General features: G+C 34.2%; 3 protein-coding genes across 4 annotated transcripts in view; all 3 read right to left on the minus strand.

The window, feature by feature from the left end:
* The window catches only part of LOC120074540, a 3006-nt gene extending 789 nt beyond the window's left edge, over positions 1–2217 (minus strand). The window contains exon 1 of the mRNA XM_039027694.1: positions 875–2217. Coding sequence (XP_038883622.1) covers positions 875–1506 — 632 coding nt within the window. The 5' untranslated portion in view covers positions 1507–2217. The remainder of the gene's footprint in view (positions 1–874) is intronic.
* An 11672-nt stretch (positions 2218–13889) lies between these two features.
* LOC120073061 (probable LRR receptor-like serine/threonine-protein kinase At5g45780) lies at positions 13890–18797 on the minus strand. Of its 2 annotated transcripts, none has more exons than XM_039025665.1 (11): positions 18028–18797; positions 17807–17939; positions 17568–17639; positions 17214–17357; positions 17034–17105; positions 16904–16963; positions 16514–16587; positions 16284–16433; positions 15828–16166; positions 15103–15494; positions 13890–14767 (listed from the first exon to the last, which is right to left on the minus strand). In XM_039025665.1, the coding sequence occupies exons 1-11, from the start codon at positions 18122–18124 to the stop codon at positions 14447–14449; spliced, it is 1854 nt and encodes a 617-aa protein (XP_038881593.1). In that variant the 5' UTR covers positions 18125–18797; the 3' UTR covers positions 13890–14446. The 2 variants fall into 2 exon arrangements, with proteins under 2 accessions (XP_038881593.1, XP_038881594.1); XM_039025666.1 differs by lacking the exon at positions 18028–18797 and adding an exon at positions 17410–17441 and having other exon boundaries at positions 17214–17319; positions 17807–17866.
* A 191-nt stretch (positions 18798–18988) lies between these two features.
* LOC120073062 (shaggy-related protein kinase eta) lies at positions 18989–23821 on the minus strand. Its single transcript, XM_039025667.1, has 12 exons — positions 23588–23821; positions 22729–22821; positions 22537–22596; positions 22171–22443; positions 22014–22088; positions 21833–21889; positions 20818–20958; positions 20699–20749; positions 20525–20620; positions 20331–20414; positions 19988–20089; positions 18989–19594 (listed from the first exon to the last, which is right to left on the minus strand). Exons 1-12 carry the CDS (start codon positions 23600–23602, stop codon positions 19502–19504), a joined length of 1140 nt encoding a protein of 379 aa, XP_038881595.1. The 5' UTR covers positions 23603–23821; the 3' UTR covers positions 18989–19501.
* Positions 23822–72089: the final 48268 nt, after the last annotated feature.

The following is a 72089-nucleotide window of genomic DNA, read 5'->3' on the forward strand; positions in this document are numbered from 1 at the left end:
AATATCACTCTCAACTCAGGAGTTAGTATCAAAATCCACTTAAAATGGTCGAAGGGACACTTGGAAAAGGGAAGTTTTAAGTTTGAACCAAAAGAGGTGATAACTTTATATCATTATATGTGTAGTTACTACCCTAACAAACCAGTTAATGATTCATCAAGGCTACTACAAACGACTGAATTGGAAATCCCTCACTGGCAAAAGCATAAAAATAAACATTTCATAATCCTTTCATAATATTCAACAACTATATTTGAACCCCTTAGACACGTGATTGCTACTTTATGTCATTGCTTCATTTTATTGATTGTGTAACTGCTCGTGCCACCTAGAAAGACGCTTTAGGGGAAGAGATACTTAATTCGATGAACCATTATTACAATTTTCCAATACTATATCTGAAGGAAGAACCAAGTTGGTATAGCAGCGGTGGATTTAAATTGATAGCATGAAACAAAATCAATGGTAGACTAACTTTACAGGAGACTTTTATACATGAAAGAAACCAACAAAAGGATGGATACAGCCTGAAACTTTCTTCCTCCATATTCATAAGCGGGCTCTTTTTCCTTGTTTAGAGAGCAATTTAATCTCCCCAATCTCCAGAGATGGAAGGGCTTTCTATTTTTACAGGTCAGTAAACTCAATTGGGTAATCCTTTAAGGACGCAAAAGGGGCAAAAAATACTATACTCTAAAACAAATGAGGAAAGATGAAAGTCAAAAGTATTAGTTAAATGGCCGGATTAGCAGCTAAAGCAATAGAACAAAATTAGACAACCAAAACCACAAAACTTCATCAAATGTCAATGCCAAATCCTAAACAAAAGGTACATAATTTCATATTAAACTAGAAGAAAGAGAGGAGAAAGAACCTGTTTCCTTTCAGCTTGAACCATGCCTCAGCACAGTGACTATGCGCAATTCCCAGCTCATCTTTGCAATCACAACCAAGTTGAATCAATTCTGAAGTACTGGTCCCAGTTTTAGCCTCTGAAGCTTGGTTGGAAGCCAAATGGCAGATCCTACAGACCTTTTCTCCATTCCAGTCATCAATAAACCCTTTACCCCCTTTTGGCTTTACATTTATCAACATCGGATTGTCCTTCGCTTCTGACATCTTTGATTTTACATTCATCTTTTCCAAATCCTTCCTCAACCCCATTTCATTGTTCTTCACAAGCGATTCTTCGTTTTCACCTCCAGATGCAGCCCCATCTGAATCAATAACCAGAACGGTTTCTGAAGGGTTCAGATTCGAACCCTCCCTTGTCTCTCGATTAACATTTGGTGAAGCTTCTCCACTGAAGCCGAACGAAGTTCCAGTGGCTCCCCCGTGAGCTTCCTTGTCGCCGCCGGCAGAGGCGGCGCTTTCTGGGATTACCACAATGGTAGCCTCGATCCTATCGCCATTAACCAAATCGATAGTGAGTTTCGGCTCCCCTGTTTCTATTCGACTCAACACATCCCCACCACCATCTCGGCGATTCCTTTCTTCTCGATCCATTAACCAAAAGGGATTTTCCCCTAAACCCAGTTTCCGGCAGAAGTTGTTCTGAAATACTTCGTTCACAAAACTAATAACTCATCACAGCATCAGAATGCATCGCTCAACTAATTGATACACAATGAAAATTCAATCGAAAATCCAAGTGGGTAATCAACCACGAAAAGGGGGTAAGATAAACCCAAAAGAGAACAAGAATCGTCCCATCTTATAATCCAAAGTCTTCACTGTATATGAGAAACATCATTTGCATACAACTTTCTTTCACCAATGGAAGATATCAATGCCTTGCTGGTGAGGAGAAACTCTACAGAACGAGGTGAGTAGAGAGTTTACTTTTAAATACCAAAATTTTTTCTGGGGAAAGCGTTTACTTCATAAATTGAAAATGAAAACAAAAATATAGAGATCTGGCCATCTGGGTCGTCTCCAATTGGCCTCCTCCAGGTGAAATGCCTCTCTTTCCCCCCTCTTACTCTCTCTCTCTCTCTCCGGCAGTAGTATCTCGATGTGACATAAAAAAAATAAAGGATAAACACTAATCTGAGGGGAGAGTGTGAAATTAGGTATAAGTAAACGACTGCGAAAAAGTAAACCGTGGGAAATTGAATACAATACAATTCATCTTTATGAGAAGCAAATTGGGTATGTAATGAAAGCAACTAAAATGGAAGGGATAAGTATCCTTCACTGATTCCATTGGAAACTTACGCAAACCAACTTGGTCTTTATCGCAAAGAAAGTGAAACACGACAATTTGTGTTTTAAGAAATAATATACAAACTCAATTTCACTGTTAAAACTGATTTGTATATTGTTTTTCTTGTTAATATTTAAATTGGATTCTTGTAATGATGTCGAGGCATTTAGAATGGGTAAAAGTAGCTGTTTTTGTGTTGGTAGACGGTGACAAAATTCCGAAGCCAAACCAGACCCACATCATTTTTTCCATCAAATCCAACCTGTTTGCCTTTTCTTTTTCCAAATTCCAAACATTTTCATTTTCTTTAGGTTGAATTTGTCCTAAGAACCCTACGCTTTGTCGTTGTTCATGTTCTTCAACTTCTCCATGTCCTTCTTGATGAATCCATTTTAATTCTAGAATTTTTTAAAAAAATTTTAAACTTTTCTTCAAACTCAATTTTTGTAATTTTAATATTAATTATATATATTACCTAATTAATATTAGGAAATATTTTCAAATATAAAAAAGAAAATGAACCATAATATTTATAAATATAACAAAATATCATTCTCAGTGATAGATATCAATGAAACCTAAGGAGTTTAGAAGTAAAAGCTGAGGAGTAGGAGTTGTGAACTCTACTCCTTATTTATAACATTTATTAGGTGCGATTGTGATATTTTTTAAATTTAAAAATATTTTTAACAGTTTTGTTATTTAAAACAATTTCTTCAAAATTAATTTGTGGCTCCCAAAGTATATTATATACACAGAACTTTGTTTCGGCCGATATGCATTTTAATATGCACCGAACCAAAAAGTGGTTTGTATTGTACAATTTAAGTAAAGTAAAGATGGATTGTCCACTTAAAAAGTAAAAAGTAAACAAAAGAAATCCTTAACAAAGATTTTCAGACTTGGCAGAGGACAAAATTAAAGATCGGGAAAAAAAATTAATTAACAAAATATAGTTAAACATTTACACCACCTTTTTCTCTCCCGTCAATTCCCTCCTTTCAGGATGGTTAAATATTATTCCAATTCTCCCCTCTTATTTTAATTTAATATTTTATTTTCTGTTCGTCATGTAATATTTTCGAGTAATTAAAAATAGTAGTCATTATAAATAATTTTAGACTAAATTATAAGAAAATATCCCGAATTTTACACTTTATGTCAAAAGAGTAGTGTCATTTATTTGAATTGTGTTATGGGTTATTTTCCCTTTTATCCCTAAATTATATTATATTGTTCCTCCTCTAATAGGGGTCTTCTACGGGTTTGTACTATTGCCTTTATATTTGGTGTCTTACTCTAATGAAAATCACCTGAGGAATATTAGAACCTCAATAGATTTTGGTGCGTGAGACCGCGATCCACAAAAGCATGGGACTCACCCTTTACTTGGGAATGAAGAGGGGAAACATAGCATGTCACAAGAGCGAGGCGTCCTCCTTGCCTCTCTATTATTATTCATGGTATCATAGCCTTGAAGCTCTTCCTCGCTTCTTCGATAGATTTTGGTGAAGGCTCGTCCTCATCCTCAAAAGGTGCCAAGAAGGAAGTCATTATCCAACAAATACTTCGGTAGATAATACACCAATCCTTACCTTAACCTCTTGCAGTGAAGTTGAATGACAATAATTTTTTACGGTTCAAGCTAATGGTCTTAAAGGTTTCTTAAATGGTATTATTCGGACCAAGATTCGGAACCTAATGGCCCCAGCATTCCCCTGCGTCCTGGCTACGTCATTCTCACTTGATTTGAATGCTTCTTAGAAGTGAAAGTTGTCTCCAAAAACCAACACGAGTCCTTTCAACATGCTTTGTCCTCACTCACATGCATCCTAGGAAAATTTCCAGGTCACCCAACATAGAATTGCTCCAAGCTAAGCACGCTTAAAGCCACCAAAAAGAAAGGTGCACCTTGTTGGTATAGGTAATAACTTTCAATTCTTTTAAGCCTTTCTTAGCCATACTTTCATGTCCTCAGGATCCCTCTCATTCAGATGTGATATCGGTTCATTCATGTACCCTTCTGAACTCGGGTTGTTACAGTTGTTGATATATGGAACTAATTAAAACGATCTTATGATTCTAAAACAACAGCACATATTATGGGTTTAAAAGTACAGTTACAAAGAATTAGAAAAGATGGGCTATTTATGAGCTAGTATTTATCTCAAATCAAAGTGTAGTTGATAAGTTTAGTGCGATTGGTGAACCTATGTCTTATCTTGATCATTTAGCTCATATCTTAGATGGATTAGGCAGTGAATATAATGCGTTTGTGACTTCTATACAAAATCGATCTGATAACCCTTCGATTAAAGATGTACAAAGCTTGTTGTTAGCGTATGAAGCTCAACTAGAAAAACAAAACTCTGTTGATCAATTGAATATTGCCCAAGCTAATCTTAGTAAACTTTCTCTTTAACACAACAGCAAGCACAATTCTCCATGTCCCTTTTCCTCTCGATCTCCCCCTATTTTTCCATCCTCTGTTTTCAACTAACTGCTCCCAACTCCACCAACTAGTATCCTTAGTATACCTCATTTTAACCCCAAATGGCCTTCTAAATCATCACCATCTAAGCCACAATGCCATCTATGTCACAAATTTAGTCACACATCTGCTACCTGTTATCATCTCCCTTCTTTCTCTCAACAATGTCAACTTCTCAAACACTCATTTCCACATCCAAACCCTTGCTTATGTTGCTATAACTGATAACTTCTCTATTGGTTCTAACTTTCCACATCCAGATGAAGGATGGTTTATGGATTTAGGAGTTATACATTATCTGTCACCAGATACCTCAAATTTCTATAATCCTGTGCCTTATCGGGGTGGTGAACAAGTGACTATTGGAAATGTAAGCAAATCCCTATATCTTCTACTGGTCATCTATCTTCCTTGCTTTAATAAGCCAATTTTACTTCAACGTGTTCTTTATACCCTTGCTATTTCCAAACGTCTTATTAGTATTGCTACACTTTGCAATGACAATCAAGCTTTTGTTGAGTTTTATGCATCCTTTTGATGCATCATTTTTTCTTGTAAAGGATCTCCAATCCAAAAGGATTCTTTTCCGAGGCACTTTTGAAGATGGCTTGTATAAGCTACAATCAACTAGACAGTTATCTTCCTCTTTTGCTGTTTTTCTATCTACTGTCAATAACACTCTAATCTGGCATCTTCCGTTTGGGCATCCAGCAACCTCTATTTTAAAAGAAGTCCTTTTACAATGTCATTTGCCTTTAGTTAATATTAATACCTTTTGTAATGCTTGTCAACTTGCTAAGACTCACCATCTTCCCTTTTCTAATGTTATTACAAAGATTACTGAGACATTTAAAGTAGTTCATTCTAATGCGTGGGGACCTTTCCTTAAAATTTTAGTTAATGAAGCTCGTTATTTCATTATATTTTTTTATGACTATACACGTTTTTCCTTATTATACCTTTTTAAAACTAAGGATGAAGCTTTCCCCTGCTTTTTAAATTTCAAACAACTTGTAGAAACACAATTTGACAAGAAAATTAAAAGCCCTCAAACTGATGGGGTGGTGAGTTTCAAAGAATATCAACCTATTTGCGTGCTCATGGCATCACTCATAGAGTCTATTGGCTCATACTCCTAAAAAATGGTCGAGTTAAGCGTAAACATCGCCATGTTGTTGAAGTAGGTCTATCTTTGCGAGTTTACTCTTGTCTTCTTCTTAGTTTTTTGAGCTTCGCTTACCAAACTACCATCTATCTCATCAATAGACTACCAACCTCCATTCTTTCCAATTCCTCTCCTTATAAGATGCTTTATGGTCACTTACACATCTAGTCCATTCTTCTTTCTTTTGGTTGTGCTTGTTTCCCCTTTCTTCGACCGTACAACTCACATAAGCATTTATTTAGATCCACTAAATGTACTTTTGTCAGTTATAGTAATAACCATAACGGCTACTTATGTCTTGATCCACCTTCTGATCGTCTATATGTTTCAAGACATGTTTTTTTAAAGAAGTTGTCTTCCCTTGTTCTTGATCTCCTCTTTTGTTTTGCAAAATGAAGAGTTACCATCATGATCACTACTTTTGTCAGTCCACCCCCTTTCATATTCACCTTTCCCTTCATCTTGTTTCCAGCCTATTTCTTCTCCTTCAGCCTTACCTTCGCCCTCACAACTTCTTCTGTCACACCCCTTCTCGAGCTCACCACTCAAGCTCAAAAGAAGGCATGAGGACAGCAGATACCACCCTTTGGTGATATCTACAGCCCATTCTTACCTATTTTTCTTACTAAACTCACAACCAAGAAATACTACAACAACAATTTTTGGCTAAACTTATTTTATTACAAATCAATGTAATTTTTCTACAACTCCAAACTCTTAATTATTGAAATTCATAATAGTAGACTTAAGTCTAGAAGTATGGTTGTAGTATGGCAGACCTTAATCTCAAGTGGCACCCTGGAACTCCTCTCTTTCACTACCTAGGAGGAAACAAAATATTTGAAAAACATAAGCTGGGAAGCCTAGTGAATGGTATTTTTTTTATACAAAAATAGGTTTTGCTTTTGAAATTCATTTTGAGTTCAAACAAACAGTCATAAAACAATATCAGAAAATAAAAACGTAACTATCCCAGTCTGGTAACTAAGATACACTGACATGATCATATGTTTCTCGAAGATGAATCATGTCAACCAAATACACAACCGAGGAAATAGGTCTAGTACCCAATAAACCCGTCGAATGTTCACATGTCGACAATATCCTGCTAGACATACTCGAGTACGCGATAATCCCAGCCAGATCATACTGACAATCCCAGCCAAATGTCCATGAGGTATGTTAACATTTCTTGAGTACCATTCTAGTTTTTCAATCAAAGCATTATAAAACATGTTTTCAAGCAAAAAAGTTAAAACAGTCATTCAAGTAAAAAAAATGGAAAACCAATATCCAAGAAATCATATTTTTCGATCATGCCAAGGCTTTCAAAAATCACACACACACATAGACACACACACACACACACACACACACACACACACACACACATACCTTCTTGACCCTAAACTCAGCTTACCAACTCTAACAGACATGAAAGCGGACTTCTAATAACCTCATAACAGTTATGGACACATGATGACATTCCTCAACACCTGTTGGATGCATGGTTGCATCAACAGACCAATTGGGTGCATGGTCCACCCTCTTGGATGCATGGCCTGCCTTCTCAGCTCAACTTCAGACTCCATTGGCACATGGCATCATGACCAACGCATAGGCACACCCTCATTAATACATGGCCTCTCCCTGAAACCCTAATTCTCTCACACTCTCTCCTTTTGAGTCTTCTTTGAGAGAATTTGAGTTGTGAGCTGAAATGAAGTTCTCCCAGGGTATTTATAGACCCTCAAATGTGTCCTCATCATCCTTTCTATGCCACCAACACATGACACCTCCTCTCTTGAGTGTTTTCACCACGTTGAGCCACCACCTACTTGCATGCGAGTCTGAGGTATCTTCACCATGCATAGTCCAACGTATAGCTCCTCTTTGAGCTGTCATTCCAACCTTTTGCATGTCCTACTATGTGTCCACCTCATCCTTGGCTCGGTCAACCTCATCCTTGGCTCGGTCAAGATTTCACTTGGTTGAGCCACGTACCCCACATTGTTGTCAATCCAACCTTGCTCGCCAAATTCTCAAGTTAACGAATACTAACCTAAGTTGAGTGCATGGTTACTTCATCAACCATCCTCCATGCGTCCAACATCTCCTTTATGCGTCCATAACGGTGCTTCCAATGCATACTCACTTAGGTTTGGACGTATGGCTCCTCAACTTGGCTCTTAATCACCTCATAACTTCCTTTTAGGCCTTAAGCAAAAGTATGCGCCTATCTTCCCTCAAGCATGCATTTAACTAAGGTTTTTGGATTCCTTGGTATAACTCTTTCCCAAGGATTTGTATTATGCTTCCATCTTGTCATCCTAGAGTCCAAATGGAATTCAAAAGACCTAATGTGTGCCAACCCTAGTCCTATGCACCTATCTCAACTTCATACACCAATCCTTCTTCTTCTTCCTTCTCCCTTCGTTTCTGTTTTCTTCCTCAATGTATAGCCTACTTCCCAACTCAAAGACTTAGTCATGTGTCCTCTTTGTCTTATTTTTTCCTTCTAGACAGTGTCCACATGGTCATTGATGCACCCAATGCTTCACCTGTGCGTCCAACCCTTCCCTCTTTATGGATTCTCTACTCGTGGTACCTTATATTCTTCAACACTTAGCCAATTTTCTCCTTCAAAGTATCTTATGCATCCATCAAGTCTTCCCTATGCGTTCATGAGGGTTCCTTATGCATTCATCATGTTGTTCAACACATGGCTCCCTTAACTCACCTCATAACATAGCTTCTCACATCCCCTAAATATCCAAAGTTGTCCCAAAACTCCCCTTGGATGCCTTTACTATGCTTCCATATGTCCAAGACTCTTCATCCTCTCCTATGGTATGAACTCAACTCTTATTCTCATAGCATGGTTTGGACACTTAGTCAAATTTTGGCTCCAAACTACTATGCCTCCAACACTTAGAAAGTTTTCTTCCTCCAAAGCATAGTTTAAGGATTTAGCTAAACTTTTCCTTCCAAGGCTGGCACACCAAGCTATTTTCTACCTCTAAGGGAATCCTTTGAGGATGAGGGTGTTACACCTTCGATCCCTTCAGGTCTTTCCTCCTTTCCTCCTAGTCACTTTGTCTCTTCTTATTTTCCTTCTTCTCCCATTTCACCTACTCCATCTCTAGTTCACCGTTCTATCTCCCAGGATATTGAGGGCCCTCCCTCTCAACAAAAACCTACTCTACCTGCTCCTATATCTCCTTCTCTTAGTACGTTACCACCTCCACTTTCTCCATCCCAGTAGTCTCTTTCCAAGCTTACAGCTACACCTTTGCCCCCACCCACTGCCAATGTTCATCTGATGATCACTCATTCCAAAGATGGCATTTTTAAACCAAAAGTTTGGAATGTTCAATCCACCCTTCTTCCTTCCACACTCACAGAACCTACAAGTTTTCGTGTTGCTGTTAAATATGTTGAATGGAAAGGAGCTGTGGACAAAGAATATAGGGCTTCAGAACAAGACTTACATTCTTATTCCTCCTTCACCTAATTATAAATTTATTATTTGTAAATGAGTGTACAAGATTAAACTAAAACTGAATGGTGATATTGAGAGGTATAAAGCACGTCTTGTTGCTCGAGGTTATGATCAAGCTTATGGCATTGATTATTTTGAAACGTTCAACCCACTTGTTAAACCAACTACTATACGTATCGTCCTCAATCTAGATGTTCAATTTGATTGGCACATTAAGAAGATCAGGCTTACTGTCACATGTCTGTAAGCTTAAGAAGGCTCTATATGATTTGAAACAAAGTTTTTTAGAATGGTTTTTAAAGTTGAGCAACTATTTACTTCAATGGAAATCATCAAAATCTGTAGCTTTATGTTTATACATAATGAGCACTCTGTCACTATTATCATTTTAATATATGTTGATAATATTCTGGCTATTGGCAATTGCTTGAACCAAATTCAGAAGTTCATTTCCTCTCTCAATGAGTTATTTGCCTTGAAGGATTTAGAAGATTTGTCATTTTTTCTTGGTATTGAGGTTAAGCGATCTCCTGATTATTTACATCTATCTTAAACTAAATATATTAATGAGTTGCTAAGGAAAGTTGATATGTTATCTTGCAAACCTATGAATACTCCAATGACAGCTGATTCTATTTTGTCTCTCAACGATGGACCATTATTTACTGATGCAACAAAATACAGAAGCATTATAGGAGTTCTTCAACATTGCACTTTGACACGCCCTGTTCTTTGTTTCTCGGTTAATAAAGTTTGCCAATTCCTTCATGCTTCACGATTTCTCATTGGAATTTGTTAAAAGTATTCTTCGCTATTTAAAAACTACTGCCTCACTTGGTTTACAGCTTTCGCATTCTGCTCATACTTCTCTAACTTATTGTACTGATGTTGATTGGGCTAATTGTCGTAATGATAGGCGTAGTACAAGTGGATATTGGTGTTTTTGGTAGTAATCTAATTTTTTGGTCTCCCTCAAAGCAAAAGATTGTCTCTCGTTCAAGTGTTGAGTCTAAGTATAAAGGTATGTCCAACGCTACTGATGAATTGATATGGATTCAGTCTATCTTGTGTGAGATCGGGTTTTCCCCTACAACGGCGCAATTGCTGGTATGCAACAACATCAGTGCCACTTACCTAGCTGCAAACTCGATTCTTCACTAACAAACCAAACATATTGAGATTGACCTCCACCTTATAAGAGGGTGTGTCTTACGGAAGCAATTATTTGTCCACTTTGTTCCATCAGAATATCAACTTACGGACATTATGACAAAGTCATTTCCATCACCTCGATTTTTTGTCTTCATTCCAAGCTCATGGTGTAGTCCCCTGTTTCGCTTGAGGGGGGATGAAAGTGTAGTTTCATTTATCTGAATTATGTTATGGGTTATTTTCTCTTTTATCCCTGAATTATATTATATTATTCTTTCTCTAATAAAGGTCTTCCATATGTCTATACTATTGCCTTTATATTTGGTGTCTTACTCTAATGAAAATCACCTGAGGAATATTATAACATTTTGTTCTTCCTTCTTGTCTCTCTATTATTGTTCAGAAGTTTCAAAAGTTTCAAAAATACCTTTGAACTTTCAAAATGAGTTAAAAAAAAACTCTTGTCGTTAGTTTTGGATGGAATTCGTTAAAGTTTTGTTTCAAAAATATACCCGAACTTTCAAAATGTCAAAAATACCCTTAAACTTTGAAAAAAAAAGTTTAAAAAATACCCTTCCTTTCTAATATGAACAAAAATCGTTAAAACCGTCTTACCTCTCTGTTTTCCATCTTTTTTTCCCCTCCCTTCTTCAATACACTCTTCCCCTTTTTTGTTAACTATTTGACACTTGTTTATCTAAAATAAATAAATACATAAAATTGCACACTTTAATTAAGATATATGAACTATACTAAAAAGAAAGATAATAAAAAAAGAACCAAATGATTTTAAGACTTGCATATTTTAACAAAATTGTAAGATAGTAGTTGTGTGTGTTAATATCCAAATACATTTTTTATTTGAATATTTATCATTTGGTATATTTTAAGAGGAGATTATGATTTTGGAATTTTGTGAAATTTTGTGGGATTTCATGTTTTAACTTGAAATTTTGGTTTTTATTTTGGTTGGTGAGAAAATTGGTGTAGGCTAAGAATTGAAAAATCAAGAGAAATATGAGAGTATCTATATGGAAAAAAAAAAAAAAAAGAAAAAAAAAAGATGATATCTATATAATTTGTTTTAAAATTGATTTTTTTCGAACTTAAAAGAACTTCAAACAATAAATGGTAGGAGCATTCCTTTTAACTTTTTGTTTTAATTTTTAAAGTTATTTTTCTCACAAGGAATCAACGGTTTTTGTTCAAATACTAATAGTAGAGATATTTTTTTACTTTTATTAAGTTAAAGGTATGTTTGAAACTTTTGAAAATGCGGAGTATCTTTGAAACAAAACTTTAATGGTCTTCATCCAAAACTAATGACAAAGATATTTTTTAATTCATTTTTTAAAGTTTAAAGATATTTTTGAAACTTTTAAAACTTATATTTTTTTATATAAAGAGTAAATTCATGGGCATTTTTTTTTTATAATTTAGTCTTAATTCTAATACTTAACTAGGCTTAAGTGGGAACCACGAAAAAGCATAACTTCATTTTAAGATGCAACATAATTTTAAGATGTTAGGAGTTTTGAAAAAGAATACTTACAAAAAAAATAATAAATAAATAAATAAGAATATTTTAAAATATATTCTTAAAAAATTAAGATGCTATATTGCAACACTTTGGTGAAAATGTCCTTAGAATACTTTTAAACATGATTTTCAAAATACATGACTGGTTTACTATTTGAGTGAAAATAGTAAATATAATTTTTTATTATTTGCCATTTATTTAGAATATTTGCAATATTTTCCTAATCTTTGTCTCCAAAAATATATAAATGAGATGACACTTTATTGCATATAGATTTTGCTGTGAGGTCTAGATAAGTTATAGAAATCAATCAAACAACCTATGCACCATTATTTAAATTCCTAAAATTTGATTTGACACTTCAACTTGTTTTAGTAACAAAAGGCAAAGGAATAAAGAAATAGATGCAATTGTACTGCAAAAAGAAAAAGGGGAAATAGAAATAAAGATCACCATATTCACATTGAACAAGTTACAATATGAAATGAATTAAAAAGTTGAAGATATTCTAAAAAAAAAAAAGAACAAAATGAGGATCTCTCTATCTCTATCACCCTTCCCAAGTTGGGCACTAGCTTAATACTTAACTATTTTCCATACACAAAACTTGGTGCTACCTGCACCAACTGGGTCCCTTTTATCATACTTTTATATATTATCTCTTTAGTTTCTTCCCCTTCCTTACATTCTAAAATTTCTCTACAACAAAAGGCCCATGAGTAAAACCTTTGCCCATGTCTCTTTCCCCCATTTAGCACTCAAGATACTTCATAATTTTAACATTCACAGAAAAATATCTCTTCCTACCTCATCATCCACAAACAATTTTAAAAGGGTATTCCTCAGATTCTCTATAGATACAATCCAATTAATATAAGTTTGTTGTCAAAGATATTTGTTTCTTTTTTCTTGCACCAACCATTGTTATTTCTATTTCAATTTTGCATTAATAACTCATATCCCATAGTTATACCGAGAGTTTTTTTAATCCCATTGATCAATGTTAGTGTTGGGGGTTGCTCCGTACAAGGCCCGAAACTCATAGGAGGGCCCAATCCCAAGGGAAACTAGGGGGCGGGATAGAGAAACACACGTCTCAAAAGGGAAAAGTTAGAATCTCGGATTATGGCCCAATCAGCCGAGTCGAATGTATAACAATTGGAAAACAATCGAGTCGTCCTTGGTCTTATGTCTTGAAGCGTCGAACACTGCAAACTACCTTGACATTGTTATAGTAACATGTAACCAAAGGTAACTATTAGAGAAAGGACATCATAAATAGCCTCATTCAACAATTCTAAAGAATAAGAGTAAACTCCAAAAGAAGTCTCTGACTTTATTTTTGTATGTTTAGATGAACTATTACTCCTTATACTATCTTAGGCATCAGAGCGTGGTACACTCGATACAATACTGGTGTAAGAAACTTTCACGCATGTCAGCTTAGAAAGTAAGATCAGATCAGGAAAAGCAAGTCTAAAGTCAAGCCCAGAAGGGAATGCAATGACAATGAATGCATGTGAGTTTCTTACATTGATTTTGGGAGAAAAAATATGGATTCAATATGGTGGAGAATATCAAGCATCTAAAGGGATGTTGATATGAAATTGGAAGATGAAGAGAGAACCTAGTTTAAATGCTCATCCTTGACTTTTTCTCTTTTAGTGGGAAAAATTGACAATATTAATATGAGATGACAACAACGCTACTCCTTAATCGCTCAAGGTGTATGTATATATGTATTATGACTAATTTTGACACACATGCATGATGCTTAATTATTAAAGGAAGCTCCAATAAGAAGAGGGTTGTCTGGATATTGAACCCAAATGATTAAAAATGGAAGTGGGGTCTTAGAATTGTCACAAGTCAGAAGGAACAGCGTGCCTTCCAAATAACAAAATTAATGTCAGGCAAAGAAAGAGGGTCGAAAAAGGCCAATCCCATGTTTCATTTTGCTTGGTGAAGGGAAAGGATGAAAGAAACCTTCTTTTCAAAGATGATTTACAGCCACATTTGGATAAGACCTACTTCTTCAAATACATCATGACGGTTCCTCATCGTACTTTGTTTTGTCCCCCAAATAAACAAGAATCTCGAACCTCAGTATCTGCTAACATGTTTGATCTCCCAATGGTGTTGAAACAGTACCATTCTTTATATTTTTGCCATTCAGAAACATCATTGGAAGTTAATTCATCCATTTTGTGAACTTTTCATGTGACTGAATGTTCTTTTTCCACGAATCCTACGATACAAAATGATAGAATTACATCGGTCGTCACGAGGGTCTGTTGTTAGCCTTCGGGATTTTGTGGAACAGTTTACGGAGGTAATTGCTTTCCATCTCTTTGAGATGCAAAATTGATTGTTTTTCTAAACTCTTGTTGTCACCGTGGTCCCGAAAGCTCCATGGCTTCGACGACAAATGAAGATTCTTCATGAATATCACTGTAATTTCTGGAGAAACTGTGAGCTCTATCCTCATAAAGACTTGCACCACCTGGCGATTCCTCCATTTGGTTCGACTGTCCAACAAGACCTTCTAGAATCTTCAAGATCTCGGACATCTTTGGTCTAAGTTGTGGATGTGATTGAGTGCACTGCAGAGACAACTCTACAGCTTTTTCCAGTTCCATTGCATCAAAACATCCTTTAAGATCCCTGTCCACCAGCACATCTAACCTCTTCTCCTCATGTAATGTTCTAACCTGCTTATTCACATTTTCGTCAGAATCTCATTATGAAGCTGAGATTCAAAAGGAATAAATATAGACACACAAATCCAATTCCATATAAAAGCATGTATTTATCTTAATTTGAGCAGACTGTTCTTGGTTTTCTAATTTTAGGTCTTAGTTGATAAACTTACTTCATTAATTATTTCTCACTTCGAATTAAGAAAGAAATATAACATTAGAATGTGAAACAAAAATTCAGAAACATTATAAAAAGTTATTACCGGAAGAGAGTAATACAAATAGTAACTTTAAAATCAGAGTACCAAATGATAAGCAAACAACTCATCACAGGAAACTCTACTTACCCATTCGAGGATCATTCCCTTTCGAATTTGACCATTGCCAGCATCAAGTGCTTTCTGCCCTGTCAAGAGTTCCAGAACCAATATGCCAAATCCAAAAACATCCGTCTTTTCTGAAGATTGTCCAGTTGAAAGATATTCCGGGGCAATATGTCCCACTGTGCCCCTAACTGCAGTAGTAACATGTGAATCTCTCCTATCCAGCATCTTTGCAAGACCAAAATCTCCGACCACGGCTTCAAAGCTTTCATCTAGAAGAATATTTGCAGCTTTCACATCCCGGTGAATAATTTTTGGATTACACTGCTCATGCAAGTATAGCAGTCCACGTGCTGCACCAAGGGCAATTCGCAATCTTCTGTTCCAATTCAATGATGGCTTCTCTTGGCCTGCATCTGAAAGTGGTTGGTATATAAACAATCACGGGGTTGAGAAAAATAGATCATTAAGGATCAGAGCAGGAATTGAAATTTCACAAGCATGAGGTTGAACTCGTTTGATTCTGCAGTTATATCATACAAATATATGATAGTAAATTGATAAACTAAACCCTATCCATTAAGAACTAGAGAATGTTACGTCTAAGTTGTGTACTCTGCTCTATGGGTAAGTATGATGATTTATGTTGGCACTATCCTAGATTCAGCTGAGTGAACAGAGTTCACAAGAGTATCAGGCAAGGGATAGGCAAGCAATATAAACATTTCATCAGTGTTAGTTAAACAAACCTCTAAGACGGTCAGCAACACTCCCATTTGGCATGTATGGATAAACAAGCAATCTCTCATCTGGCGTCATACAAAAGCCATACAAACGCAGGAGGTTGCGGTGAACTGCTAAGCCAATCATTTCAACTTCAGTTTGAAACTGCACTTCTCCAGTGTAATTCGGATCTTTCAGTCTCTTGACAGCAACATATGTCCCATTTGGAAGATAACCTTTATAGACTACTCCAAAACCACCCTGTCCCAGGATGTTTTGGGGACTAAAATTACATGTTGCCTTTTGTAGTTCACGGAATGTAAATCTTTTCAGATGACCTATATCAAATTCATAATCTTGCTGCACTGCAGATTTGGACCATCACAATGCAGTGAAAAAGAATCGATCATTATACTCTTAACTGAGAGGATAAAGAAGAAAGAAGTAAAAGGGAATCTGTTCATTCAAAGTTCAGAAAGTACCGTAGGAGGATGTGAAGACAAGATGAGATCTATAACAATGCACCCAGCCAACAAGTAACACAACAGAAACCACAAATGTGAAACTGACAATTAGAGCTATGGAAAGAACCAAGTGATGATGGCCATCATCTTTCTGAGACGAACCAGTTTCTACATGATAACAGTTATTAATGAGCTGTATACCATTGACATTCAAGATACATCAATTATGGAGAATAAAATTATATTACCGTTAACTGGCTTTGGAACTAAACCACAAAATTTAGATGATGAAGATGCACAAAGGAAGCTATTCCCTGCAACACTAAAGAAAAAAGGCAAGCACAGTCAAAAGGTGATAAATGGCATTGGAAGAAAAACTAATTCCCTCTCTCTGGTAAAATAAAGCGGAAAAGAATAAATAAATAATTAATTAAAAAATTAAAAATTAAAAATAAAAGCAAAAGTTATCCAGAATATTTACAAACCATTTTCACATTATACTCTACTACCAAGTATACATTAGAGAATTGAGAAAATACGATGAACTGAATTTATAGTTCTGGTCTTCATAAGTAAGCAATCGCATTTGGAATTAGATCAAGTTTTCTGACAAATCAACTCAGCATACAAAGTCTCACCTGTACTCTTTGGCAAGTATTCTCGGAGTTGGACCGCTAAGATTATTATTTGATAAATCCCTAGCAAGAAAAGCATTTAATCACTTCTGTGAATTCAGCAGAACACACGGAATTGATACAGAACACTTACAAAAAGGAAAGGCCTGAGATATTTGCAACAGATTCCGGTATTGGTCCACTTAACTTGTTACTGCTGAGCTTCCTGAAAACTTGGCAGGCAAAGGTTACATGACAACAATCAAATCAATAGTTAGAAAGTAGAAGAGCATAGAAGAACGGGGGAAAATCTTGCACATCCAAGCATACTCACAAGTAATTTAAATGAGTGAGAAACCCCAAAGAACTTGGAATCCCGCCTTCAAACTGGTTGTTAGAAAGGTCAAGAGTCTGAAGCTCTGACAGTTCTCCAATATCATCTGGGATTGGACCAGATAAATCATTATTTTGCAACAACCTGCAATTATTTATATCGAATAAATTTAAACTTTCAAAGGAGTAAGTTAAACCTTGAGTGAGAAACATTCCAACATTAGGTTATCTGAGTAATGGGACAAGAAAAGATGAGTAAGAACAACCACTGAATTTTTACTTCAGAAAACAATAATTATAGACGTGTAACAAATGATTTCAAGAAAATTAAGGAAAAGGGAGGCTCACTGCTCACATTGTCCGAAGATAACTCAGGTTCCCAATGCTAGGGGAAAGCGTTCCAGATAGACCCATATTTGGCATCTCACTAGCAATAAGAACGATAATTAGTAACAAACTTCAGCTTCATCTGACATCTATTCCAACAATATATCCAAATCATAAACTTTCAAGTAAGAAAAACAGATGTTCTACATCCGTGACCTAAACATTGAGCGAAGCTGATCAGGTAGGAAACCAGATAGAGAAGCTTACAGAGAAATCACAAAGCCCTCGGCAGAGCAAGCAACCATATTCCAAGTGCACGGATCAACCGAATTTATGTCCCATCCTTGCATCACTCTCCGCTCGTCCTTTATCCTACTCTTCACTGACATCAAAGCCGCCACTGAGCACAGGGCAAAACATCAGAGAATGAGACAAATATTCAACCAACTTCGGATAACATCAAATAGGTATTCATAAAATGGCCAGACCTTCATAGTTTACTCCTTTCGGAGACAAATGACTGTCTGAGGCAGAGACCACCCAGATGAGGAAGAACAGCGACAGAACCATTTTTACAACTTCCATTACTAAACAAGCAGGGGGAGGGAAAATGAAAGCGAGAGCTGCCCAAGTGTAAGACGCAAGAACCCACTACTATCCGTAGGGTAAACTGCAGGATAATATGTTTAATTGAGTTTTTCGGGTCATAAAGTATACAGTCCATATCTCATTGCAAATAATGACAACCTTGAAAAATCTTAATTCTCTAGAATTCCGACTAAGCTAGTGCGTTCAAAAACAAACTAGATTTCTGGTACAAAAAGGGAAGAGGAAAAAACAAACAAACAAAGACTAGTGGGTGATTTAGAAAATCAACCGCAAGACCAGGAAATCTCGAGATGTGGGTAAGTTTAATGGCTGAGATTGTGACCGAGGAAATCCTTTATGTGGTCAAGACCATAATTTTTCCACTTCGCTGTGAACTGCAGATGAGTGTGGCAATGATGAGCCGTTGGATTTCTGACATTTATGGACAGAAAATCAACAGCTTTGATTAAATTAGTTTACATTAAAAATGTTTAGGGCTCGATGTATCACTGCGCCCTAGTGGCGCCAACATTAATGATTCCGGCTTTCAGAATTTGGCGCAATTCTCGGAGATAATGGCCAGTTCACGTTCCTTTTTCCTTTTTCTAATCTCGATTTTGAATTTCGTCAATTTTCCATGTCCAAGTTTGCCCTAGCAGTAGCAGGGCAGCTCCATGGAGCTCGAGAGGGCATTGACAGTCGAGCAAAAAAAGGAAAAGAAAAATAATAATAAGACGAATCTCAAGATTATTTAAGTAATAGTGGCAATTTCTCGTATTCGTTTCGTTAAAGCTTTTTCCCTCAATAGTTAAAATGCGGAAAAGAAACAGCATGGAATGAAGATCTGAAGAAACAAATAGATTCTTGTTTAATATTAAAAGGGGAAGAGAGAACCTTATAACACAGTAATAATAACTACAAGTTTTATGCAATTTAAAGTCAGCCATATTGAAACCACCCTGGAACATGAAACAAAACTAACCAACTAGATTCCAACCCTTGTTTTCTTCAGCCACATATATAAAATTAGATACCCTCTTCCTAACTAAAGATGCACAATTTGTCCTACTACTGTTCCTCTTCTAGCAGCTTTCTGCTAAGTCAAACTCTGGCTTCCTTCAATATACTATCAAACATATACAACAACTTGAGGTATTATCAGAACTGAGGTTGAGGGATGGGTGGAATTTGGGTGGACAGAACGAGGAAGACAACACGTCGAGGATGAGTCGATATATAGTACCCCGACCTGCAAGTCTCAGAGTAGAGCAATGTAAACGGCCCCAGTTTAATACAGGGGGAGTTGTACTTAGAGTTGGTCAGTAGGCTTTGCACCACGCATAAACAAGAATCCAACTGCACATACGCCTATATTTACGAAACTGCTAGATGCAAATTAAGACCCATTTGTCGTTTCACTTGATCAGGTATCAACTTGTTAACGAGCTCTGGAGAGGCCCCTGACAGCTGCAACAGAAATCTTGATTACTATTACCTTTTAATGAAAATAAAACAGTAATGGACGAGTAACCTAGTATACTTTTAATCATCCACAACAAATCAACAATCAATTGGTAGGAATAGAATAGTTTCAGCTATTTTCAATCATGATCAATGCAGACGCGTAGCAGCATGATTGTGCATGATGCAATTGAATTCAATAAGAACCCCCTTCTTCTACACCATAAAAACAGGCACAATTAGACCATTTATAATATTTCCTCTTCATCACAATTAGAACTTTTGGTCATCTACGCTCAAAAGACAAGTGCCATAAAACATCTAAACTATGGTTACCTTCAATTCAACAAACATAGAATAGGAAATTTTCAACTAAAGATGATGAAATGGTAAACAGACCTCTTGTTTGAAGTTAAAGAGGGGTGGAAATGGTCGACCATTGGGGAGACGAGCATTGGGTTCTCGAAGTTCGTCAAAGAAAGGATGTGTGCAAGCTTCCAGCTGCATGGAGAAAGAGATACTCTCAAGAAGAGCAAAAAATTCCATAGTTGCAGAGAAAAGCCAAATGTAACTGTGCAAAAGTTTATACACTAGAGCATCCACTATTCCGATGCAAAAATTAACAACCTTATCTTCAGTCAAGAATCAACAAAGATTAAGTTTTAGCATGGAAATGTTTGACTTCTCAGATGATGTCGCACTGCTAATATAGACAGAGAGATCCTGAGCATATTGAACTTACTGCTGTGCAGCGAAGACTAGGTGAATACTGAAGCAATCGAGAAGCCAGATCTATTGCCTCGGGAGGCATCCGTTTGTGGAAAACCTGATCAAGAACATAATAAGGAAAAGCTCAACTTCCCATAGAAAAAGCTCAAAAGTAACAAGACCATAAGAGATAAGAGGCCCCAGGATCAACTTGAATTGGTTACGGACCTTGTGCCATGGGTGAGCTTTTATCTGTGGAAATCTATAGTCTGTATAACTTGGATTCATACATCGAATTTCTTCACGAGTTGGTGTGCCAAGAACCTAAAAGATAACCATTGCAATGTAAGTAAATCGAACATAATGTGTAAATGGTAAAGAACTCATAATATCCAATAGTACCTTAATAATCTCAACAAGCTGGTCCACCGCATTTTCTCCGGGAAACAAAGGCTACAGAAACATAAATATCGTTAAACTGGTTACGACAGTTAAATCAAGAAATCATTCAAAATGCTTACCTGTCCCAAAAGTAGCTCTGCAAGGACACAGCCAGCAGACCAAATATCGATTGAAGTTGTGTACTCTGTAGCTCCAAAGATGAGTTCCGGTGCTCTATAAAAGCGTGAACAAATGTATGAAACATTGGCTTCACCTTTCATCTGGAGCCAATGGATAAGAGTACACAGAATAAGATTCAATGCAGAAAATGGGGCAAAAAAAATATTGGCATCTGCTACTTTAAAGCCTTAGCAATCAACTAACTTCTTTTTACTCATCCAAGTGGCAGCATAACCACAGTTGTCAGGAATATAGTATACAAAGATCAATCAAAAAATTCATTTATGATCCTTGATTGCGGTTTACTTTTTCTTTTCTAAGACAGTATTGGGCATCCAAATGAACTTCTCTGGATTACAACTACAGGAATAATGGCAAAATAAATAACTACTTGGCCCCATACAGCATTTAAAACGGAAATACCGATGGCCAATATAAACTCCAAGCAGCTTGTTATGAATATTTGAAAATACAACCCCCAGAACAGTGGTCTTTGTAATATAATTTGACCATCTGACCGTGCAATCTAACCATGATGATTCACTGCAGGTTTTGTTAATAAAATAGTCCCCATGGAAAGATTTGTAAGAGTGAGTGGCTACTATCTAGTCTAAGAAATAGATTTCAGAAGCCAATGCTCCGATTAGAAAAACTAATGAACTCTAATGATAACCAAACTTACATATGGACCAAAAACCTACACCCCACACACCCTAGAGAGAATCTCAATTGGTATGTTTGTTTGATGCTCTCACTTATGAGCAGGGAAAAGCGTTCCAAGATTTATAAGTGCAACGTACAATGTAACAAGGGAATCTGGAATCCTAAATAACAATAGTAAATACGATTTCTAAAGGGAAATTGGAACTTTTAACTAACAAACTAAATAGCAAGTTTCAATGTAACATTCTGGAAGTGTCAAAAACAAAATAAGTGGGAAAAAAAAAACAAAATATTGAAAAATTATCAACGTACAAGCATTTTTGCACTTCCAAAGTCGCATATTTTTACTTGGTGAGTAAGGGGATCCACCTGCAGAAAGCAAGCAGGACATTAGGCAATCATGTAACACGAGTATAGGCCTCTACAGCTGTTCTTTTCAACAAAAATTCATCTCAATTTCCATATCCACTTTCAAATCATCAAAGAGCAATACCAAAATATTTTGAGGCTTCAAATCTCGGTGACAAACTCCAGGAACTGTGTGGATATAGGCCAGGCCCCTAAAAACCTGGAAGAAACAACAATTGACATGAGAAAAGATCTGTGTGTTGTTTAAAAAAAATGAGATTATAAAGGAGAATTATTTATACCTGGTACATGTATAATTTGACATAGATGATCGGCATTCTTTGATTTGCATTACTGTAATGCTTCAAAACCCGAAACATGGTTTCAGGGACATATTCCATTACCAAGTTGAGAAATAGTTCGTCTTTTGTAGTAGTGGAAAAGAAACAATGCTTCAAGGAAATGACATTTGGATGATCCATCACACGCATTAACTGGAGTTCACGGTTCTTATATCTTCTGTCCTGCAAAACCTTCTTTATAGCCACATTTTCACCCGTTTCCAAGCATTTGGCCTGGGAAAGAAGAATATTTATGCATCATTATATTCTTACTTGATCGCGACAATGTCAGCATAATCAAAATGGCGGAGAAATCATGTAGAATACCTTGAAAACAATACCAAATGATCCAGTCCCAACAACACGTTCTGCCATGTAGCTTATGGTCTACAGGACCAAGAAAAAGCAGAAGTATAAGTTTGTGTAGAAACATATAGAATGCTGGCCAGCAACATGGAATTTCTAAGTCTATATTTTATAATAGAATGCAAGAGGAATGGGATTGACGTGAATGTTAACCTGTTTGGGCTCCCCATTCTTGCCTCCAATAGTCGTGGATATTATGTGGCCAGTAACTGGATCATTTCCATCAATGACGGGGGCTGACATTTCCTGCAAGGTATATACTGTGTTATGAGGTTGGAAGGAACCAATTGGATAATTGGAACTGCATAGCTGATTGTTCAGAGTCGAGTGATCACATTAAAGATTACAAATGTTAGAATAGAAACCATGTTTAACACTCAATAAACAATTATCAAAAAGAAGCACTAACATCCAGAGCAAGGGATTTGAAAAACAAATAAAAATAGCAGATAATCTTCCTTAGAAAACAATTTCACGGGCATTGAAGACAGGTTTGAGCTATGCTACACAAGTAATTTAACATTAATCAATATATACATATATATATATATATGTTAAATCAAGCGAGTTAACATAGATGCATCGGCTCAGTTAAACTAAAAAAAAAAATCGGCAGAGATATAAAATAATAAAATCTCGAGTACCGGAGAGAGATCAACAGCTCAGAATTAGTCATAATGAGAAGCTATACAGAAATTGAAACAAATACAGCGAAGAAAGTGTGCAGAAACAAAATCATCATAATCCCAGATCAAGACAGACAAGAATACATTCAGGCGAGGTATTTTCCGATCCTCTTCTGACAATGACGAAGGAGATCACGGTCCTACACGTAACTGCTAACAAAACGCAAGAACAGAAGAGACAAAATGGGAGAAGCCCGAATATTACCAGCAATGCTGTTAAGTACATAAATTTCCCTACTAATCTGGGCCATTATGCCCAACCCCAGAAACCCAACATTGAAATCGAGTAAGAAAAGAAGAAAAAGAAAAGGGTGGGCATTAGGTACCTTATCGTCCGCCATGGCCGAATCAGAGAAGGAAGGAAAGAGAAGGTCGTGGTTCGTTGAGTTGGGGACTAAAAAGAAGAGGAAGAAGAAGAAGGGGATTGCAATAACGGGAAGGGAGAAGAAAGGGAGAGGTGACAGGAAAACAAGGCCATGTGATTCCAGCACTCTGTATTCTTGCTCTCTCTCTCTCTCTCCTCTTTTGCTTCTCCTTTTTCACTGTAGTAGGAGAGGGAGAGAGAGAATTGAAAAGGCTTCAAGGGAGGGGTAAAATGACGGAAATAGCCTTTGAAATACGAAGACTGGCTGCCGACGTCATATATGACTAAAATGCCCTCAAAGCCCACATATTGATAGTATACTGTCCATTGCCCAACTCCCAATAATTTCTCCACCTGCTGTGTTTCTCCTTCTCCCTTAATTATTGCTCTTTTTAAGTGGCCATCATAAAATATCCATTTTCTCCATTCTTTTTCTCTTTTCCTTTTTTTTTTTTTCTTTTCTCTTTTAATTTTGGCGGAAATTTATTTTTTTCGCATATCTTTTCTTATCAATTCTTTGATTAATGTAGATGGGTCCATGTGAAATCTGTAAAATGGAGTCACCCTTTCATCATAATTTGTTCGTTTGGTTTTTTGTTTTTACATTCGTGTTTGTTTATTAATTTCCAAATTTTAGTGGTTTTAGTGTTTTATAAAATGTATCACAATAATCTCTTAGTTTGGATCCATTATAAATGAGATAAATCCCCTATTTAATCTACTCATATTTCCATTTTTAATTACAAATCATAACATCATAGGTAAATTTTTAACTTTCTTTCTCTTCTGACTGCTATCCAAATACAAGATATCCAATATATTTATTAATTTTTTCATTCTAAATGAGATAATAATTTTAATATCATTTCTCAAATTAAAATCATTTCTTAAATCTTCCTTGAATTCATAAATATTTGATTGTTTTTCTTTTTTTTAAAAAAAAAAAGGTTAAGTAAATTTGATTCAGGTATAGTTTGATACTCCAATATTTTCATTCTTAGCTCCACCAACAACTTGGTCCACACTTACCCAGGCCCTTAATCATTTTGTTACACTATATTCTTTATTTTTAGATTGAAAACTAATATTTGGTGCACAAATCAAAGGGGTTAATTTCCCTCACCGACGGACAATGAAATGGTAAATTTCTTAAACTTACCCCCCTCCCCCTCGTTTTTTACCATGTACTTTCATTATAACTTGAATTTAGTTCACTAAAGTTAATCTTTATTAAAATTGATGGAATACTAATAATTTTTCATATAAGAAAATTATAACATGTGAATATATTTTTTAAATTTATAATAAAAATCTTGATATATAATAAAAATATTATTAAAAAAATAATAATCCAACAATAGAGATTAAATTTAATATTAATTAAAAATATAAATATTAACATTGGACATTTGAAACAATTTGTATATGGACCAAAATGATATTTCAATTTTTTTTATTTATCTATTTTCTTTGGTTTATTAGAGAGTGTTTTCCTATTTTTTTTGTTTTGCTTTGGAGTATTTTTCTTTTATATTGTAATTGGATTAAAAGATATTACAATCCCAATCACTATTTGGCTTTAATTTTTTTGTTTTTTTAAAAATTAAAACTATAAACACTATTTTTATATATAAGCTTTTATATTTTGTTATCTACTTCTTTCTATTTTTAAAAAAATGAAGTCTAGATTTTGAAAACTAAAAAAAAAAAGTTTTCAAAAACTTTTTTTATCATTGGAATTTGATTAGAAATTTAATTGTTTTATTTAAAATATGTGAAAAAAATGATAAAAAAACAGTGAAAACCAACATAAATTAAAAAAAATAAAAAAACTAATAATAAAAACCGGATTTGATAACCAATTCGTTTTTTTTTTTTTCTTTTTTTTCAAGAAGTTGATTTAATTTAATTTGTGTGAATAAAAAAATGGTTAGGGTTATTTTGTTGGGCATAATGAATATGAGTTCCCATTATGTTTGATATGTGTTGGGTCATTCATATTTAGGATGAGGGTGAGGGAGTGTATAGTTGGGGGCAAAGGGTAAAAAGAGAAAATGACAAAAGGAAGAAGAAACATTGAGATATAAAAGTCAAATTATAATTAGGATGGAAGAAAATGACATTGAATTGGCAGGCAGAATAAAACATGTACACTTCACCATCAATTATTTGTTATTACTATCACTACCAACAAACTTAATCCACAATGCAAACTTTTAAACCCAATACTTCTAGGGTTTCATAACCCAAACTGAAAATTTTGCTAAATTTGTAAATATAACTACTTTCTTGAGTCATTCTTTTAAAATAATGATAAAAGAAATAAAAAAGGTGGGAAATAAATCTATTCGAACATAATTGATTTTTATAGGCTGAAAATTTTGTCAACGTGCCTAGCTACCTAGCTTTGAGTTTAATTTGCAAATTCTTTCTCCACTCATTAACCCTAGCATTTTTCTTAATAACATGGTTTTGAACCGGGATATGGTAAATATTATATAAGAAAAATTATGAACAAATTACAAAAATCACTTAAACTTACGGAATTTGTAAAAATTCTACTCTCAAATGATAAAAACTAACCTTTCAAACTTATACGGTTGCATAGTTCGATTTTAACACTTGTATAAATTTGAGAGATCAATTTTTATAATTAAAAGTTTAAAAGGTATAATTGCAAATTCCATTGTACTTTAGGGTTGGTTTTTTCAATTAGGTCAGAACTTTTTTAAAAAAATTAATCATATTTGAATCCATGAGTTTTTTAATCTTGTTCTATTTTGGTCTATAAACTATTAAAAAAAATATCCATTATAGTCCGTGAAGTTTTAAAAAATGCTTACTTTGATTCCTGCTATTAATATTCTGTTAATTCTTAAACATAGTGGTGAGATGATTTGTATTTTTGGATGACTAGGTGGCCAAATAAGTTAGTCATGATACTAAAAAATATAGGATTTCAATTTTGAATTAGGTGGCAAAGTAATTTTCTACCGGAGATCTTGAAAGTTATTTTGCATCCAAGATTTTGGTCGTTCACCATCTTGACACATTAGTTATCGACATTTTGCTTCACTTCCATATTGCACAACCCATGTTAATGCAATTCCATCCTTAAACAGATTTGAAGCGGAAATAGTATTCATAGACTTCATTTTTAAAAACTAAAACAAAAAATAAAATGATTACCAAACATGGAAAACGTCCGTTTGTCCCTAAACTTTTAAAAAATGTTTATTTTGGTCCCTACTTTTAAGATTTAGAAAATAAAAAAGTATTGAAATCAAAAGAATTATAGAATTATAGAATTATAGAAGGAAAAGGGATGTTTTAATTAAAGGGGATTTTGGAATTAGGAGTGAGTGGCAGTGGGGTTTAAAGTAACTTTGTGGATTTCAAGGGGAAAAACTTTGACCATGCATCACATTTTCAGTCCATCTTTCTTGATTCACAGTTACTGAGTGAGCAATGAGCACACAGTTGTTTTCTCAAAACCCACCAAAAATCATCCAAATTTCCTTCTTCTTTACAAAAAGAAAACCAGGTCTCACTTTATGGGCAGGTGGAAAAAAAGGTAAAAGAAAACCCCCCAATTAATCATGATGCTACCCCCTCTGGCGTGCTCAATCTTCAATATCTTCTTATTTTGTTCTCACATCATTTACCATACCACCACCTTTTTACTGTATTTTTGTCCTTTCTTTTTACCCCTACACACCAAGTCTTGGTCAGGTTTTGTTTCTTTAAACATTGATGTTTAATATAGGGGCATTAAGTAAGATCGTATACAAATGAGTAAGGGTGTTAAATTATTATTACAATTAAATCTATCGTAATTTATTCATTAACACCTTTGAGATGATTGGTGATTTGAAAGTTTGATTAAATGGAAAACAGTGGAAATTAAATTTTGGAGTGGGGAAGCCACTGGCAGAGAAGTTGGTTTGATGAGAACAGTGGCTACAAAAAACGTTCTGACCCTAAATCTCAAGAGTCAGTCAGGACAAGCTTTGACTACTCAATGGGTGTTTGGGGTAAAAAAAAAAATGAAACGTAGATCATTTTAATTTTGGTTATAATAATTTATGTTTGGAATATAGATTATTTTAGTTTGGGTTATAATAATATAGCTTCAATGTATATACTATTTTAGTTTGAGAATAAAATAGAAAACATGTAACAATTTTTTTAAAAAAAAAATTATGAATGTAAATTAGTCAATACTATAACAAATAAGAGTTTTGAAATAGAATACAGTATTATAATCTTAGGATAATCCTTGCCCCAACCACAATCAATTATTTCGCTGGGAATAAAACAACCGGTATTTATACGGGAGAATCCTTGAGCCCACGGCCCAGCCAACATAGCCCAACTTAACCCAATGGGCTACAACCAAAGGCCAACCAACATTTTAGTGCTATTTAAGCCGAAAATTGAAAAGATTTTAGGATAGAGAAATTGTGGTGGATGTCTACAACTTTTTTTTTTTTTTTTTTAATTTTTAATTTAAAATTTTAATTTTATTTTATATATAGATATCTCAAATATGGCCAATTGAATTTTATGCATGAATTTTGCAAAATTGTTTTACCACATTTGCCCATAATGCCAGCTTTATTTTTTTAAGTTAAAAACAAAAAACGTGGGATGAGAGATTCGAGACTTGACTTTTTGTTTAAGCTAAAATTTTAATCTTTATATTAGATTTTCATTTTATGATCAAAAGCTTTGGTAGATTTTGTCATCCATGCATTTAATAATATAACACAAATATTCCTAACGATTTCAAATGTCAGAATATTTTTTCAACTATTCGTACACATTTAAAGTTTAATTTTTGGCATTTGAACATTTATGAACTATTTGGTACAGAAGTGTGGGGGTCTTTTAATTTTAGAGTTGCTGCGGAGTTTCTTTGAATGATACAGAAATTAAAATTGTTAGATATAAGTTTGTGTTACACAGAAAGGTGAAAATAACTTCAATCAGTTACAAATCTGTTACATTCAAGCTACCTTTCAATACATTATATAACTAATTATAAAGAGAGAGAGTGAATATTGTATTGAGTGACCAAAACTTATCTTGTAGCAATCTTGAATAAAAGACTCCCGTCAGCTTCTCCGTGGACGTAGGCCTCCCTTGGCCGAACCACGTAAAACCATCGTGTTCATTTTCTTCCCGATCGTCTTCATCTATTGTGTACCTTTGATCCACTGATCGTGTAGCTTTTAGCCAACGATCGTCCAACTTTTAGCCAACGATCATTTACTTCTGCAACCTCATCGTGTAAACGACCATCGTCTAGAACCACATCGTCTAGACGATCTCTAGAAAGCCTTCATCGTCTAGACGACTCGTCCCTTATTGTCTATACGACCTCCAGCTTTATATCCCCTTCGCCTAGACGACTGAAGACTCATCGCCCTCTGCGATTTCCGACAACCTTCCTCCGGTTCTCACTTTTCTTTTCTCTCGTTTTTCTCTGCAAAAAGAAAAGAAAAGATAGTCATTCAAAGTGTAAATTCTGCAGAAATGTCAAGCTCTAATCTCAACCATCAAAGTGTAAGGTCGAGATCCTTCATCACACGGATTGTGCTTTCAGCACATTGTTTTGTGTTTGTGCGAAGAAATAAGGTGGTATCCGGTATTCGTTTAGGGCCTATGCATTGTCAAAGCCCAAAGATCAAGTGAGTCTGTGTAATTCTAGCCTATATTTCTCATTTCAAACCCAACAAGTAGTCTCAGAGCCTGCAAGAAAGCTTCAAGATTAGTCAAGATTCAAAAGAAGCAAAATCTTGGAGCCTTTAAGTTGAAATTTGAATCAGATATGGTAGTAGCAAGGTATGACATTGAGAAATTTGATGGGAAAGGCAATTTTGGTTTGTGGAAAGCCAAAATTAAGACTATCTTAGGACAACAAATAGCTCATAAGGCCGTAAAAGACCCAGCCAAGCTGCTGAGCACAACAACGGAAGAAGAAAAAGAAAACATGGAGCTAATTGCTCGTGGAACACTGGTTTTAAACTTGTATGATAGTGTCCTAAGGCAAGTGATTGATCAAGAGACAGCTTTTAAGATGTGGAGCAAATTGAATGTGCTATATGTGACTAAAAATCTGCCCAACAAACTTTTCCTAAGGGAAATATTCTTTACCTTCAAGATGAGTGCTTCTAAGTCCTTAACAGAGAATCTAGATGATTTCAAGAGAATAATCACTGAATTCAAGACTCAAGGAGAAGAAATTGGGGCAAATAATGAAGCATTTGTGCTTATTAACTCATTGTCGGATTCCTATAGAGAAGTGAAGACTACCCTAAAATATGGGAGAGATTCCCTAACTACTGACATCATAATTTCTGCTATAAAAATCAGAGAAATGGAGTTGATTACTAGCAAAAAAGACAAGCCTAGTGCAGAGGGCTTGTTTGTAAAGGGCAAGTCAAAATAGAACAATAAGGAAAAAGGAAAACATAGCTCAAATGAAGAAGGGAAACAGAAGTCCAAGGTCAGATGCAAATATTGTAAAAAACTTGGACATTTAATCAAAGATTGCAGAACTTTGAAGTGAAAAAATGAGCAAAAAAACAAGCAATCACAACCACAATCCAAAGTCCAACCTAATCAGTCAGGTGAAGCCTCAGTTTGTGAGGACTCTTACTTTTATTTTGATGCTTTCGGTACCTCTAATTGTAAGGCAGAAGAAGAAGAAGCTAATAAGAACCTAGATTGGGTTCTAGATTCAGGGTGTTCTTTCCACATGACATCCCATAAAGATTGGTTTAGTACCTACAGAGAGTTGGATGGAGGATTTGTCTACATGGGAAACAATAACTCATGTCCAGTGGTTGGGATTGGCTCTGTCTCACTAAAGTTAGAAGATGGAATAGGCAAGCTCTTAAGAAATGTCAGACATGTGCCTAAGCTGAAGAGAAATCTAATTTCACTAGGCATGCTTGATTTTATTGGCTGTGAATACAGAGGCAAGGAAGATTACTGTGAAGTGTGGAAGAACAGTAAGCCTTACTTAGAGGGGGTGAAGATTAATGGAGTGTATGTTGTTCAAGGAATAAATAAAGTTTACTCAGCTTTGATTGTGACTCAAAATCAGCCTACTGAAGGAGATCTATGGCACAAAAGACTTTCACATATTAGTGCCAAAGGTCTACAAGCTCTTGTCAACCAAAGTATTCTACCTAAGGGAGTTCATCAGAGCCTATCCTTTTGTGAATATTGTGTAATAAGGAAGGCTACTAGGTAGAGTTTAGTGAAGGCTCAGCACACAACCAAGGCCATCCTTGACTATGTGCATTCGGACCTATGGCGTCCTTCGCCCTTTCAATCCTTAAGTGGAGCCAGGTATTTCTTAACCTTTATTGATGACTACTCAAGAAAAAGTTGGATCCATTTCCTTAAATCTAAAGATTTAGTTTTTGAAAAATTTAAAGAATGGAAGATCATGGTTGAAAAATTGTCTAACTGTCAAATTAAGTGTCTAAGAACTGATGATAGGCTTGAGTACTGTGCAGAGGAGTTTAATATTTTTTGCAGACAACATGGTATAACTAGACACAAGACAGTTAGGTATATACCTCAGCAAATGAGGTAGCGGAGAGGTTGAACAGAACAATAATGGAGAGAGTGAGAAGCCTATTGTCTGATGCTATACTTCCTGAGAAATTTTAGGCAAAGGAAGCCTCATATACTATCTATACACTGAATAGATGCCCTCATGCATCTCCTAACCTTCTAACCCCTGAAGAAAGATGGACCAAACAACCTCCTAACCTGAATAACCTAAGGGTGTTTAGCTGCAATGGTTTTGTTCATCAAAGTAAAGGGAAATTAACTGCTAGAGCTGTGAAGTGTATGTTTTTGGGCTTCACAGAAGGTGTTAAAGGGTCTAGAATGTGGCACCCTACTGAGAAAACATGCATAACCAGCAGAGATGTTGTTTTCAAAGAAGATGAAATGTATATGCAGAGATCTAATCCTAATGTTTTAGTACCTCAAGAGAAGAATGATAAAATTGAGGTGGAGCAAGTTTTAATCCCTACTTCTGATCCTTCAAGCTCTGAATCATTTTTTGATCAACTACCTTATTTCGAAGAAGAAGTAGAAGATGCTACTATTGATCCCGAGCAAGAAGAATCAGAATTGAGAAGTTGCAGCCTAGCTAGAGATAGGCAGAGAAGAAACATTGTGCCACTTTCAAGGTATGAAGACTACTTAGCTTTGAATGCTTATGATTTATCTAATGATTCAGAACCCTCAACTTTTGAAGAAGTAGCAAGTTGTTCTAAAGCTAAGATGTGGTTAGAAGCTATGAATGAAGAGATTGATTCACTAGTGAGAAACAACACATGGGAGTTGATACCTTTGCCAAAAGGATGCAAGCCAATTGCATCCAAATGGGTGTACAAGTTGAAGGAAGGTTTCCCTAATGATCAAGGGCCTAGATTTAAAGATAGGCTGGTTACTAAGGGTTTTACACAGAGGCCAGGTGTTGATTTTAATGAGATTTTTTTCTCCAGTGGTAAAGCAGACTTCTATCAAATTGTTGTTGTCTATTGTGGCTCAAAATAACCTAGAGCTAGAGCAACTAGATGTTAAAACAACTTTTCTACATGGCTTTCTAGAGTAAGTTATCTATATGAGCCAACCAAATGGGTATGAGGTCAGAGGGAAGTAAGACTATGTGTGCCTATTTAAAAAGTCTATCTATGGCCTCAAACAGTCCCCTAAATGCTGGAACAGAAGGTTTAGTGATTTTGTTCAGAAGAATGGTTTTCATAAAAGCTCCAATGACAGCTGTGTTTACATAAATACAGATTCTTATACTCATCCTATCTACTTGTTACTATATGTGGATGACATACTTCTATCAGGAGCAACTATGAAAAAACTGAATAAAGTAAAAGATCTACTTAAGTCAGAGTTCGAAATGAAAGACATAGGAAATGCAACAAGAATACTAGGCATTGACATTATCAAAAATAGAAAAACTAGTATTCTAAGCATTGATCAGTCACAATATTGCAGTAAATTATTAAAGAAGTATCAGATGACAGAGGCTAAAGCAGTAACTACTCCTATTGCTAACCATTTCAAACTCTCAGCAGAAAATTCACCCAAAGAATCAGATATTGAACATCAACAAATAATATCAACAGTCCCCTATTCCCAAGTTGTGGGAAGTTTGATATATTTAATGGTGTCTACAAGACCTGACATTGCCTATGCTACTAGCCTGGTAGTAGATACATGGCTAATCCAGGTAAGAGGCACTGGTGAGTAGATAGTCATTCGAAGTTTAAATTCTGCAGAAGTGTAAGGTCGAGATCCTTCATCACACGGATTGTGCTTTCAGCACATTGTTTTATGTTTGTGTGAAGAAATAAGGTGGTATCCAGTATTCGTTAGGGCCTGGGCATTGTCAAAGCTCAAAGATCAAGTGAGTCTGTGTAATTCCAGCCCATATTTCTCATTTCAAGGCCAATGGTTTGAATTGTGTTACACTCAATTCGTTAATTTTGCGTTTGGATTACAATTTTTTTTAACTGTTTATGGGGAATTTTGAACTTATGATAAATATTAGATAATTTAATATTAATTATTTGATTAAAGTAATAAAAATATCTTACATTATATTTAAAATGTTAGTTTTATTATGCTCTGCAAAAATTAAAAAATCCAGCAACTCCTTTCTTCAATCTCAGAAATTTGGAGATTTTATGTAACATTTACGTGCAACAACTGAACCATAATGTTGAATGTCACTTCAATTTCAAACATGAAATGGGTTAGGTGTAGAGATTTCGTTAAAACACATTTAATTCCCAAAAATTGAAAATTTCTACTAACAAATTTCCATTTCCAATTTCATTTTGTTTAATTCAAAATTAAATCAATTCCAAAAATAAATTTCTAAAATTTATTTGAAAATTGAAAAATTAATTTGATTTTTAATTAGTTAAACAAATTTAATTATTCAAATAATAATTTAATATCAAATATTAAATTAATAGTTTTAAACATGAATCCTATTCATGTAATCAATATTTAAATATTTTAAACTCTCCAATTTTATTTAATGTCAACAAAATTAAACGTTAATTATATCAAATATAATCATCCAATCCTTATTTGCAATTTGAACATTTCAAATTGAAACCCTAATTGGAAATTTGAACACTTCAAATTTAGATCTTGATTTGCAATTTTAACACTTCAAATTGAAAGCCTAAATTCAGTTTGAACACTTAAAATTCTTAATTTTGATTTTGAACATTTCAAAATCACTAATCCAAGGTGTTCATGTTTTATGAGCTAGTAGAGGAACCTTATGGACCTACAGATCATGAGCTCAAACGATTTGAGATTAATTGGCTAAACTCTTTAGATCGAATTAATCAATATTCGTTAACTACCGAATCACACCACCAATAGTTGCACTCTTCTTATTGTAGATATATTTCTGTCCACTTGATTTAACATAATTAGTAAGTCGACCCTTCAAAGGTTGTTCGTAATAACGGCTAGATCAAATGTTGTTTTACCCCCAAAATTACATATTGTTTCTTAAGTTCCACTAATCTTCTAATGAACAATTGGTTTGTGATCCAATCACTAAATTGAATCTGGGTTAATGAGAGTGTGGAGTCCATTATTCAAGACCTTAATTTAGTACTTAAGAGAATAACCTTTCTACTAACCCTAAATCGGGTATGTATGAATTCCATCTCGCACCCTAGTCCCCAACTATCTATCTGGTCTTACCCCTGAAATGGGAGGTTTACTGAGCCGACGTTGTTGGGTCAACCCTCACCTATGCAAATCTAAGGATAATCCCGAATAAACAAGAATTCATAGTTAGCTCAGGATTAAGGTCAAGTTACCTAGGTCATCTTATTCGAGACATTAGTCTTAAACAGTAAATAGAGTATTAAAGTAAAAATGACTTATTTCTTGGTCTGATCTTATGCACTCATTGCATAGACGGCCCTCCCTTCTCATGTCTCTACATGAACGATTCAGGATCACATCGTTTGTACTATCTACAAAGCGGGCCACATCTGATAGTGTTACCAGAACAAGATACCCAACCTTATTCGTATACTATAGACCGTTTTGGCTATTTACTCGAACTTGATCCATCTTTATGTCTCCACATAAAGTTCAAGCATTCATATAACAGCCATTGATCTTAGTTTATTGGATTTGCTAAAAAAAATATTTTTTTCTCTTATTAATCTTAGAAGAAAATGATTTCTTAAATAGAAGAAATACCCAATTATAAATAAGGAAAGAATAAAATAATTACAAATAAGAAAAAAATAAAATACAGCAAATATAATGCAATAAGTACAATATAAAATTTCATAATAAAGGAAATAATCAACACTCCCCCTCAAGTTGGTTTGAAGATATCATTCATAGCCAGCTTGTCAATCAACTTGTTGAATTGCCACTTTGGAAGACCTTTGATTAACACATCTGCGATTATCTCTGCTGTCGGGAGAAAGGGAATGCATACTATTCCTACATCAATTTTTTCTTTTATGAAGTGTTTATCAACTTCAATATGTTTGATCCTATCGTGAAGGACTGGATTATAGGCAACGGAAATTGCTGACTTGTTATTACAATAGATGTGTATGGGCATTGTCTGAGAGATTCAATTCTTCCAATAGTCTTCTTATCCATATGACCTCACAAATACCATGGGTTAATGCCCTAAATTCTACTTCAACACTACTTCTTGCAACCACACTTTGTTTTTTACTTCGCCAAGTAACCAAATTTCCTCCAACAAAAGAGCAATACTCCGAAGTAGATCTTCTATCAGTCGTGCTTCCTGCCCAATCAACATCAGTGTAAACCTCAATGTTTAGGTGGTCATGCTTCGTGAATAATATACATTTTCCTGGAGTACCTTTCAAAATCTCAAAATTCTATAAACTGCTTCAAAGTGAACTGACCCGGGAGCATGCATGAACTGACTTATTACACTAACTACGAAAGCAATCAGGACGTGTGTGAGAGAGGTATATGAGTCTCCCTACAAGCCTCTGGTACTTTTCCTTTTCTTTTACTTCTTTTTCAATTGCAGAAACCAATTTTAAAATTTGCTCAATAAGAGTTTATGTTATCTTGCAACCAAGTAAACCTGTCTCATTCAATAGGTCAAGAATATACTTACTCTGGTTGACAAGAATACCATTTTTCGATCAGGCAAACTCCATTCCTAGGAAATACTTTAAGGTTCCCAGGTCCTTGATTTGAAAATCATTAGCAAGGTTTTTCTTCAAGATATCCAGTCCTGTCTCATCATTACCTGTAAGAAGATATCATCAACATACACTATCAAAACGACCAACTTACCACTTTCAGTATGTTTATAGAATATATCCATAACTTGCGACTACCTTTCCAAACCGTTCAAACCATGCTTTGGGAGATTGTTTAATCTCATATAATGATTTCTTTAACTTGCATACTTTGTTAATCTCGAGATCCACCTCAAAACCAGGTGGCAAGTCCTATTCGAGATCCCTATTGAGAAAGGCATTCTTCACATCAAGTTGATAAAGAGGCCAATCAAAATTAACTGCTATAGACAACAAGATTCTAATAGAATTAAGCTACTGGAGCAAATGTTTCTTGATAATCAATGTCATAGGTCTGAGTGAACCCCTTGGTAACCAATCTGGCCTTGTATCTTTCAATACTACCATCAGCTTTACATTTTACAGTGAACACCCATTTGCATCCCACTATCTTCTTATCTTTTGGTAGTTCGACTATGTCCCATGTGCAATTTTGTTTCAGTGTATTGAACTCTTCCATCACTGCTAGTTTCCAATTCAAATCATTTAGGGCTTCTTGTATATTCCTTGGAATAAATAAGTTAGTTATTTTGGATGTGAAGGCTTTATGACAGTCAGATAATCTATGATAAGAAAGATAATTTTCAATGGGATATTTGGTGCATTTACGAGTATCTTTCCTATGGGCAATTGGAATATCAAGATCAGAGACATCAAGTAAAGGATTAGAAGAAGATGAAGAACTAGGAGAAATATGAGTAGAGTGTCTAATACCTGGATCTTTAAGATCATTCATCGGAGTATTTGATTGGTCCTGTAATAAGTCAATTGTCTAATCTCGGACTCCTTGAGTCAAGTTTCTTCTAGTATAAACCTGAAGTTCAAGATTTCGACTTGTAGAGTCATTTTGTAGTATTTCTTCCCCTGAAGAAGAACTCTTCATACTTGGTATCAAAGGACTATAGATCATAATTGCAAGACCACTGATGTTTAGAAGAGATAAAGTATCCCAAAAATCATCTTCAAGGTTAGATATCTCCCCCTGAAGAAAATTTGGGCCAGAAAAAAGTTGATTTTCCAAAAAAGACACATCCATACTCTCAAAATACTTGTGGGTCAAAGGAACAAAACATTTGTAAGCTTTCTTATGAGAAACATAGCCTACAAAAATGCATTTAATTGCTCGAGGAACAAGCTTAGTTCAAGAAAGAGGAGAAATATGGACATAAGCAGTACACCCAAATAATTTAATTCGTAAATCAGAAGACAACCGATTATTAGGAAAAAACTCATTGACGTGATTAAAAGGAGTTTTAAAATTCAAAACCTTAGACGACATTCAATTGATCAGATACGTAGCTATAAGAACGACATCACCCCACAAATATTTTGGAACATTTATATAGAACATAAGGGCACAACTTCAAGTAAGTGTCTATTCTTTCGCTCAGCAATGTCATTCCGCTGAGGCGTGTCACGACATGTAGCTTGATAAAAAATGCCCTTTTCTTGCAAAAAATTGGTTAATTGCTCATTGAAATATTTAGTGCCGTTATCAGAGTAAAGAATTCGAATTTTAGTTTCAAATTGAGTCTCTATCATATTGTAAAATAGAAGAAAAAAAAAAACCTCTTTTACCTCTGACTTTTTTGTTAACAAATAAAGCCAAGTTAAACAAGTGTGGTCATCTATAAAGGTAACAAACCAACGCTTACTACTATGAGTTAAGATTTTAGACGGACCCCAAACATCAGTATGAATTAAGGAAAAAGGTGACGAAGCCTTGTACAGTTTAGCCAACTAGGTGGATCGATGATGTTTGGCAAAAATGCAACGTTCACATTGAAAAACTGAACAATCAAATCCTTTAAATAAATTGGGAAACAGATACTTTAAATAAAAGAAATTTGGATGCCCTAATCTACAATGCCAAAGCATGATAGTTTCTTTAACAGAAGGAGAACAAACACTACTCAAGCCCTGAACTTTTTTATGACTAGCAGAAACTTCATCAAAGTAATAAAGACCATCAATCATCCTAGCACGTCCAATCTTCCCCCCTGATTTCTAATCCTGAAAGATACAGTGAGTTTCACAAAAGATGACACGATAGTTAGCATCCTTAGAGAGTTTACTAACAGATAACAAGTTACAAGCTAATTTTGGAACATGAAGAACAGAACGTAATATAAGTTTTATAGTCAAAGGAATAGTTCCTTTTCCTGCAATAGAGAGGTGAAGCTGCCGTTGGCAATGCAAATTTTTTCATCGCAATACATAGAAGAATACGATTCAAATAAACAAGAGGAACTAGTCATATGATCAGAAGCTCCAGAATCTATAATCCATGGAGATGAATTACTGCATGAGAATGTCTTAGGATAATTACCTATTTGAGTCAAGGAAACACTTGAATTATTAGATGACAAATTGGTAGGTAGCAATTTTAGTGTTTGATGAATTTGTTCTTGCAACATGGTAGTAATTAATAATGGGAAATAGTAAATCTACCAAGCCAAGTAAGCCGAACCAAACCAGAATTGTTGAACCAACAATGAGTAGTGAACGAAACCAATGAACAACCCCAAATAGTGAACCGAACCAAGTAATGAGCCGAACCAGCTAAGTCAACCAAGCTAGAAAAAAAAATTCAAACCAGACTGGTTGAAACAAAACCAAACCAGTTTACACTGATTTTATATGGCTTCTATGAACACGAAACAATAGAACTCCACGATGCAAACTTATGAAGAGGAACGTTGAACAAAGAAGAGGGGGTTAGCCGATTTCGTTGAGATTAAGAGGATTCCACCGATGGTTCCATTGGAACTATCACCATTCACCGGATCAATAATGATACACGAACTCTTCTGAGGTACGCAAGCTCTTCCTAAGGTGGGGTTGAAGCTGCAACACTTAAAAACAAAATCCAAAAGACAGCGAAAATTTGATGGCATCGTGCAACTATGGCTTGCCTCATCGGTTTGTACTTGTTCAAGCCAGATCAGAATCCCCAACTTGAGAAGACGACATGCGATCGGAAGTAAGGTGTGCTATTTAAGACAACAACTAGGGTTTCAACAATGATAAGTTAGGATTCTGGCTATGGTGGCTAGGTTTTTAGGATTTTAGATATAACTATGATTTTCCAACTTTGATACCATGCTAAAAAAACATTAATTTTTCTGTTATTAATCTTAGGAGGAAAGAGTTTCTTAAATAGAAGAAATACCCAATTACAAATAAGGAAAGAATAAAATAATTACAAATAAGGAAAGAATAAAATACAGCAAATATAATACAATAAGTACAATATAAAATTTCATAATAAAGGAAATAATCAACAATCTTCAGAAGTGCAATTTACATATTCAATAACAACTTTATTGAATGAAATGTCAAATAACATCTTTATTGATAATAGAAAATGTTTAATTTTACAACTGTGAGTTTTAAGACAAATAACCCAATACCATTGAAGGTATTGAGGTTGTACTTCTTGAAATCCCGCAAATATTTGGCCTCCATTGAAAGGTCTGACACGCTTTGGTTTTGAGTTAAGTTTTGAATTTGAACTTGCGACATCTGAACCTGGAACGGTGGTACTTGCTGGGATTGGGCAAACTAGGTCATTCGCTCGTCCAACATGTCCTTCACCTTACTCAGTACCATTGATGTGGCTACTTTCTTTATAGCTACTGCCAAATCTTTGAACTCTGTCGGGACGACTGGGAGTGTCGATGTCTGCGGAGGCATAGGCGTGTTTTGGGGCTCAACTTCGTTTCTCTGTTCTTTGCCACCCTAACCTAGAGGGGTCTCCAGGCAACAAGAGGTCCTCTAATACTGGAGAATATTGAACTGATGAATCTTGAATTTGTGGATCTTGATCCTGATCCGTTAAATTCTATCATTTTGGATTTTGCCCTTTTCTGGTAATCCTATGATTGCCTCTTTCCCTAACACGTACCATTTCCTGGCAATCGTTTGCAACCGCTCTTTAACAACTTTCTTTACAAGTAAAATATGCCTATCATGATCATAACCTCAACATAAGAGTGCATAACATTATGGAATATTTTCTTAAGGGACATACCTGGAAATGATGAAGAATATGTAGATGGCCAAAAGGGACAATCTGGACTTACCTAGTAATTCAGTCTACAGATCCCAAAACATGGGCTCTGATACTAACTGTGACGACTCAATTTTCTAAGACACCTCATAGGGACATTACTATGCATAAATATTTCCATTTAAAATAAGGAAAATTGACCATTTTATTAAATAAAAATTTAATAGATTTCAACTCACAATTCATATCATTTGATTCGGGTACCCCTTACAACATAAATTTTAAAAATAAAAATTAACTGAAAAATAAAATATTTAACATCTAGACTCTGTTAAAAACAAGACCATGAAAAGAAAACTGTAGACATGAAAAGACTCATGAACTCAGATGCGGAAGCGTTATTCTGATCTTATTGGCACTGCACGGATTCCTCTTGTTAGTCGTCTCGGTATCCTTGCCCTTACTTGAAAAAAATATAAACATGAAATATGAGTATAAAATACTCAGTAAGTGACCCCATTATCGGGATTAGGCTATGTATCGACTTGTAGTGAATACCAGGGCTAGTGGGACATGGTAATTGTTTCTGAAAAACTTATTAAGGGGATTATCTATCTCGCCTTAATTCGCATGTCTAATGGCCTGATGGCATATCGTCAAACATGGGAAAAGAAACATGAACGTATACCTGTCAGCTCAAGCATGTCTAATGGCTTGATGACACACTGTCAAAACATGAAACTAGACCTGTTGGTCTCTGAAATAAAACATGCATCAAGACGAGATGGTAGATTGCCCCTACTAGTCTAATTATGCATCACATACATAAATTAATTTCATGAGTAATTCCATGGCACAAATCATAACACATTATATAGATTCAATCATGCTTATAATCCTCTTAACTTTCATGCAATAAATAGTGCATTGCATATTCCAAATCATGCTTCTAGAATCCATTAAATAACTTGATAAATCTAAACTAAGGCACGAAAGTATCGATAATAGAACAACTTACCTCAAAATAAGTCAAGAAAAGTTATCATGGCAATCAACTTCAACAACTTACTGGAATAAAATCCTAGAAAATAAATCTCATTCCAAAATTAAATTGTTAGGCCTAATCCCAAACACAATTTATCCAAAGGCTTTGAAATCTGACTTACCAAATTTCAACAATTTTTCGTCGAAATTGAATTCTATCTTGATGAGTAACTTCTCAAAACCCTCAAAATCTTAAATCCATCAAAGATTTCGGCCAAAAATTGGCAACTGGATAGTGTTGGGCTAAACAATGGCTCAAATTAACGGTTCAATGGATGACGAACGAAATCGGTGAGGCGAGCAGCCAACGAATAGAGACAAAAGAAGGCGCGAACATCAGCTTGGGCTGGGCGGTGGCGTCTGGAAGAGAGGAGCGACCGGAGACGATGGGAGTCAACTAGGGCCTCTTGACGCGTGAAGACAAATTGAGAGGGGGTCTCTTCCTACACACGTGAACAAGGGAGAAAGAAAATTAAATTTCTATTTATTTACTTATTTATTTTTGTTGTTACTCCAAAATACAGATATATATATAACAACTTTACACCTCAATCATTTTTCTTCTACAAATCCAAAATCTAAATCCTTTTGGAAAATAGATTTAAATCAATTATCCCAATAAATTAATTTAATTTTAATTATCTCCTCCAAATTATAAACATAAAATCAGATCTCTCAAATTTTAATTCAATTTTTTTTCCAAATAAATTAAAATCGAAAAAAATCTCAATTTTTCCTTAACTTAAAACTTAAATTCCAAAATTCTTCACTAAGCAAAATTTAAAATTGAATTATCATTTCACAATAATTCAATTCAACCTCCAAAATTCAAAATAATTCTCAAGTATTATAAAATGACTGAATTTAAATTACATAAAAATTTTGGATGTGACTGTTTAACTCATCAACATAAGTTAAGTTGAGTTGGTATATTACCAACTCACTATTTGGTCCACCAACTTTGAATGTTGGTCGAGTTGAACGAATATATTTTACCAACTCACCCCAACTCTCCCTTCTTCAAATGTTTTCAATGGCTCCACCTATTGGTCATTGTTGGCGATTATCGTTACCACACTATGGGAACCAACTCTAGGCTCTGACAATCATCTCCGATGACAACCCCACGACCAATTTCGACCTCTGGCAACCACCTTTGATGACAAATTCAATGACCCAACTTTTGTGACCACCTTCGTGCAACCAACTCCAATGATCAAATTTGGGCTCTGATAACCACCTCCGACGACCAACTCTGACAACCATCTTTGTAGGCTCCAACAACTATCTCTGACTACAAAATTCGATGAAAATCACCTTTGATGACCACCTTTAAGTGAGCAACTCCGATGACCAATTTTGGGCTTTGATAACCACCTCTAACGATGAAAGTCCGACAACCAATTCTAATACCACCTTCATACAACCAACTTCGAGCTTTGGCGACCACCTTTGACTATAAACTCCAACGAAAATCATCTTAAACAGTCAACTTTGACGACCATGTTTGTGTGACCAACTCTGTTGACTAACTTCGGGTTCTAAAGACCACCTTCGGCGACAAACTTCGGCTACCAACTCTAATACCACCTTCATGTGACCAACTTCAAGCTTTGACAACCATCTCCAACTATAAAACTCCAGAGAAAAATATATTTGATAATCAACTTCGACAACCATTTTCAACTACTATAAGACCAATGAATATTAAAGTATATTATAAGGTTGTTGATTGTATAAATAGTAGTATTTTGTTTATATTAAGTGCAATATTTATACGTAGAAATTTGTAAAATATATTTCTATTTAATTGAATTCACATATCAAATAAGTGTTTAATAATATTTGGAAAAGTCTGCATGTAGTTGAATGGTATGTTATATATAACAAAAAAAAATAGAGATTTTTTGTTGGAATATTTTATGTAAGAAATAGTGAAAAATGGAGATTTGATCTTTGATGATCCTCCAAATTTGGAGGAACTGAAAGTGAAATTATTGAATAAATGTGGTGACATTCTATTATCTGCTAAGATGATTGGGGAAATTCAATTAAAAGGAATAATGACAAAGTAAAAATGCAGTGCAACAATATAAAGAAGATGATAATGATGAAATCCATGGAGAAAAATTAGAATTCAAAAGTTTTGATTTTTCATTTTATTTAACTATATTCCTGCAATAATTGTAAAGGATTAATTGTTGTTCATTACCCAAAAGAAAGAAAAAAAAACTTTAAACATTAAAAGAACAAAAATTTGCAATCCATATTTTATTCAACATAAATATTGGTAGAAGTATTGAATAAAAAAATTCAAAACAAAAATAGTCACCATAAAAACATATTATTTATAGTTTAAAAAACTGCACCAGATATTCTAGACATGTGAACTCAACTCTGCACCCCAAACACTGAAATATAAACTCAGACTAGATAACTCTGCATCTCAAACACAGACATATGAACTCTACAAATATATGAATTTCATATATCATATCTCAATTGAGCGTCTCACAACTCCTAACTAAACAACATCCGTTCCCACATGTGGATAGTTGATCGAGATATGATAAAGCTGTAGACATTTGACCACATTTTTCAAAAAGAGGTATCATTTTCATTAACCTTTAGATGAGGTTTTTACCGCCATCACATGGAACACGAGTCTTCAATTTTCAAAAGTTCTTGCAGTTGATTGAAAGTTTCTCTAATTAGCCAACTTTATTGTGTGGTGCTTCTCCCACTACTAATCTCAAATCACCCAAAATTAGAAAGGTTACTAGGCTTTCCACACCCATTTTGTGCACTTTGCTGCAATTATTATAAAGCCTCTGGCCCAATCCAACTGCGATAATGATAAATTTTAAGGAAATAATTTTTTCTTTTTGGAAATTTTACAATTTTGCTGGAATTTTAGTAAACTAAGTTATCATTCAAAACTCAAAATGGAAACATCATCTAACAAAATCCAAACGGCACTACAATTCGAACAACAAAAACAATGAATACAGTCTATTATTAATTAACCCATTTTTGTATCTCTGTGTTACAGATGATTGTTTGGATTGAGTTTGAGTTTCTTTTCTCTCTTCTTTTCATAGAATCATTTAGAGTCATCAATAGAATGTTGGTAATTAAGGCATCTAATATTTAAATAAGGTAATGTTTTTAAGCCATCAATGTATAGTTGGTAAGACATCTAATTTCTTGCATTTCTTTTACCAACTTGAAAATGTTTAATTGGTTTTTTAAAAAAGAAAAAGGAAAAAACTTTGAACAAATAATAACTAATAGAAGGTCCGTTGCAGTTTACAAATTCAATGAATACTGAAATAGGGAAAATAAATAAATAGATAGAGACGGATGAGAAGAGAAACAGAGGCTAGAAGATACTGGTGGGTCCCAATAACAGTGTAACATTTTTCTGTGGCCAATACACGTTTTCATTGAGATGGCGCTGACGTGTCTTCGTGGCCCACACGTCTCCAATTAAAATCCCTTCCACCTCAATGCTCTTCACATCCTACCTGGCAGCACCCTCCCTCAAATTTTACATTCTAAATTTTTAAACTAAACCATATGTTTTTTTTTAGTTACAAGAACAGTAAGGAGATTCCTAACCACTCTACCGTTAAGTTTTGCTCACTATGACAACTAAACTATATAGTTAAATGTCATTTTTTTTTATGTAAATTGTGTTTCATTAATTTTCATTATCTAACTTCAACTTTGGTATTTTTAATAAATATTAAATTTAATCTTTTAAAATTAATCTTTATCGAAACTAGTCAAATAGTAATAATGATACATTTTAGGTAAGAAAATATACAATATGGATAGATTTTCACAATTTGTATATGGAATGTTAATGTAGACTACATTCTTTTGAGAAAGAAAATCAACAATAAACTACATGGTTAATTTTTAACTTTAAAAAAAAAAATACACAAATTAAATATTAAATTTAGTCGCTTAAAAGTATATGACTAAAATAGAACGAACTCCCATGTACAATGATTAAAATGGTTTTCCAACCAAACATATATTGAGCACGTCCAATTTAATCTTATGTTTGAACAATTTTTTAAGGAAAATTTTCGCAGATAGAAAAAATATCAAATTATTTACGAAAATAGAAAAAAAATACTGATAAACTTCTATCAACGTTTATCAGTGATAAATTTCTATCACTAATAAATAATGATAGACTTTTTTTAGTCTGCATCCATCCCTATCAAATAATATTAAAATTTTATTATTTTGTGTAAATAGTTTTCCTTATTTCTCTATTTCTTGACCTTTTTAATTTTTTTCTTTTTATTTTTTAATGTGAAAATGAGGCGAGGATAAAGAAATAATGTACTAATCGTTAGGTGAGGATAATATTTAGAATACTTTTTTTAGTAATTTATTTTTTTTAGGTGAATAAAAATGTCATCAAACATTTATATCCTTTGAGTCGGTAGAAAATTTGAAGAATTAGACTACCGACAAAGAAAGAGTCAAATATTTTTTAAAGATAATATATTAAATTTGTTGTGAATTTGAGAAGTACAACGGTGTACAATGAGAACTCGGATATAGAAAAAATATAACATAATAATAATATATAATAAAATAAATAAATATTAAAAAGTATAATATAAATATATAAATAATAAAATAACAAAAAGTAAATAAAATAACAAATAATGAATTTCTCCATTTATAATCTTTTTGGATTGATTACCAATATGTGTGTCTTTCAAAACCCATCAAATTCCACTATTTATAGACAATTGGCAAGTAGGAAGTGGATTACATGAACACTAATAGTGTGTAATCTTGAGACACATGGAGTAATGGATAAGTCACACATGGCCAATGGACACTAATAATAGGCGTCTACATTACACCTAATTTAACATATTTATAATACTCCCCTTAGATGTCCATTATATATGACTATGTCTTGTTGAAACCATTATTAGGAAAAAATTCATTGGACAAAAATCCTAGTGAAAGAAAAAAGTACATATTTAATATAATATGATAATCTTAAAAAGTATATTTACTCTGCTTCCTGGAAACATCACTTGAAGATCTCTGAGTCACATTCCAATGTTGTGCACTGATTTTTCAAAGGTTGCGATAGGTTGTGCCTTTGTAAATAAGTCTGTTAGGTTATCTTTCGAACAAATTTGTTGTACAATGATGTCGTCATTTTCTTCAAAATCATGAGTGTCGAAAAGCTTCGGTGAAATATGTATTGTTCTATCACCTTTAATATATCCTCCTTTGATTTGGGATATGCATGCTGTGTTGTCTTCGTATAATATCATTAGAAGATTTTTACTAGAAGACACATCATATGTTCCACGAATGTGCTGAGTCATTGATCTTAGCTATACACATTCTTGACTAGCCTCGTGAATTGCAAGAATTTCAGGATGATTTGAGGAAGTGACTGTTATGGTTTGTTTCATCGATCACCTTGATATATCAATTCCTCCACATGTGAACAATAACATGTTTGAGATCCAACTTTGTGTGAATCAAGTAAATATCCGGAATCTGCATAACCAACTATGTCAAAATTTGATTTATTTGAATAAAACAAACTCATGTTGATTATTCCTCGGAGATAACGGATATGCTTAATTCTGTTCTAATGTCTTTTTGTTGGAGAAGAACTATATCTTGCTAATAAATTTACTGAAAATATAATATCTGGTCTTGTATTATTAGCAAGATACATAAATGCACAAATTGCACTATTATTGTACTTAAAGACTAAAAGTTCTTCAATATCATCTCGAGGTTGGAATATATCTTTCTTCACATCTAGTGAACAAACTTCCATTGGAATGTTCAATGGATGTGTTTTGTCCATATAAAATATTTTCAAAACTTTTCCTATATAAGTTCACTGATGAACAAATATCCCATCGACGAAATGCTCAATTTTCAAGCCAAAGCAAAATTTTTGTTTTTTTCAAGATCTTTCAATTCAAATTCTTTCTAAAGATATTCTATTGCCCTTGAAAGCTCTTCAGGAGTACCGATTATATTTAAGTCATCAACATATATAGTTATAATAGCAAATACTGACTGTGATTTCTTTATAAAAACATGTAGACATATTAGATTATTTTGATATCCTTCTTTATACAAATATCCACTCAGGTGATTGCACCACATTCATCGTGATTGCTTCAATCCATATAGCCATCTCTGTAACTTTATTGTATACAATTATCGGAAATTTGATTTATATGTTTCAGGTACTTTAAATCCTTATGCGATTCTTATATAAATACCATTATCAAGAGATCCAAATAATATGTTGTGATTATATCCATATGATGTATATATAGACTTTCATACACAATCATACCAATTAAATATCTTAGTATAATTGCATTCACCATCAGAGAATACGTCTTCTCATAATCAACACCATGTCTGTGAAAAACTTTGTGCAACTAGTCTTGCATTATATCTCTAGACCTCATTAGTTTCATTTATTTTTCTCACAAATACCCATTTATATCCCACGGGTTTGATACCTTCTGGTGTTCAGACTATTGGTAAAAAAACTTGACATTTTGAAAGTGAGTTTAATTCTGCCTCAATTGCTCATTTTCACAGAAGCCAATCTTTTCTATGTCAACATTCTTCACTAGATTTTGGTTCAGAATCATCAATTTCTGGATTATTATATGATGATTTTTGAACTTTCCATATATATAGAAATAGAAACAGATAGACTAGAAACGACATCTCTTATCTCAATGACACCACAGGGATATTAAATGAATAGAATTGGCATATGGATGGACCGAAGGCGTTCGAGTTATTGGCTCGTCCAACCCGACAGCATCCATGAGTCTTCAGATATAATATCAAAAGCAATATTATATGCAAAAACGTTGTCAATAATTACATGAGTTCGGTTCCATCTTTTTCCTATCACGACATAGTTTATTAAAATATCATTATTATCTTTATGTATTCCACCTTCCTCATTAGCTATGTCAGGAATTTCTTCATGGGTATTTACATCCTCAACCAAGTGTTATTGACTATTAATTAATTTTCTTTTTCGAGGATTTTAATTTTTTGAGCTCACTGGTCTACCACGCTTTTGGTGTGTTCCAGACTCATTAGTGACAACTTGCTATGTTGGGATATCGATTTTCGATGGAGCATTTGCAACTAGTATATGTGACTTAGTTACTTGCTTTGCATCTATAAATGCATATGGTAACTGATTTTCTGTATTTTGTAAATGACCTATCTTTTGAACTTCAAGTTTACATTGATTTGTACGGTGATCTAAATAAGACAATAATGATGCATTCCACATAATTTCTTTTTCCAAATTCTTAATTCCTCCCTAATGTTGGAAATTTTGTCTCGTTAAAATGATAATCAACAAATCATGCAGTAAATACATCACTTATCAGGGGTTCAAGATATTTGATAATTGATGGGGAATCATATCCAATATATATTTCTAACCTTTTTTAGGATCCATCTTAGTACGTTGTGGTGGAGCAATTGGAACAGCACATCAAGAAATTATCATATGGAAAATATTTGGTTCGTGGCCATAAGCTAATTATGACGTTTAATACTTATGATAAGATACTGGTAAAATGCGTACAAGTGACGTTGCATGCAAAATAACATGATTTATACAGATGTAGGAAGCAGCTCTCATAAGCTACGGTCTAGTAATTAATTGCAAACGTTTTATGAATGATTTTGCTAAATCATTTTGTGTATGAATATAAGCTACAAGATATTCAACACTTATCCCAATTGACATACAATAATTATCAAAAGCTTGAGATGTAAATGCACCAACATTATCAAGACGAACGGTCTTAATTGTATAATAAGAAAATTGTGCTCTCAACTTAATTATTTGAGCACTTCATCTTGCAAATGCAAGATTTTGACTTGATAATAAGCACACGCGTGACCATCTACTGAATGCGTCTATTAATACCATAAAAAAATATAAATGGTCCACTTGGTAGGTTAATAGGTCCACATATATCACCATGAATTCGTTCTGAAAATGATTCAGTCCCCACTTTGACTGGTGATGATGTAATGATTATCTTGTCTTGAAGCAAGCATCACATGATAATTCATTAGATTGAAGAATTTTCCGGCTCTTCAATGGATGTCCATTTGAATTTTCAATAATTCTTTTCATCATTATAGACCATGGATGTTCTAATCTTTCATGCCAAATTGTAAACATGTCTAGTTTCATGAACTTCAGGTTCATTGTTTCATATGTTTCAATTAATCGTATATGAGTATAATATAATCCAGAAGATAAAGCATGCTACTCTTCCAGTATAATTTTTCAGATGAGACAGTAGATATGATATAAAAATACTCCATATTATTCTTTCTATCAGTCTCGATATGATAACCATTGCAACATATATCTTTAAAACTAAGTATATATATTTTTTATTGACTATAGAGAAATGCATTTTCAATTGTAAATTTTGTTCCTCTATAATATTTGCTTTTCTAAATTCTTCAATTAGGTTTCTAGAACCTTATATTGTATTAACTTTTGCTTCCAGAATTTTCAGTTTGGAAAAATATTTTCTCCATATCCGTGTTCTCTTTATTCATTTTTTGAGTAACCCAACATATGAAAATGATTCAGGTTTCTTTACTAAAAGAAAATAATTATATTAAGAAAAACAACATTTGGAATATACAAAGGTTAACATCTACTAAGAGAAAATAACATGGAGATGAATAAAAAAAACAACAACATTAAGTCTAGATATTTTCAAAGTCAAAGGAAACACTTGATGTTTCATCAATTTTACCGATTTACTCTTTAGGAGATTCAAAGAAGTCCGCCACATCCAAATTTTTCATATGGGATGGGTCAAATATGTCGTTATCCTGGTATGCAAAATTTTCTTCCATTTGTTCTTTTTTTGCTTCAGAGATGCGTGATAGAGATTGACCGAGTGTTTTGACGTACGATAGGTACGTGACGAATGCTCTTTCGCATCAGAAGCATTTATTTTCAACACTTTTTGAACTCTTATATTGTGGAGCTTTTCCTTTGTGGTCATCATTCCATGTAGTTCGTTTGAAATTTGAAAGATTAGAACGATCATCACAAAAATAATTATTATTTCTTCCTCTGCCATGATCATGACCTCAACCACGATTATTATTAAAATTCACAGCATTAATTTTAGGGAATGGTGTCGCCCCGGTTGGTCGAGATTCATGATTTTTCATTACTAACTCATTATTTTGTTCGACCACGAGAACATGAAATTAGTTCAGAATATTGTTTAAAACCTTTCTCCCGATATTCCTGCTGCAGGAGCATATTTGAGACAAGAAATTTAAAATGTCTTCTTTAACATATTAGTATTAGTAATTTTCTCTCCGCATAACAACAGATTCAAACTTATTTTAAATAACGTGGAATTGTAATCACTTACTGATTTGAAATCTTGTAGCCTCAAGTGCATCCACTCATAACGAGCTTTAGGAAGAATAACTGTTTTTTTTTTTTTTTATGATCATACCTCTCTTTCAATTTTTTCCACAAGATACGAAGATATTTTATTGTAAGATACTCTATTTTCAATCCTTCATGGAGATGATGGCGAAGGAAAAAATCATAGCTTTTGTTTTGTCATAATTGGATGTCATATTTCTTTCTTTAATAATCTTTCCAAGATTCATAGCATCTAGGTGGATTTCGGCATCAAGTACCTATGACAAATATTTATTGTCGTTAGTATCAAAGGCGGCAAATTCTAATTTTGTGAGATCTATCATGACAACACTATCATAAAATATTGTATTTATATTAAAAATTCAATAGATATTAAATATGCAAAATAGTGTTAGATTTATTAATTATAACGAATAGGAAAAACCGACATACCTTTAGTACATATCTTTAGTGAGAAAAACGATAGGAGCTCGTGCTGATAATGTATTGTGAATTTGAGGAGGATAACGACGCATAACGAGAACACGAATATGGAGAACATGTAATATAATAATAATATATAATAAAATAAATAAATATTAAAATACATATAATATAACATATAAATATATAAAATAAATAAATAACAAATAATGAATTTTCCCACTTTCTCCATGTTTTTTGATTGATCACTAATATGCATGTCTTTCATAACCCATCAAATGCCAATATTTATAGGCAATATGACAAGTAGAAAGTGGATTACATAGACACTAATTAATAATACGTAACATTGATACACGTGGACAACACATGAGGTAATGGATAAGAGACACATAGTCAATTAATATTAATAATGGACATCTACATTACACCTAATTTAACATATTTATAATAAGTTTGAAATTTTGTATTTTTAATGATAAAAAAAATGAAGAAAAAGGGAAAATTAAGGATAAAATCATGAATTTGTGTTAATGTTTAGAATGTATACTCCGGGGTCCGAGTTGAGTGGTGTTATCTGGTATGGTCAAATCTCAAATGTTAAGGATAAGAGCGGATAAGGAAAGAGTAAAGAGGTTGATGAAAATTGCGAATCAACCTGATGGACGGTGTGTGATTCGTTGACACGCAAAATGAATTTGCATGGTAGGTACACGCAGTTCCAGGTATTGGCAAACGGCACCCCCAATCTTTTGATTATTTGCACGCCAAAGAACGGTGACGCGTGACGGTGAAAGGTGGCAACTAATTCCAAATTAGAAAATCCAATTTTCCACTCTTTCTGGGGGCACCACTACTTTTTTGTTTTTTTATTTGTTACCAATTCCAACTCATAAATGGCAGACACTCACTGTCTTTTTGTTTTCTTTTAAAATGTTTTTTTTTTTTTTTTAAAAAAAAAAACAATCAAAAGGGGCTTTTTGAAAATTAAAATTATATGCTTAAATGATTGTTGTTGCCTTAAAACATGGAAAGATGGCCTCTTTTGCAAACTAGCAAAATATCCCATTTAGGAAGTATTTTACATTATTTTATCTAAACAAGTTTCAAATAATTCTTATGAATAATTTTAGTTCTTAATTTGAACTTACCCAATACGTCAAAAACATGAAGTAATCTTTTTTAAAAAGTCAGACCTCCAAAATCTCAATCTCAAGGATAGTTTGAATTCATAAGGGAAAAATGATGGTTTAAAAATATGTATTAAAAAAAAGTATTTTCTATTAATAACATTCGGAATTAGATTTTTCAAAAATAAACATTTAGAATTAAATAGTTAATGTATTTGTTGGTCCTCGCTTTTTGAGTGACTTTTTAATTGAATTTCTAATATTTTAAAGTTTCAATTTCATCTTTAATATATTCAAAATTTTAAGAAATTTCTTAACATCACATCACGTATTGGCTGATTTAATTAATTTCTTTGCTTTTATATTACTCATCTTGTTACAAATATTTTACAGGAAATAAATCATTCTACGACCCTTTCCTTCTTTTAAGGATAATAAACATGTTATTTTGAGTTTTCAATAAAGTTTGTGAAACATTAGAACAAATATATGTTACAAAATCTTTCTGTGCTTTATTTTTCATCTAAATCTATTTCAAAAGGTTCCTTCTACATAGGTTAGAAGTAAACCGAAGATTCGTAAGATAAATTAGATCGCACATGATCTATCTTGAAGAAAATTTTTGAAAGTATAATATCAAATAACTCGCAAATGAGAGCACATTCTTCTTTAAGGACAACATTCGATGTAGAACTTTAAACCAAATCACAAACTTTTATGATTTTATCTTTTTCTAGTAAAAATAAATAGTGTCTTGTATCAACTAACAACAATAATTTTTTATTTAATTTTTTTGTTCTTAATCTACAAGATATCATTTTTAGGATATATTGTTTGAAATTTTGAAAATGACTCGTCACACAAATAAAAAATATTAAACACGACGTTATGATACTTATCGAGACAACAAGAGAATAACGAACAGTAAATCGAGGAGGAACACGCAAAGATTAGTAATATTAAAAACTCAAGTATTTACAACATTGTACTTATTTAAAAATTAATGACGTTTACAGTGACATACGTAGAGCCTAACTTACGATTCATCTAGGTTCTTCCTAGATGCAAGACTCCTTTCCCAATAGAACTTAAGCCCCCCAAGTAAGTGAATATTAGTGAAGAACACTTCGATTTCCCTCAATGTATGAGACTCCCTCTCTTTTGACGTTGTGTTTTTATTAGACCAGAATAACTTAGTCTCCCCTAAGTTAGAGAACTAATTCTCACATAATAAAGTATTAGGCTCTCGTTAAGATCGAGAATCCCTTCTTGAGACCAAAGTCTTAGGCTTCCCTAAAACTGAGAGAAACTTATTGTTTCATAAATCTTTAACAATGATTTAACACAACGAATTATAGATAAAAGACATTACAAAGTTGATGTTGTAGTATATGGCCACCAAAAGAACAAACCTTCAGAGTAAAAAATGACATCTCTAATAATGGAACGACTCGTAAATAAATAGGTACAACAAAATTGGAAAACATCTCCAGTCGAATTCGGCAGATCATAGAAAGTAAAAAATTCCAAGAAAAATAACTCTGCATAATTTTCTAGATAAAAAAGAATTGTACTGCAAGATTAGCATATACACCAAAGGAGTCAAGAAACCAAACATCAACCTCCACTAACAAATTTCTAACACTGTTTAATAGAACAATTTAAGGAGAATCCCATTCAAATAATAATAATTAAAAGTGGTACAAAATAAGAGAGGGAATAGTAAAATGTCAATTATAAGAAACTGTACAATAAATAGAGTTTTAATAATAATTATGAAAATATTAAGAAAAGAAAAATAAAAATAAAAAATTGAAATAGATTGTTAGTGTTATTGAACGACCGACATCTCCAAATAGTACCGTCCTAGTAAACTCCACGTAAGCACAAGTTACCTTTCTCTATCAATCAATTTATAAGTATAAGAAGTCAGAAATATGTATAATAAATTGCTTGTAATTAAATATAATATAAATATAAATAATTTTGTTCCCTTCTTTTTAAAGTCAAGATTCAAGAGTACTTGAAAGTTCCAACCAATATAACCGCCCAACCACTTATCACCTTATTTTTTGCAATAAATTAATAAGATGAATGGTACCGATGCCACGATGGATAGGTATATGTACTATATTTGACAAATTTTATTGTCTTTTTCATATTTAAATAAATAATCTAGGTCAACAATGTGGGGAATTTTATGGATTTAGATTACTATTCTGAATTTAAACTTCATTACCGTCAACTTAAATATGGGACAGATGGGTTTTAGTTGGCCGTATTAAAAATAAAATAATATATTCATTTTCACAAAATTGCAGTTTGGATAAGAACGTTACTAAGAGAAGAGAACCTCCACTAACAAATTTCTTATCCCATAATATATAAGAACATATATTTGAGTCTCTTTCCAAAATGTATTAGATTTTTTATTTTATATAAACAGTATTATTATTATTATTTTTTTTTATAAAAACGATTAATGATTAATGATAACCTGATAATATATAAATATAGTTAAAATTTTATAAACTTCATGACCAAACCAATTCAACATACAAACATTTCTACTTGTTATAAACTTCGTGTTTTAGACCAATTAAAATGATAAATTTATAGGGATAAATCTCTACATATTTTGTTCCACATTAATAAATATTAAAAAAAATCATTACAGAACTATTTTTTTTACAAAATAATTATTCAAAAATAATTTAGGTTAACAATAGCATTCAAAAAAATAATTTATTCTTAAAACTACAGGTACTAATTTATAACATTGTAAAAAAAAAAAAAGGTTATAACATTTTCTATATGTTTAATTTCAATAATATATATGTACACACACATTAGAAAGAGATTGTATATATTTGTTCATCGAATATTTATTCCATAGAATAATTATTGAAAAAAAAAAGTGATTAAATCTGTTAGAAATATTTTGTTTATTCTTCTAATAGTAATTCCCAATTTCAATTCTCTATCTCACTAAAAACCCTCTCCTATTCTCACTTCAATTCACTTGAATACTGAGTTCCACTACTCAAATCTAAGGTTGAGAATAGTAGAGAAAACACTCTTGATGGTCTGTAATTGATTTGTAGCTCAGATTAGAGGAGAGGAGCTTGGATTTGGAAGATTCATCAAAGGTATCAATTATGAAACCCTTTACTTTGATAAATTGTTATGTTGTATGCTTTAGAACTTAAATTAAATGTAATTAGAGTGCCTATTGATTATGACTGATTCCGTTGCTTATTTGTACTTTCCATTAGTCACTGAAGGACCCTACTAATGCATAGTTATGGTTGTTGACTATTGAGACAATTTTTCATTATATGAAGTGCTCAAAAGATCAGAAAGTGTGTGTCGTTTTCATGCTCACTAATAAAGCACAAATTTAGTGGCAGTTGGCGGAAAGGATGATAGGTGCGGGAGGTGAAACAATAACATGGGAGCAGTTCAAGGAGCGTTATTATGAAAAGTAATTTTCTGCCAACTTGAGGTACAATAAGCAGAAGGAGTTCTTGGATCTGAGGTAGGAACACATGTCTATTGAGGAGGATGACCGGGAGTTTGACACACTGTCCCTTTTTGCTCTAAAATTGGTTGCTACAGAGACTATGTGAGCAGAGAGGTTCGTTCAGTGTTTGAAGGACGGTATACGAGGTATTGTGCGAGCCTTTAAATCGACCACTCACGCTGAAGCACTTTACTTGGCGACTAAGATGGACTCTTAGTCGATGAACGAGTACTAGGGTCAGAAGAGGAAGTCGGATCAGAAAACTTTCAAACCTCAATCCCATCAGAAGAGCAAGAACTTAGACAAACCGTTTCATCACTTTAAGAAGCAAGCTGCGGAGTCGGGATTGGTAGAAAGAAATCGCCAGTGTGTAACTCTTGTGAAATACGTCACTGAGAATGATGTTTAGCTGGCTCTGGGTTTGTTGTCATTGCAAGCATGAGGGACACACAATTGATAAATGCCCTAATAGAAGCACACCAGGTTACGGAAGCCAGTCTACATGTCATGGACAGAAGGATTCGAGTAGACACCAACAAGAACAAAGTTGTGTTTACTCAACCACCCGACAGGAGGTTGAGAAGTCAGGCACTATTGTGACAAGTACGCTCCCAATCTTGAGACACTATGCATTGGTGTTGTTTGATTCTGGACCATCTCATTTGTTCATCTCGTCAGTATTTGTTAAGCATGCCATGTTAGTGTTAAAGTCTTTACACAATGTTTTATCAGTATCTACTTCTTCTGGAGAAATTATGTTAACAAAAGAAAGAATAAAAGTATATCAGATTGAATTAGCGAATTGTACGCTAGAGGCGACTCTTAATAGTCTTAGACATGCATGATTTTGATGTGATATTGGGCATGGACTGGTTAGGTGCTAACCATGTCAGTATAGACTATTCCCGAAAGGAGGCGATTTTTAACCCTCCTATGAGAGTTAGCTTTAAGTTTAAAGGAGCGAAGACCGTGGGCTTGTCCAAAATAGTTTCAGCTATGAAAGTTAGCAAATTGCTCAACCAAGGTACTTGAAGTATCTTGGCTAGTGTGGTTAACACCAGAGGAGCTGAGATTTTCTTGACTTTAAAGCCAGTGGTAAGAGATTTTCCAGAGGATCTCCCAGGGTTGCCGTCATATTGGGAGATATGTTTTACAATCGAGTTGGAGTCGGGCACAACACCTATCTCAAAGGCTCCATATAAAATGTCTCCAGCGGAGTTGAAGGAGCTCAAGATTCAGTTGCAGGAATTGCTTGATAAGGGTTTCATATGACCAAGTTTATCACATTGGGGTGCACCGGTGTTATTTGTAAAGAAGAAGGATGGGTCGTTACGCCTATGCATTGACTATAGAGAATTGAACAAAGTATCCATCAAGAACAAGTACCCTCTTCCCAGGATGGACGACTTGTTCGATCAGTTACAAGGGCTACAGTTTTCTCTAAGATTGATCTTTGTTTAGGATATCACCAGTTGAAAATAAAAGACAGTGGTATTCCCAAGATTGCATTCTGTTCCAGATATAGACATTATGAGTCCATTATAATATTATTTGGCCCAAAAAATGTCCCGTTAGTGTTTATGAACCTAATGAACAGGATGTTCAAGAAATTTCTTGACACCTTTGTGATAGATTTTAATGACGATATCTTGATTTACTCTAAGACAGAGGCAGAGCATGCATCTACAAAAGATTTTAGAGACTTTGAGGTCAAATAAGTTGTATGCCAAATTCTCCAAGTATGAATTTTGGCTACGTCAGGTGTCCTTTCTTGGGCACAGATGTCAAATAAGGGGGTATCAATAGATCTAACGAAGATTGAGGCAGTTACAAATTGGCCTCGACCTATGACAGTCAGTGAAGTATATAGTTTTCTGAGGTTAACAGGTTATTACCGTCGGTTTGTTAAGGACTTTTCTCGTATAGCCACTCATTTGAATCAGTTGACCAGGAAGGGAGCTTTCTTTGATTGGAGTAAGACTTGTAAGTATAGTTTCCAAGATCTCAAACAAAAGTTAGTTTCGACCCCAGTTTTGACGGTACCAGATGTATCAGATTTGTTGTTTACAATGATGCCTGTAAGAAAGGATTGGGGTATGTGCCGATGCAACAAGGTAAAGTAGTTGCATATGCCTCTCGACAGTTGAAAAATCATGAACGAAACTATCCTACACATGACTTGGAATTGACAACAATGGTTTTCATCTTAAATATTTGGAGGCATTATTCGTACAGAGAGAAGATATATATTTTCACATACCACAGGTGCTTGGAATACTTCTTCACCTAGAAGAAGTTAAATATGAGATAACCCAGATGGTTAGAATTGGTGAAGGATTATTATTGTGAGATTCTATACCACCTAGTAAAAGCAAATGTAGTGGCAAATTCTCTAAGTAGGAAGACAACTCACTCAACAGTCCTGATTACTAGACAAACTCATATGTGCAAGGATCTGGAACGGGCTAAGATTGCAGTAGCTATGGGGGAAGTAACTGCATGTTGGCATAGTTGACGGTGCAACCATCTTTAAGACGGAAGATTATTGATGCTCAACGTGGTGATTCTTACCTTGTTGAGAAATTTTGCAAGGTGGAGTTAGGTCGAGGTGGTGAGTTCTTAATGTCCGCAAATAATGGTCTTATCTGTCAAAGATGCTTATGCGTATCTGTAGAAGGTGACCTTAAGAATGAACTATTGTTCGAAGCTCATAATTTTCCTTTTTCGATACACCCTGGTAGTACCAAGATATACCAAGAGTTGAAACGTTTCTACTGGTGGAATGACATGAAGAGAGAGATAGCAAAATTCGTCAATAAGTGCTTGGTGTGTCAGCAAGTGAAAGCTCCGAGGCAGAAGCCAGCAGGCTTGTTGTAGCCCTTAAGTATACTGGGATGGAAATGGAAGGATGTATTTATGGACCTCATTGTAGGGTTGCCCCGGACAGTAAAGGGCTTTACTATTGAGTGGCAGTAGATAGACCTACTAAGTTAACACATTTCATTCCCGGAAAGTCTACTTACTCTGTGAACCAGTGGGCATAGTTATACATGAAAGAGGTGGTAAGATTGCATGCGATGCCAGTATCTATTGTGTCTGACAGAGACTCTCGTTTCATATCTAGTTTTTAGAAGAGCCTCAAATCAACATTGGGTACCACATTAGATTTCAACATAGCATTTCACCCATAGACAGATGGGCAGACGGAGCATTCGAACCAAATGTTGGAAGATATGTTACGCGCTTGTGCGTTGGAGTTTTCAGGGAATTGAGACTCTCACTTGCATTTGATAGAGTTTTCTTATAATAACAGTTATCAAACTACCATTGGCATGTCGCCGTTTGAGGCCTTATATGGGAAGAGTTGTAGGTCACATGTATGCTGGGATGAGGTTGGTGAACATAAGCTGCTAGGACCTAAGCTGGTGTAGACCACGAATAAGGCAATATAGAAGATCAGAGCACGTATGCAAACAACTCAAAGCAGACAAAAAAGTTACGCCGATGTTAGGCGTAAAGACCTAGAGTTTGAAATTGGTGATAAAGTGTTTTTTAAAGTGGCACCCATGAAAAGTGTCCTAAGGTTTGGCAGGAAAGTGAAACTAAGTCCTAATTTCATTGGACCATTTGAGATCTTAGAGCTAATTGACCTTGTGGCTTATTGGTTAGCTTTACTACTGTCTCTCTCTATAGTTCATAATGTTTTTCATGTCTCCATTTTGAGAAAGTATGTAGTAGATCAGTTTCACGTAGTAGATTATGAGCCCTTGCAGTTGAACGAGAAGTTGAGAACTTAAGTTATGAGAAGAAGCCTGTTTGAATCCTCGCTAGGGAGGTGAAAACTCTATGCAACAAGGGGATAACACAAGTGAAAATTTTGTGCCAAAATCAACAGCTTAAGGAGGTTACATGGGAACAAGAGGACGAGATGAAGGCCTAGTACCCATTTTCAGGAATAAACCTTCGAGGACGAAAGTTTCATGAGGAGGGAAGAATTTGACATCCTGAATTTTTATGTAATTTAAATTCAGTTATTTATAATATTTGATAATTATTTTGAATTTTGGAGGTTGAATTGAATTATTATGAAAGGATAATTCAATTTTAAATTTTGCTCAGTGAAGAATTTTGGAATTTAAGTTTTAAGTCAATGGGAATTTGTGATTTATTTCAATTTTAATTTAATTTGGAAAAAAATGAATTAAAATTTGGGAGGTTTGATTTTATGTTTATAATTTGGAGAAAATAATTAAAATTAAATCAATTTATTGGGATAATTGGTTTAAATCTATTTTCCAAAAGGATTTGGATTTTGAAATTGGAGAAGGAAAAAATTGAGGTGTAAAGTTGCTATAGATATTTATATTTTTGAGTTATAGCAAAAGAAAAAAAAAGTAAATAAATAAAAATTCAATTTTCTCTCTCCCTCGTTCATGCGTGAGACCCCTCTCTCGATTTGTCTTCACACGTCAAGAATCCCTATCTGACTCTAGCTGCCTCCCGTCGTCGCCGATCGCGCCTCTCTTCCAGATGATACCCCTAGCTCGAGCGGACGTTCACGTCTTCTTCTGACTGTGTCTGTTGGCCGCTCACCTCGTCGATTTTGTTTGTTGTCCGTTGAACCACCGATTTGAGCCATCATTCAACCCATATACGCTGTTCAGTCGCCAATTTTTTTTGTCGGAATCTTTGATTTTGGATTCAAGATTTTGAGGGTTTTGAGGAGTTGCCCATCAAGATAGGAACCAATTTCGACAGAAAATTGTTGAAGTTTGGTAAGTCAAGCTTTCAAAGCCTGTGGATAAATTGTTTTTGAGATTGGGTCTAACAATTTAATTTTGGAATAAGATTTATTTTTAGGATTTTGTTTCAGTAAATTGTTAGAGTTGCTTTCCGTGATAACTTTTCTTAACTTTTTTTAGGTAAGTAGTTCTATTGCCAGTGCTTTCGTGCCCTAGTTTAGATTTATCAAGTTATTTAATGGATTTTAGAAGCGTGATTTGGAATATGTGATACACTATTTGTTGCATGGAAGTTAAGACGATTATAAGCATGATTGAATCTATATAATATCTTATGGTTTATGTTGTGGATGTACTCATGAAATTAATTTATGTTTGATGCATGATTAGACCAGTAGGGGCGATCTACCATCTCGTCTCGATGCATTTTTTATTTCAAGGGTCGATGGGTCCAGTTTCATGTATTGACGGTATGTCATCAGGCTACTAAACATGCATGAGCTGAAAGGTTCACATTCATGTTCCTTTTCCCATGTTTGACGATGTGCCATCAAGGCACTCAACATGTGAATTAAGGCGAGACAAGTTATCTTCTTAGACATTTGTAGAGGAAGGGGAGCATGGACTTAGGTAGGGTTGGCAACGAGGCCGGGCCGGGACGGGGGGCCGTTCCCCATCCCCGGCCCCGTGGGGGAACGTCTGGGAAACGGGGTCCCCGCGGGGCCCCATTTCCCGTTTCCCGCGGGGATTCTTCATGGCAGACTTCAACGGAGGGGAGGGATGTAGAGAATGAGAGGGGAGGATGAGCGAGGGCGAGAGGGAGGGATGAATGAGAGTGAGAGGGGAGGGATGCAGAGAGCGAGAGGGAGGGATGAGCGAGAGCGAGAGGGAAGGGATGCAGAGAGCGATAGGGGAGGATGAGCGAGAGCGAGAGGGGAGGGATGTTTTGTTGCAGATTGCAGAGAGTGAGAGGAGACAAAAATGTATATATAAATTCGGGGTCGGGGATTAATCGAGGTCGGGGTTGGGGTCGTGGCGGGGATACTATCCCCATCCCCGCCCCGTCCCCGGACGGGGCCTCGAATAAATTCCTTGGTTTGACCTAATCCCAGTCAAACTGGGGAATCCCCGCCCCGTCGGGTTTTTTTTGCCAACCCTAGACTTAGGTGCAACTAGGTTGTACCTAAGTATTGCTCTTTTCATAATGTGGTCCCTAAATTTTAATATGTAACTATTTAGTCTCTCTATTTTGCAATTTGTAATGATCTTTAAAATTAAATGTCAATTTTTATTATGTTTCTACTTAATCTTTATAATTTACAAATAATTTTGATTCCTTATCAGTTTATCATTTACACATGTACTAAATTTCATTTAATCATATTGAAATTAGGGTAATTCATTAATTAGAACACAAATGTTTCACAGCCAGACCTGGCAAGTAAAAAAATAACGAATAAATTACCAACACCTAAATAAACAGATAACACACGGAGCTTGCTTACCTAGTTTGGTGATATACCACTTACCTCTCAGGACAATGTGTTCGAGGAAGATAAATTTATTAATATGAAAGGTCGAGTAATTACAACATTGTACTTATCTATAAGGTCATGACAATTATAGTGACACATGTAGAGACACGTATAGTCCAACTTATGTTGATCACCTAGGCTTCCTCTAAATGTGAGGCTCTCTCTCAGTAGAACTTAAGCACCTCATAAGTATTTCAATATTAGTGATGAATCACTCAGGCTCCCCCTAAGTTTGAGAACTCATTCTCTGTTGATGATGCCTTAAGATCCCCCTAAAAATGAGAACTATTTCTCAAGCAATGATACCTTAGGCTCCTTCTAAGGTCAAAACTCTTCTCTTGATTCGAATATCTCAAGAACAAAGATACAACATGCTGTAAAATAACACACAAACTTCTTACTTCACAACAATCAGAATAACAGAAAACTTTTGGTGAAGACTGTGAAAACACAATTATTCTTGAATCTCAAAATACAAGTGACAACCCTAGCAAGAAAAAAAAAATTTTGCTCTTAAATAAGCACATCAGAAGAAAGGAAAATATTCCTAATTATTATCGACAGACCATAGAAAAAGAAAGTGTCTCAAAATAATAACAATGCAAAATAATCCAAATAAGGAAATAAAATATTTTGCATAATCAGTATTCTATGCGACATAATTTGAGACAACATCACAACAACCCAAGAACCAACCTTAGATAAATATATAGCCAATTTCAAATTTCTATACATATCTATATTTTTTACGATATGAGATAAGTTGTTTTTTTTTATTGTAAAGTATAATAACGAAATCATTATTTGTTAGTTACTAAAGTTCAGATACTAAATTTTTTCAAAGTTCAAAGTACATTAATTAAATTATTATAAACTAAAGTTCAGGGACTAAATTGTTATTTCCATGAAAATTTAGGATTAAAAAATGTCATTTAACCTATAAAATTATAATTCATTCTTGTTAACAAAAACAATTCAATTAAAAACAATATTTCATGTATTTGGTATTTTTACATATTTTTAATATAGTGTATTTAAATATTCCATCATAATTTAAACGGGTGTTCAAAATGTGTTTGATAAAATATCTATGTAAGTTATGAAAATAAATATTGTAGTTAAAATATTATATTGAATTTTAACTATTATTATATCAATTTATACTTTTAAATTAAGAGTTGTAACAACTAAAAACTCGACTAATAATTGTATTAGTTTAAACCTTAATTTTTTTTTAAATCTGTTAATTTACACCATTTGTTACATTCTATGGGAAATCAATAGGATGACTCCCCACTCGAAATACAATTGTTAAATGAAAAGCATTGTAACAACAAAATACTAAAAACAAGTAAATAAGTAAAGACACACAAAAATCGGTAACCTAGTTCGGTGATAATCCACCTACGTCTGGGGGTAGTATGACAAGAAAAGATAATCCACTAATATTAAAGAGTTAAGAAGTTTACAACGTAATACTTATCTATAATACATGATCACTATAATGACTCACGTAGAGTTCAACTCACTAACCACCTAGGCTCCTTCTAGATGTGCGACTCCATCTCAAGTGTACTTACGCTCTTCCTACGTTTGATAATATTAGTATTAGACACTTCAACTTTTGACAATGTGTCAGACTTCTATCATTGAGATATCTTCTCCTTAGTCAGTGAACTCCCATCACTGATGAATCTTAGGATACCCCTAAGATGGAGAACTTCTTCTCCAAAGCTGTCTTAGGCTCCCCCTAAGATCGAGAATCTTTTCTTTGGCAGCAATAGCTTAGACTTACCCTCAGATCGTGATTTATTTCAAAGTGTTGCTTCAACAGATGAAGAATTTGCATAGTGGAATAGTAAGCAACAAGCAAGAACACAACGTTGCACAACAATGGTAGTAGAATAGAACACGTCTTCATTGATTACAAAAGAAACAACCTTAAATGTTCAACATAAATGTCCTTAAATATCGAATCCAAGAAAGGAAACAAATTTCCATTTGGAAAAGATAGTAGCGCCTCAATAGAGGAAAATATCAGACATAAAATTGCAGTCGGATATTTTCAGATAAGGAAAATATTCTATAGGAAAATAAACTGTTGTCTAAAATAGATGTTAAGACTTTATTTGAGACAACTACCAAAATCATTGCTTTAGAAAATTATAAAGCCAGCTAATTAAATCTCCAACAAACTCCCCATTTGGATAATATGTGTCTATGTGTATGTGTGTATTTTAAAAAGTCGAACAAGAAACAATCAACCATTCAACAACAAAGATAAAGATGTCTGAAATAAAGTCTTGACAAGAAGAAAAAACATCACCAACACCAGTGCAGAATAAAAAAAGCAACAAGGTCTTCCTAAACAAAACCATCATAATTAAACTTTAAAAGCCGACCAGCAAAGCATCAATTCCACATAACATAAAAGCAGCTGTACAAAACCAACCCTAAAACACAACTGTAGCGCATAACACAGAACTCTCCCCCTTTCTAACTTGATAGAAAAAATCAATTGGTCCCCCGAGAAGCGGAAGCACCGCCAGGCTTTGAGATAATAGAGCCCATCATCATAAAAACATTGGAGAATACGACTGGCAAAAAAATACTTGATTAAAGCTTTGCTAGGCCCATCAATATGCTGAGTGGCGGTGGTAGTATCATGTTAGGAACATGGTGTCCTTGCAGAAGCATAGGGTGAATACAAACAGACTTGGAAGAGAGCCAGAGGGTTTCGTAGGAGCAATCAGATCAGGTTTATGAGAAAGAAGAATCTCACAAATTAACCTTGGGTAGAAAATGGGCAAACAAAGGACTTTAGACCCAATGTGCCACTTAATTTGATTAAACACAAATGCACCATAGTTGAATGGAAACCTAGTACCTATCTAATAGATCAAAGTAGTGAGAGAGATTGAGATACCAGACTTATGGAAAGAAAGACACCAATTAAAGATGCCTATCTTGTAGAGGAGTGCATATTTAACATGTAGTACTATTGTGGGAAGTTTACCATTTCTAGGCCAAGAAGATCGAGTACCCTCTGTTAATTCAAATACAAGATCTCTTAAAGAAAGACATTGTTCAATCTCATCTTCTGGCATATTTCTATGAAGAAATTAATTTATAATAGCAGAAGATATACCGAAAGAATGACATCTGATATGGACTCTCTGAAAGTCAGGGCTTGTTGAATCAGCAAAATCTGATATCAAGTTCACAACAAATTCTCTAACCAGTTGAGGATAATAAAGCCCCAATTCTCAATACAATCCTCTATGTTTGGGTTGGTGTTCTAAATCTCGTGGGTTCTGTAGTTTTTTTGTAATGTACAAACAATTTATTTATTTAATAAAATATGAGATTTTTTTATTTGACATTTAGTAACATTAACCCACAAAACTAATAAACTAACATCCAAGGTTATCTTTTGTAGCTTAAACATGTATTTAGAGACATATATATGGATCATGTTTAAGTGATAACCTAAATGGTCTTTAGTAGATGGATAATGTTGGATACCTTACCTTGGTGACACTACGAATACGACCCGCTTCGTAAATTTTACAATTGTTGTAAAGTGCTACAACTGATTTGATCCTGATCACTCATGTGGAAACATAAAGCGGGGGGTGTTTTATAAAAAAAAAGTTTGTATAAGACGGGACCATAAAATGAATTGTCTCATTATATAACGTTGTTAATAATAGAGATTTACATTTCTCCATGATGACCATAGGTGACATGACATGAATTTTGAGTGAGTTGTGAATTCGTATCTGTGAAGGTAGTCATTTGATTTGTATGGGTAAGAGTGGCCAGATCGTCGACTCAATAAGTCTACCATTTTGGGGATTTGTCTGATTGAAGAGTTGGGAACACAGCTACACAAGACGAAATTCATTCATTCCCAAATGTTAGAGTGAGTAGATAAATTGCTCCCTTAAAGACTGTTGTCGAGGCTTAAACAATGTGACACCACATCTTCTCTTGGTCTGAGAGGGGTTTGGTCATAGTTGGACTATGACTTATTGTTCATTAGAAGGATCAGTGTTACTTAAGGTGTTAAATGTAACTACATTGGCAAAACGGTAATTTTGGCCCAGCTATACTTACGAGCAATTTGTGAAGGGTCATCGTGCTGTTGACTGTTTATATCCAATGTGTAGGAATGATATATCATGCAACAAAAGACTTCAGAATCAATAAACACTTAAACTACATTTAATTTGAGTTTTAAGCATGTTGTTCATATGATACTCATAAGAGGGTTTGAAACATATATTACCTTTGAAGATTTCCTCCACGAATTTAGCTAAAATTCACTAAGATAGAGCTTGAATCTTCAAGAGGACTACCATCAAGATCTTCTCCACTATGCTCAAGCTGGAACGTGTAGTGGAAACACTTAAATCAAGTTGAATTGATGAAGAACAAGTGAGGGACATCTAAGGTTTTCAGGTTTTCACTTCAGTAAGGAAAACTCAGAATGCTTAACGATCTTCATACACGAAACTTCTATATATAGGTAGAATTCATGCAAATATACAGGGTTGCATGTTGGGCAGCTCCAGCTTGAAGATCATCATAAAATGAAATTAGAATTTGGTGATAATCCATCAACTATGTTAGTGGTTTTTTTCCCAAAAATGGGAAAACCCATTAACTTAAAATGATTTCAAAAATCATTTTATTTTTGTAATTTAAATTAGTTTGATAAAATTAATTCAAATATAATTAATTAAATAAAAACTAATTTTAATTAAACTTTTTAATAAAAAATAATATCAATTTAATATATAAATATTAAATTAATACAATATCAATTTCACCAATAAATGAATTTTATATTTAAATCATAATTTAAATATTAATTTATTTTCCAATTTCGTTTAATTTCGATTAAACGTTTTTAATTGTTTCATATACAATCAATTGAAAACCCTAAAATTGAATTTGAACATTTCAAATTCATAACCCTAATTTCATAAATTAATATTAAATTTGTTATTCCAATTTAAGAGCTAGTAGAGGGACCTAATAGACTTACAGATCATGAGCTACAACGATCTGTAATTAATTCATTAAAACTCTTTAATCGAATTAATTACTATTCGTTAACTATCAAGACACAACACTATAGCTCGATAGTTGCACTCTCCCCACTGTAGATATATTTCTGTCCATATAAACTATAATAAATAAGTCAATTCTTCACAGGTCGTTCGTAATTACAGCTAGGTCTAAATTATCGTTTTACTCTTGTAAATACATCTTATTCCTTAAGTTCCCACTGACCCTCTAATGAACAATCTAATTCACAATACTACTTATGAATCATGTACTTCTCTATCATGAGAAGGCAGAGCCCTGATTGTTTAAGACATGGAATCAGCACTTAAGGAAACAACCTATCTGCTAACTCTAAAATGGGTAGGAGTGAATTTCATCTTGCAGTGCTATGTCTGCAGCTATTTATCCGATCTTATCCCCAAAATAGAAGGCTTATTAAGCAATGCTGTTGGATTACTCTCACCTATGTAGATCAAAGGATAATCCCGAATAAATAGGAGTTCATAGCTAGCTAATGATTAAAATCGCGTTATCCTAGGTTAATTTTGTATGAAATAGTCAGTTTTAACTGTAAATGGTCGTTATAAAGAAAAGTGACTATTGTTGGGAATGTACTAGAACTCGCAGTTCGTGTTAAACATTCTATTTATCAATAATAATAAGCTGTTGATTCTGCATTCTATTATGAAAATCCAATAAACATATCCATGGCTATAGTCTGAATACTTTAATTTTGTGTGGTGACATAAATAGGATCAAGTTAACAGTATATAGCCTAAATGGTCTAATAAGTATATGGATGAAATTGGGTATCTCATCCTGGTAACACTAGTGGATGCGTCCCACTCTATAGTTGTTACAAGGAGTTGTAAAGTGCTACAAACGATGTGATCCACAAATCGTTCATGTTGAGACATATGAGTGGTGGCATCCTATGCAATGAGTTTGCATATAGACTGGACTAGGAAAATAGTCAATTTTCTTTATAACGACCATTTATTGTTAAAACTGACTATTTAATTATTAAGTAACCTAGGTTAACTCGATCTTAATCCTGAGCTAGCTATAAACTCTTGTTTGTTCGAGATTATCCTTTGATCTACATATGTGAGAGTAGTCCAACAGTACTGCTTAATAAGCCTCCCATTTTGGGGATAAGACCGGATGAATAGCTGAGGACATAGCCTAGTAAGATGGAATTCACTTCTACCCGATTTAGGGTTAGCAGATAGGTCATTCTCTTAAGTACTGTATCCAGGTCTTGAACAATCGGGGCCCTGCCTTATTATGGTAGAGAAAGGACTTGATTCATAGGTATTATGAATCAAAATTTTTCATTAAAGGGTCAGTGGGAACTTAAGGAACAAAATGTATTCACAGGATAAAATGGTTATCTTGACCCAACTGTGATTACGAACAACCTGTAAATGATCGACTTACTAATTATGGTTATATCAAGTGGCCATAATATATCTACAGTAAGAGGAGTTCAACTATGGGCTATAGTGGAGTAACCCATTAGTTAAGAATGAGGGTTAATTCGGTCTAATGGATTTAGCCAATTAATCTCGGATCGTTGGAGCCCATGATCTGTAGGTCCGCGAGGTCCCCCTAATAGCTCAGAAATGGATAAGTTTTAGAGTAGCATGATAAGTTAATTTGAAACGTTCATATTAGAATTAAACAGAATAGGAGAATTTATATTTAAATATGATTAAATATATAAAGGTGAATTTGTGTAAAAATTAATTTAATATTTGATATTAAATTAATTATAATTATTTAAATGATTATTTATTAATTTTATTAGAAAATTAATTTGTGAAATTAAGTTTATAAAATTAATAATATTTTTAGTTTAAAAATCAAATGGATTTATTGAAATCATTTGGTTTTTTGGAAAAATTGAAAAATTAAAAAAATATGCACAAAATGGAAAAATAGGTTTTTCCATTACCATCTTCAACTAGTTCACTCAAAACCCATTGACATTTTCTACAATTACTCTAAGCATGAGCTACATCTCATGCAACCATCTTCTTTGCATGTTGATCTGCAATAAATAAAGAAGATTAAAGTGGATTAGAGGCATACATTCAAAGAGATTTTAGAGAAAATTTCGTGTTGAAGAAAGTGTTCTTCAAACAAACTGGTGCAGTGAACTTCTCCCTAGTTTTCCATTGGTTCAAGCTGTTCTTGAGTACCATAACTCTTTCTAAAGCTCCAAGAGGATAGTGGGGAAGATCTTGAGGTGGTTCACAGTGAATTTTGGGGAAGATAACTGCTGAGGATCAAGATCTTGAAGTGTTCTACAAAGGTATAACTGCAAACCCTCTTATATTAGATGAGCATGCTTTAGTTTCTGCCAAAATAAATAAATTAGAATGCTTATTGATCCTTGTTGCTTCCACTGCATGTTGATATACTCTTACAACTATTTCGTGGTCTAGTCTATATGCAAACTCATTGCATAGGATGCCCCCACTCACATGTCTCGACATGAATGATCTGTGGATCACGTTATTTGTATTACTTATACAAAATAGGTCGCATCCAATGGTGTTACCAAGATGAGATACCAAATTTCATCTATATACTTATAGACCATTTAAGCTATATACTATTAATTTGTTCATGTTTATGTCACCACATAAAGTTAGAGTATTCATACCATAGCCATGGATATGTTTATTAGATTTTCATAATAGAATGCAAAATCAACAACTTTATTGAATAAGATACTCAATAATATTTTATTGATAAATAGAATGTTCAACACAAAATTTACGAATTGTGAGTTCTAGGACATTCCTAACAATCTCCCACTTGGACTAAAACTCCAATGAGAATAAATATATACAATACAATGTTGAGAAACATAAAGGAAAAATACAATAAACTAGGGTATCTCTAATACCATAGATATTCTCCCACTTACCCTAAATTACGTTGCACAGAGTCCTAGTCCAACCAGGTGGCCCCCAAACACTTTAGCTGAGAGGGCCTTCATAACTGGATCAACGAGGTTGTCTTCAGAGGCTATCCTCGTGATGATCACGTCTCCTCGGTGTACCATCTCTCTGATGAGATGGTACTTTCTCTCAATATGTTTTTCATGTTTGTGACTCCTTGGTTTTTTTGAGTTGGCAACAACACCACTATTGTCACAATACAGTGTGATAGGTGTTGAGGTTTGAGCCCTAAAGTCTCGTGTCCTGTAGTTTGTAAATAATTTTGTAAGAACGCTTGCGTGTATAATATATATGATATTTACTTCACTTCTTGACTTTGTACATTTAGATATTTTTTATTTTACCACAAACCAATAAACTTAATATCCCTGGTTATTTTTTTGTAACTTAAGCATGTATGTAGTAACATACAAGTGGATCATGTCTTAAATGACAACTAAAATGGTCTGTAGTATATGGATATAGGAGGGAAACCTTATCCTAGTAACACTACGAACGCGACTCACTTTGTGAAATTGTTACAAGTGTTGTGACTTGTCACAAATGGTCTGATCCTGATCATTCGTGTAGAGGACATGTAGCAGGGCCATCCTATACAAAGAGTTTGTATAAGACTTAACCTCGAAGTGTTAACGTCTCGTCATATAACTCTTTTCATGACTGAGACTTCACTTTATTAGGATAACCATAGATAATATGACCTTAATCCTGAGTGAGTTGAGAACTTCTGCTATTGAGAGCGTTCCTTTGATTTGTATGGGTGCGAGTGACCAGAGCGCTGACTCAAACCTACCACTTCGGGGATTCATCTGATTTAGGAACTGGGAACTCAGCTTCACAAGATGGAGTTCACTCCTTCCCCGAAGAAGAGGTAAGTAGATAGATTGTTCTCTTAAGGGCTGATCCCGAGGCTTGAACGATGTGGCGCCACACACCTTCTCATGGCCCGAGAGGTGTTCACACATAGTAGGACTATGTTGTATTGTTCATTAGAGGAATCCGTGGTACTTAAGAAGTAAGATGTAACTACAGGGGCAAAACGATAAATTGGTCTGCTGTAATCACGAGCATCTGTGAAGGATCATCGTACTGATGATTAGTTATATCCAATGGACATAGAAATATATCTATGGTACGAAGAGTTCAACTGTCGGTCTTTAGTTGAATGCCTGGCAGTTAACAAATGGTGGATATCGTGGCTAAAAAGTTTAGTCAGCTAATCACGTACTATTAGAGCTTCGAGCCATTGGTCCATAAGGTCCCTTTGGTAGCTTGGATATAAGTTGATAGTCAGTTTTTGGGTCAGTTTGAAATGTTCAAATTGACAAGAGGGAGTTCGATTATATATGATATAATTGAACTAGTTAATTATATATGATATAATTAACTTTATGTAGGAGATATATTAATTTGGAGAAAAGTAGATATAAATATGATTTATATCTAGTGGAGGAAAAATACTATGATTAATATATGATATTAATTCATAGGTTATGAATATGATGTGATCATATTCATTGTCTATTAATTGGATAGTTGAAGGGGTAATAGGACGACGTCTCTTCTGTTTTTATAATGGATAAGTAAGTTGAAAGATCACTTTGAGACACTTAAATAGCTCACGGCGTGTTAATCATGGGATGCACGTACATTGTGTTGAAGAGTGTCATTGCTTAGAAAAATCCATGCGTATACAATAGTGCCTAAGCGATCGCTTACCTATAATATAGTGTTGAGCAATCGCTTAACAATTACACCCCCGCACGCTATTTACTAAACAATCATTTACCTTTTTTTCTAAGCGATCGTTTAGCGCCCGATATTTACTAACGATTGTATAGACGATCGCTTAGTTTTTCCTACATGATCGTTTAAAAGATCGCTTATCTATTTCCTACACGATCGTATACTTCACCTAAACAATCAAACAATGTCTATATGATAGACAAGTCTATCTCCCACTTGCTTGATCGTTGTATATGATATCCCTTCCTTCTTCCCTTTACCAAATCCGAACAAAGCCCATCCTTTGGATTCTCACTCCAAGAATACCAAGGGCTCTGAGTGATGGTGTCATCCTCGTTTTCTTCTGTACATGTGAAGACTGTTC

This window comes from Benincasa hispida, chromosome 3, assembly GCF_009727055.1.
Source record: "Benincasa hispida cultivar B227 chromosome 3, ASM972705v1, whole genome shotgun sequence".
Classification (NCBI taxonomy): Eukaryota; Viridiplantae; Streptophyta; class Magnoliopsida; order Cucurbitales; family Cucurbitaceae; genus Benincasa; species Benincasa hispida.

Coding starts and splice junctions, on each gene's coding strand:
- LOC120073061 (XM_039025665.1), bottom strand. CDS start 18,124: ATGGAAGTTGTAAAAATGGTTCTGTCGCTGTTCTTCCTCATCTGGGTG. Junction 16,167..16,283: donor TGTCTTCACATCCTCCTACG/GTACTTTCTGAA, acceptor CCAAATCTGCAG/TGCAGCAAGATTATGAATTT. Junction 15,495..15,827: donor TGTTGCTGACCGTCTTAGAG/GTTTGTTTAACT, acceptor AACCACTTTCAG/ATGCAGGCCAAGAGAAGCCA.
- LOC120073062 (XM_039025667.1), bottom strand. Junction 22,444..22,536: donor CATTTGGTATTGTTTTCAAG/GTATTCTACATG, acceptor CTTCTTTCCCAG/GCCAAATGCTTGGAAACGGG. Junction 20,621..20,698: donor AGCTTGTTGAGATTATTAAG/GTACTATTGGAT, acceptor GTTATCTTTTAG/GTTCTTGGCACACCAACTCG.